The following is a 72,089-nucleotide window of genomic DNA, read 5'->3' on the forward strand; positions in this document are numbered from 1 at the left end:
ACTCATTGTTTTGGAGCCCCTTGTGGGATAGTGCTCTTCATAGGGTGCTTGGGTAATAATTCACTCTTTCTCAATTTCACTATGCAACGTTTAAGAGCCTTATGACTCCCTGGCTGTACGCGCTCATACTGTAGCCCCTCCCATGCCTTCTGCTTCCCTCTCTCCCCCACTATTGCATAACACCCTCTATCTTGCCTGCAATACCCTGCTATGATACTATCCACCTCTCTCTATCTCTCCTACCTTGGCTTCTACAGTGTAAACCATGATAGCTACTTCCGGGACTTCCTGATTATGTAGATCGTGGGAGCATTCTCCATGCTATGCCATAGAGGATGCCTCCACCTAATGTGTTCTGCTATAAAATGAGGTGAGGGTTTCTTTGGCCCCTCACTTAGCCTTGATTGCATAAAATGTGTGTTTCTGAAAGTGAGGAGTGATGGATTTACCTCTTACTGTGGAGTAATGGAGTTAATGGAGCATAAAAGCACATCTCACGTCCGTGTCTTGCACTGTTGTCAACTTACACTATTATTCTCTTGCACTCTGTACTTTCCCCAAAATTGTTTTCTATTTTTTGCATCTTACTGTGTATCTTGTCATGAGCTATATCGAGCTAGGCAGAGTCTATCAACAAATTTATGTTTCTTTACTTGTACTTTTGGCCGGCGGTCTATAGGTTTTGTTTGGCATATTGTTTAAAGTGTCACCTGTACACATCTTACTGGCTACTTTTGTCGGTACTAAACATAGCCGAGTATATATTTTTGGCATTTGGTGCATTGCCTTACTAAATGAACCAGCCACGCATACTGTGAAAAATATTTATTTATTTTTAAATATAGGGGTAATGTTGTATCCTAATGACTATGGTGGCATTCCCGGTTGTCTGATGATAGATACCATTTGTTCATTGGCTTATGTATCCTACTTGCATGAGAAGCATGGCGGTGCATGTCCTAGCTTTCGGTTTAGCACATCCTACTTTCATGATAATGTGTCACAGGTAAAACCTACCACATACTCTGAATGAGTTTTTGCATCCCATGTGCCATATTGTGGATGTTGCACCTAGCTGGGTTAATTTTCACAACACTTTCTTGATGTGTTATGTCGCGTTCAGCATGTACTCTAAAATTGTCTTTTTAGATAAAAACTCACACATCTTACTTAGTACAATGTCAGGACTGTACATAATTGTGTATTTTTATGCGATGGCTTACTCAATGCATATGCCGAACGTGCTCTAAAATGATTTTTGTTAAAAATCACACAAACATTGCATACAATGAGTTGACCTTTTGGGTTTTTTATCTGACAATGAAGGATGGTCTGCTGCATGGTTTTGTTAAAAAAGAAGGGGGCGGATGGCACCTCATTCACTTGTTTGGTCTTAATGTTTTTGAGACTTATTGAGAAAAATTTGGCTCCATCTCTGGGCTAGATTTTTCTCATTAAGGTTATGTCTAGACCCATGAACAATTTAATATGGTTATAGCATGGATGATATCTCAAGATGAAGCATTGAATTCTTGGGCATAAAGACTTTAGAGCTGGCATTGTTTTTTATAAAAAAATTAAAATGTAGGTATCTCTCTACTCTGGCTATCTCAGAACAGTTATACTAAGCCCAATTTTTATCTAAATTACTTTAGCAAGTTTTATTGGAGTAGCTTATGTGGCATAAATAGTACCTTCTCTAAGTAGATCACAAGGATGGATTGTACAAAAACATTATGAGTTCATGGGGCCATTAAACTCCTTCAAAAATCAAGACATTCAAAAGTGCAAGATACCTAGTGGAAGGATTGGTATATTAAAAGATACATTAGAAAATGATGATTGGGACAAAGTTGTGTGTAAAAAACTTGGATCAGAAGGGGTGGTGGCCTTTTGATCAAAATTCTATGTATATAAATAGCTATTTAAAGTATTAAAAATTGGGGTATATAATAACCTTATTTATAACCTACGAAAACTCACTTGTATCTTAAAGGAGTGATGACCTTTTTTATTACAAGTTAAAAAAGAACCTAAAAATGAACAAAAAATAACACCTTATACTTGGAATAAGGAAAGTAGGAATTCAAGATTACTTTGGACAATGGTTTTAAGTTAAAAAGGTTGTAAGATGGACATGGACAACAACTAATAAAGTCCATCGACACCTGTAAAATGTATTCAAGGCTAACATATATGTTATCTTGTTTGCATGATGTAGGTGGGGACTCTATCCTTTCTTGGGATTTTTTTGGCTTAGTTGTTGTTCGTCACTACCTGACTTTTGTCACATTATAAAAAAATCAGTGCAGATTGCCCATGTATAAAAACACTAGAATGAGATCTCGTTCTCATATCTATGTATAAAAGGAATTCAAAGACTAATTTGTTTTTGCGTTTCTCCTCGTCCCTTGTCTAAAGCCAGTTGTCCTTGGAACTTTTATGTTCTTTTGTGTATATGTATTGATGCTTGAGAAAGAATGTGCCTGCAAAAAGAAAAAGGTGGATGAGGTAGCAAGCTCAAATATATGGTGATAAGACATAAGGAAAAGGCAAAGCACATGTAGTAATGAGTAAATGCAAAGAATTATGAAATGTTACACTGCCATTAAGGAAAAATAAATTGTTACACTGCCATTATGAAATGTTACACTGCCATTAAGGAAAAATAAATTGCATTTGCTGAAATTAATTAATCAAGATTTTTGGGCTTATGAATGAGTCTATCAATTAGTTAGCTACGACTAAGGGTTAAAACATTTACTCTAGTACTAGCTAAGTTAGTAAATTTATCCCAATGCAAGATTCCCTAATTATGTATGTCATAGATAAGCTAACTAACTCTCACAACTCGAAACAAAAGCTTGAATTTTTTTTACTTGAAGCTCAATGGAAGTCTTTCTCATTTCATTTTTCTTGCTTTTCATTTGTTATTTTTCACATTTTGCAAAATCATTTGACGTGTGTGCTTATTTGTATACCCAGGGCTTTTTGCTTCTCAGAGAAAAGCACCCACAGTGGGAACCTCTAGGGCTCTAGTACCATAGGCAATACATGTGCGTGAAGTACCAAATCAAGCCAGGATTTCTCTTCCAACTTAAGCTTTTACACTTGTGGCACTTTTGTTTTTCTTCCATTTCCTTTATATTTTTGCTAGTTTTCTTTGTTGTTTGGGTAAGAAAGCCTCTCTATGCTTAAAACACTCCTAAGGTTTCAAACACTCAAATAATTTTACCAACTAGGACTAGTAGTCAAGTAAATGAGTTAACCTAAAGTCACGGCCTCCTAACCTCAAGGCTCATCAATAAAACTAAACTCTAAGTCAATTAACTAAAGAAAGGACAAGTTTATACATCTTTAATGCAAATAACAAAACATAATTGAATGCACTTAATCAAACCAAGAAGAAGCCACGATCAACAAATATAAATGTACAAAACCATATAGCATAGGAAGGATTACACCTGTGCATGGGCTCGATGAAGATGTCATGGAAGCTCCTCGTGTCTGGAGATACATCATGTCTACATGGTCATCCAATCTCCATGGGCAAGCTAATGTCTGTCTACATGCTGCATCAAAAGATCAACAAAAGCATTGTACCTCCAAGAGGTATGTCAGCAGCAAGATAAAATAACAAAAGTAACAGAATAATAAAATAAATCTAAGCTAGGGTCTAAAACCTGGATATCTAAAGGGAAAAAACCCAAAAGGGAAAAAAGTGCTTTTGGTATATGCACATAAATCTAGTGCACATATCAATGTGTACAAATCTCAAATCTCGTGCAACTAGAAGTCAAGAGAGAGCTCTCACCATGAAGCATGATCTGCAATCTCTTAGCTTGACCTCTAATAGTCAAGGGTTGGCTAACACCTAGCTCCATATGTAAAGTCTGCTCAACAGCACAAGGAATGGGCATAGGTGGGGCATCAGCCTATACTCGAATAGTCTGTGGAAGGCTCTTTGGTAGCCAAATCTGCAATGCTCGTGCTCTCGTAGGGATGTCAGTCTGAGCTCTCCTAGCGTGTCCACATGTGCATCTAGCTCTAGGACAGACTATCTGCTGTGAAGGTACCGACCTCTCTAGGGGTAGTCTCATCTCTCGACATCTGGCTCGTGGAGGTCTCGCTCTAGGGTATGATCTTGTATGCGCTGGGTGTGCTACCGCTCGTGGCCTAGGTACCCAAACATGTCTTTGTCCCTCAAAGTAATCATGTGCCTCAAGTGACCGTCTAGATGTGAGCCAACCATGTGAAAGTCCGTCATCGGTCATATGGCTCTTTAGAAATATGATCATGTCATCACAAGGTAAAAATCTAGCATGTATCTCGTCACGGGGAACAAATACCTGTTGGGTTGTCCTGGAAGCTCTACGTGGAGAGCTACATGCCTGATCTATCGTGTGTCGCTCCTCAGTGGCACTAGTCATCGTCGCAGAGCCTTTGCCTAGAGAAGGCTCTACACATGGCTGAGATGCCTGTGTACGTGGTCTCCAAACAAGTCTAGCAGGCTCTATCGTATCCCTACATAGGGTGTCAGTAGAGGTCACTCTAGTCCGTGTACGTCCATGTATCTGTGGTGTAACCTCTATCTCTGTGGTGTCAGTAATGTGGTCTCTAGGAACCTGATCTAGAAAATTACGTCTCGTGGTTGGTCTCCGCTCAATCGGGTGATCTGATCGTGAATCGGCACTCGTAGATGGCACTAGGGCAACATCTATATGTGGTGGCTTCTCTCTCTGTGACTCACTAGCTATGACACCGCTATGCAAGCTAAAAGAGTGGGATAGCAATGTTGTCGGCTCTGCATCTTCTCTCATAGGGGGATCTACTCTCGTAGATGGCTCTATCTCGACAGCTATCTCTAAGGGCCTCTGTGAGGTCGGCAGATCTAAACAAGGATGCTCAAGGGCAGCTAGAATCTGTGGAGTGGTCTCATCTATAACAAAGCCATCGGAGTCACTCATTCTATGACTCTGTGAGATCTCTCGCTGTGTGTTGGAAGTCTCGTGGATAAGTGGGGTAGGTGATGTAGGCTCCCTAACAATACTCTGACTGGGCTCTAGTCTCAGGGGCTCTATCTGTGGGAGGCTAGGTGCTGGAGCTATTTGTGGCAGGCTAGGTGCTGGAGCTCTATCTGTGGCAGGCTAGGTGTTGGAGCTATCTCTCGTGGCACACTATCATCCTCATCTGGCATCAACCAAGGTGGTAGAATACAACGTGACAAAAGAAGCCTAGGAGGTGATCTCTCTAGTGGTGTCTCTCGAGGACTCAGAGCTCTCGATACCTGTGGACCTAGCGTGGTCGTCGTGGGTAAACATAAATCATCATGTCTAAGTCGAGGGTAGTAGGGTAGACCTATAGTCAAAACATATACTGCATGATCAACATCCCTATAAACTCGCTCACATGGATCTCCTATCAAATATGCAAGAAGGCGGGCTGAAGGATCTTTGGATCCACCACTCGTCAGGCGTCTGTACCTACGACCAAGCTCATCTAGATAGGTCAAGGTTTGCTCAACTCTCTGAAGCTCCACTAGCTTAGGATGTGTCTGTGTGTCTAGGCTGTCATCTGGGTGTGCTCGCTCAATGCCATCAAAATCAAGGGTCTCAATCAAGAGATACTGCTCTCCGAGCTCATCAATAAAAACTGCTCTATCGGCCTGTGGGTAGGCTCTCACAATCTGCCTAGGTGTATACATCATGCGTTGCGGGGTGGGTAGCCTCACAAAGGGGTGATCATGAGTGTCAACATAATATGCAACCCCTCGTGGAGATCGGCCGACTATATGCAAGATCTAACCGTCTATATCTCTCATGCTATCCCTAGTCTCTCTGGTCTCGGATAGTGTCTGAAGGGTGGGGGTCAGTGGTCTAGGGCACTCATATCTACAATGGGTGATCTACTGGGCCCTACCTCTGGTGCTCTCAACTGGGGTGATGTGGTCGTCATAGAATCTCTCGTATGCTCTCTAATCTGTGTCATCAAAGGCTGGCATGGGTCTCTAGATGGTGCAAGGTGTCAAGGTTGAGACTCTCTAAAGTATGTGTCTCGAAGGCTCTGGGTCTCTATCTGTGGCTCACTCTGAGTGGTACGCAAAGTGCTAGCAATCGCCGTGTACATCTCTCTAGACTTGTGATAGCTCGAAACGCTTGCCGGCAAATCAAGTCTAGGTGAGGAGAATCCTGGCGGTGGTTTCCTGAGTGATGTGGGTGGTGGCACTGTGTCTAAAGGAGGTGAGGCACTCCTACTCGAAGTAGGGCGCTGGTCGGTCGAGGATCGTACGGCAATCCACAAGTCAAAAAGTAAATCTCAGTGCATGTGGTGCTCATGTAGCATCTGTCTTTAGGCTCGCCAACTAGTGTCACAACATCTGTGGATAGGCGTCTACTAGAAGTGCGACACTCTAATCGATATATGTGCTGAGCACTATCTATATAGATCACTCGAGGACCTACCTGCTGTAATGTAGCCTGCACGGGATGGTTGAAGGCCTCAAGGTAATCATCTGCATGTACTAGCTCTATCTCCTCTAGCCTAATCAAATGGTCGACCACATACGTGGCGCGATAGTCATCTCTAAATGTGCCATCCCGCGTGTCGTCGAAAAGGACTCGCACCATCTGGAGGGTCTGTGTGGGGCCAAAGGAGACGCGGCACTGGACAAAGAAATGTCCATATGTGTCCGTGTAAAAGGGCCGGCCTCTGTGCTCGCATACAAGTGTGAGCAATGTGTACTCAGAGCACAAAGTGGTCATGGCCATCATATGTGCGCTCTCGGCGTGTGATAAGCCTCTAAACCTTGTCAACTCGTCGAATGTAGACTAAAATCAAAATCTGCACTACATCAAGGTTTATGTGTACAATCGGACTCAAATCTGGCAAAATCTGGCAAAACCTAACTCTCGGACGTATCTGCTCTAAATGTGTCTAATCGTATGTACATGCGTGCACACGATTATGTGGGGCGTGTGATGCGTGTGGAATATGTGTGAGAAGCAAAGAAAGAAAGAAAGAAAATCTTTTTTGTATTTATTTTTTTATTTTTATTTTTTTGGGTGTGTGTGTGTGTGTGTAAATTCGAGTGAGAGAAAGAGACAAAAAGAGAAAATCAAGGGAGTGTTTAATGGAGATCTTTTGTGTGGGCGAGTGAAAGAGGACAAAGAGACAAAAGCAGAAAATCAAGGAGTGATTAAGGGAAAGAGACAAAGAGAGAAAGTCAAGGAATATTTAAATGGGGGATCTTTTGTGTATATGTGTGTGGTGTGTGTGAGTGAAAGAAACAAAGGGAAAATCAAAGAATATTTAAAGGGGGACGGTTTTTGTGTGTACGTTTTTTTTATTTTTTTTGGACGTGTGTGTGTGTATGTGTGTGAATCCAAGAGAGAGAAAGTCAGAAAAATGAAAAGGGGTGTATGATTGTGTGTGTGTGTGTGTGTGTGTGTGTGTTTAACACATCAATTGCCAATCAAACCAAGACCCGTTTTAACCTCTTTTTTGTCCATTTTTGGCCCAAAAATTAGCGCAATTGGTGGTTCAATTAGAAAATTTCTACGCATACACTTGTTTACCACTAATCCAACATCACCATACAATCATAAACACTCCAATTTTCCACTTGAAATTAGTTTTATTATGTGTGTATACACAAGTACAATTAAGCCTAAAATGCACCAATTAATCACACACAATTCTACCGAAATTTGGACAGCAGTTCGGTGCAAAATTGGCAATCGAAAACCATAAACCATATCAACATAATGACCATAATCAATCAATGGTTTTGCATCAAACACATTAGCATCAAAATTGCCAAAAAAACAAGCACCAATTTGTACACATTTGCCCTCACGTTGGCATACACTAGTGCACATAGATTTGCACCGATTAAGTGCACCTAATCAATTCTCAAACCTGCACTTTAATTTCAGATTTTAAAGTGGGTTAATGCACTCACATTACAACAAGAATCGCGTCGATTTCTCCACTCCAATTGACAATTACACATGTGTGTGTGTGTGTGTGTGTGTGTGTGTGTGTGTGTGTGTGTGTGTGTGTGTGTGTGTGTGTGTGTGTAGGCAACCGCTTCACCGCATCTCCACCTACAAGCACCAATCACAAAGCATCATGTGTAGCATCATTTTTCTTCAAGTCAAACACAAAATCATGAAGTCAAAACATCCAATTAGAGATTCATTCATGTGTAGCACCAAAAACACATAAGATTAGTGAGTAATTAAACATCAAAATTAGCATAAATCACACATAATTACACACTTTCTAATCACTCAAATCATGCAAAATTGATGAAATTTCAACCCGTAAGAGTGATGCACAAGCCTTTAATTAAACACATAAACATGTAAAACACTCCAATTGTTAGCGGATCAGTAGTAAATTAGTGATCCATTAGTGAAAATGAAGAGAAAACATGAAAATTACACACAACTTTTTACAAAATCTCATCACAAATCAACCATTCACCATCACCAATACCTAATCCTAATGCAAATTAGAAACTCAAACCATCACACGGGTGATCCCCTAGCTTATGCGCTCGATCCCCGACAACGGCGCCAATGTTAGTGGTCATAGCATAGCGCACAACCCACCGACATAATGTCGTCAATCCGGTGGATCGGAACCCGGCTAATGCATGGAGGCATGGATGCACCTAATGTGACGGAATGAGGACTCTAGGAAGAGGGGTAAAGCAAGAGAGGAGAAGAGGGAAAGCCGATAAAGCAAGATCTATGCACACACACACACTCAATCTACACTCTAACTCTCTAATCATGCAGACAATGGTGTATCCCTTTGCTCTAATCTCAAGCACACACACTCTAATCACACATTAAGCATACACAAAGAAGCCTAATGAGAGAAATGTATGCAGCCCACGTACACACACACTCTAATCTAGCACACATGTGAAGCAAGAATGCTCAAACAAGAGGGAAAACTTGAGAGAGAAGAGAAGATTAACACTAATCATACACCATTAACACACATAATCTTGAAAGACAAGAGAAAGTAGAGAGAACTTAGCTTCCATTAATCCCAATGACTACTACATATGATGTGGAAGATCCAAGCTCCATAGCCACTCCTCTTCTTCTTCTCCACACTCCCTCACACTCTCCTCTCTAAGAATGCCCTTTCACATCTTGTGAATTGACTTATATACAAGGGCTTTTAAAAATGGGCGGCCGGCCAAAAAATGTATAACATGCTGCAGGTATCTAGGCTCATCTAATCATCAATGTACAACTTGGAACCCACTGTGGAGCCCATAAATACAAAAAATATATCCATACACATATGTGTACACACCAATGGAAGCATAATGCATGTCGTTGACGCTCGCCCGTCAACACAAAATGTCTCAAGGGAGCACTTAGCCATGATGTTCGTTGTATCTTGTAACACGTATATGTGTTCATTTGTGTTGCATTGTGATGTGCCAACCACTGAATATTCCTAATTGGGTGAGATTGCTCGAGTATGTAATTCTAGTGCTTCGAGACATTCGTTCAAGATTAGTGTGGTTTGGGTGTGATGGCTACTTTTTCTACGTCAAAAAATCAAGAGCTTTGATCTCAAATAAGAAATCCGATTGTCCCTCAAAATGTTTTTCCAAATGAACCTCAAATTTTTTTGAGCTAACTTGAGTTTTTTTATAGATATAACTTGAGTTAACTTGAGTTTTTTTATAGATATACTATAATCACAGACGATTATTCTTTGTCATAATAACTAATATCTAATTCTCCTATATGATTTTCTCATGTTAAACTGACCATTTGATATGGGGAAGTACTAGGGGAGAAAAAGCTAGAATATTGGTTAGGCTGGTAGACCAGTCACATTAGGGATCCAAAGGAGGGAAAATAGGGATCCAAAGGGGGGCCATCTGCAAAAGATCAATGTGCATGAATGGTGCTTCAAAGACCTTAGGGTTTAGCCCATTAAGACTTCCAAAATGCTAAGGTTCCAAAATTCAAAGGTAAAGTCCAAATGGTCAAGCTATCAGAATTGGATGCTTTTGTGAAGACCATAAAGTCTTCACATATCCCTAGATGAGCGAGGGCGAGCCCTAAAGGTAGGGGAAGATACTTCTTGCTAAATTTCCATGCTACAATTGAGTTTTATTTAATGTTATTAAATTTGGCATGTTTCAAACTAGCGTTGCCACTTGTTTTTAATGGTCTTAACCTTTAAGTTTAAAAACAAGTGCGGAAAGGTGAGTTTTTGGCCACACACGAAAGCATGTTTAACTCTGCTACTTGTCCACCTTTCTCAACTTAGTCTATTGACCCTCGCCGAGATGTATAGTATTGTGTTCGGCTAGCCACTTTCTTGGGAAGCCACCGTAAAAATGTCAAATCATGACTTTTTTGAGAAAACTAGGGACACCATCTTATTAATGCTTAACTGGTGCAAAATTGAGAGGAAATGGACAAACCATACGAAGAAAGAGTGCTAGTATAGCATAGAATATGCTAGAGAGAGGTATGTACAACCTATTTCAGTAGCACCTACTCCACCTAGATACGTTACGGGGAATGCGCCAGGTTCAGTAGGAGTTTCAAGACCACAGCCTATCTTAGGACAACAACCTCCGCTACCAGTTGCTAGAATGCCTATAGACATGAGATACACACTGATGGAAGCATCTAATAAACAAGTTCTAGTATCAACTACAATGTATTATAACAACCAAAGTGGGTACTGCCCTTTGAAGCGACAGAAGATGAGAGAAACGCATGGAGTGGTGAGGCCGGTATAACCTGCACCTCTTTGCGTTTTGAAAGTAAAGGACTAAGGTTAGATTAGCCCTACCATATTTAGAAAGTTGAATGTAGTCCTTCTCTTTTAAGATTGGCTAGGCCACATGTCCAAAGTATCTTGCACTTGCTTTATGAAAGTTCGACAAGTGATGTGCCTGTGTCCAATTGCGACAAGTCAAAAGAGAAGGGGGGAGAGTTTTTTATTTTTAAGATAGAAAGGGGGGGCAAATGTGAAAGCATACACTTAGTTGCATTTTAAGTGTATACTTCTCATTGGTCCATGAAGTAAACATTCCATGAAACATGCAAGGATTATAGAACAAATTACAATTTACCTAAAGCGAAGGGGGTCACTTTATAGGCGCTCAAGCTGATTCTGGCATGTAATGTCGCATTGTATCGTCTCTAGGAGTCATCCCTAGTGCATAAAACATTGGGGTGCACTCTCTGCAATGTAAAGTGGACCGCATCTAAACATGATAGAAGTATCACACTACAAGAAAATAAAAGATATCAATCATTAAGTTAACTTTGATTATTGAAACGCGAACAAGCTCCAAAGTATTTTCTTACCTACTTGTCTTTGGATCTTCAATCACTGAAACATAACCCAATGTTTATACTCTCACTCTCATTGACATGATTATCAGAAAAATTAAAATATTTGGAGACTAACATTGAACTAACTTGATCACTGTGGAGAGATTATAAGCAAAATAATCCCTTCCTTGTCTTTGGGAGCCACGACCAATTGTAGGACTACATGATTAAATTCCATAATGGTTTTCATATTTAGTTTTCACATGTATAAGACATACAATTTAAATTGGTTAATATAAAACAGACTTTTCTTCATTTAAACTACCATGTACTCAGTCTCACAACTAGAAGTGGCCACGGTAGGTTGCTTCTTGCTCAACCAATATATGTATGAATTTCCGAGCATGAAACAAAAACCACTCGTGGACACTCATATATCAAAACAACCAGCCCAATCTGAGTCCAAAGAAGCATGTAAATCTGGCGACAATGATTCCCCCATGGGTCAAACAACCCAAGATGTAAAGTGCCACTCAAGTAGCAAAAGATCTGCTTGACAGCCTGCCAATGCTTATACCATGGGCTATGCATAAATTTGCTAACCTGTGAGACTATAAACTAAATATCTGGCCTTGTGTTGCATACATAAATAAGGCATCCAAAAAGAGTGACATCAGCAGGATCACCAGCATCATGAAGACTCAATTTCAAACATGTTTCCATGGGAGCGGCAATAGGTTTGCAATCCTCAAGTCCAAGCTTACATAACAATGTTTCTATGTAACTTGTCTGACACAAGGCAATACCACCATCATATTGCTTAAATTGCATGCCCAAGTAATGATGCAACATCCCCAAATCTTTCATCTTAAAAGTAGCATTCAAATCAGCCTTAAATTCAGCAATATGTGCCTCATTCAAACTAGTGATCATCCATCCACATGTAGAACAACAATGAGAAGTATATCGCCAACACGGTTTACATACAAAGTGCTTTCTATTGGACCGTTATGAAAGCCTCGTTTGACCAAATGAGTGTCATCTTTCTCATACCAAGCACGAGGAGATTGCTACAATCCATACAAAGCTTTCTTGCATTTGCACACTTTATCTTCTTGTCCTTTCTTGACAAAATCTTGGGGCACTGTTACATAAACTTCCTCAAATATGTCACCATTCAGAAAGCGATAACAATGGCTGATTGATGTACATCCCGACCAAAATGAGCTGCCAATGCACATAGAAAACGCACAGTAGTCATACGACAAGTGGGAGCAAAAGTCTCTTCATAATCTATGCCTTTCTCTTATGCATAGCCTTTTGCAACAAATTGAGCCTTATAGCAATCAATTTCACCATTCGGCTTACGCTTCAACTTGTAAACCCACTTTGTACCAATGGCCTTTTTGCCAGGAGCCAAATCACATAAAGTCCATGTGTCATTTTCTATAAGAGCATCATATTCTGATTGCATGGCAGCCATCCAATTTTCAAAATTTTGTGCTTCATCAAAAGATAAAGGTTCCTCAACATCACATAAACTGAAAACATCCAAAGCATAGCAATCTAATGCATAATATTCATGGAGAGAACCTGAACGAGTACGACTAGACAAAGGTGCATCCAATTTACAGTCATGCAAGGTATGCACCATCCATTTTGGCATACCTCTAGCCTGCTCATTCCTAGCTCTTTCCTCATCAAGTACATCATGTACATTTGCATCAGTAATAGGTTGATCTGTAACATTTTTAGAAACCCCCATAGGCTGTACATTTTCCTCATTGGAATTTACATTCAAACTTCCACCACTGAAAAGAGGCAATAAACTATCATAAATGTCATGTGAGCTTACATTATTGTCTCTAGTACGTGACAACAAAATCAACAGAAATGCACTTGGCAGCCTTATCATCCAATTTTCTGCACTACATTTGTGGCACCAAAGCATAAGCCAAACATCCAAAAACGTGCATGTGATCAATAGATAGCTTTCTATCATGCCATGCGTCATATGGAGTCAAAGATTGTATAGCTTTTGTAGGACACGTGTTGAGTACATAAGTGGTACACATGATGGCCTCAAGCCAAAATGAATGTGGCAAAGCTTGACTCTTGACCATACATCTTGCCATCTTTATAAGCGATATGTTCTTCCTTTCAGCAACACCATTTTGATGAGGTGTATACGGCACTGTATATTGGTGTTTTATCCCACGGCTAGCTAGAAATGCATACGATTCATGAGATATATACTCCCCCCCTCGATCGGAACGAAGGGTGCCCATAGTACAACTAAAACATTTTCAGTCATAGCCAAAAATTTCTTTAAGCACATAAACACTTCGGACTTTGCCTTAAGTGGATACACCCATGCATGCCTGGAGTAATCATCAATGAAAGTCACGAAGTAAAGGTAATTGCCCAAGGACCGAGTTTGCATGGGCCCACAAACATCAATATGCACAAGTTGCAACCTGCATGTCGCCCTAACGGGACCACCCTTTAAAAACATCAAACGTTGCATCTTACCCAAAATAAAGGCTTCACAAACATGCTTAACAGGTGCTTCAAGAGGCGGTAAAGAAGCAACCATATCATATTTCTGCAAGCACAGCAAACTGGTAAAATTAGATGCCCAAAACATGCATGCCAAAGTTTTGCATCTGAAATAGCCTTAGAATCCACAACTATATTTGCAAAAAAAATCTCACACTTGTCATACAAAGTGAGCTTATACAACCCACGACATAAAATGCGTGATACAACAATCTCATCACCAAAACTGAGATCATGAACTGCACATCTGTCATCCATAAATTTCACAACAAGACCAAGTCTAGCAAGTGCAGATACAGACAAAAGGTTCTTCTTGATCCAGGTACATAAAGTGCATCAACAAGTGTGAAAGAACTGGCATTCCTAGCAGTCAGCACAATCTGTTCCAACTCCCTTGATCGGATAAGAGGCATTGTTGGCACAAGTGACTGAATTCCTATGAGGGACATCCTCGAGAGAGGTAAACAAGTCATGATGAGAGGTAATGTGCTTTGTAGCACCACTGTCAAAGTACCACCCATAAGCATATGTAGGAACTGACATACATGCATCATGGACAAAAGGATCATGAGTGCACTCTGCACTAAAAGCCCATTCTGCATCAACATCAGCATCACAGTCTCCTTTCACAGAAGACTCAACATTAGTTGCATTTGTAGTGGAATCATCCTCTTTTGCCTCAGCTTAGGACACTGCTTGATCAAGTGATCATTAGCTTTACAATAATGGCAACGCATCTTCTTTTTGCCCTTTTTACTAGAATTCCCAGACGAATTGCTGCTAGCAAAAGCATTAGGAAAAGGTGATTTACCACTCACAGAAGAAGCATGAGAAGTGGCTACATTGTTGTTACCACCTTTTCTTTGAGCACCAATAAAGGTTTGTTCAACTGCATGCTATTTAGTCCTATGTTTTTAGAAAGTGACTGTTACAACAGCAATGTGTATAATGCATCAAACTTGAAAACTTCTAAATTTCCTTGGGTCATAAGTCTCCAAGTACTAACAAAAGTCTGGTAAGAATCTGGCAAAACATCAAGAACAGTCTGCACAAGGAAACTGTCAGATTTGACTTCGCTTGCAAAAATAAGTTGCTCATTATTATCCTTAAACCCAGCAAGGAAAGTGTCCATCTCATCTTCCTCATTCATAATCTTCGACTCCAGCTCTTTACGTAGCTCTGCATTTTTAGCGTCATTGTGACTTGCATAAAGACCAACCAAAATATCCCAAGCATGTTTTGCAAATTTTGTTGAACAAATATGAGTAATAGTGCACTTCACAGAAAACGTAATCAATGCATGAGCTTGCGCATCTCTTACATCCCAACAAGCTTACTCAACCATAGGAAAAATAACTCTGTTAGCAACAACCCTGGCACCACCAAAACCTGCAACATCCTCAACATCGCCTACATTCTCAGAACTAGGGCGTACATCAATGCCCTGCACAATATTCCAAACGCCCTTTGACGCAAGGACTTGTTGTATCATGTAAGTCCACATAGGGTAAGTGTCCCCATCTAATCTATTCTCAGCAGCAAACATCTTGAACACACCTGTGTTGCTCTCAGCCATGGAAAATGACTACACCTGATGTGAAAACTGTCCGAAAAGAGGAGAAATTAAGCAGGACCAACACGTCTATATAGCACAACCCATAGAAGACTGTAAGGGACATGTTATGCAAAAAAAAACATTGACAAAAATTATGCATAAAATGACGAAATTGCCTATGCAACACTATTTGTAGTGGAAACGGAGGCCGAAATGAGCCCGAATCGAAAACCTGAGTAAACTAAGCTCTATGGGTTGACTCGAAGGAGGGAAAAAATGCCCCAACGGTCCTAAGGGTGTTCGCACACATCACTACCACATGTATATGGTAATAAATATCAGAATATTCATTGCCCTAGTATCGTTTCAATTCCACAATTCTTTGATGCATGGAGGACTCAGTATTATGAATTCAATCCATATAGCCTCCAAGATCACACTTCGGGGGGAGCAATAGTTTTCCCTATGGATGTAAGGGGAGCAAGAGTAAATGGCTTTCCATTTGTGAATCATGCACCTACAACCAAAGCCAATGACTTACATTACCAAGCAAGTACCTCTCAATACCCTGCATGCCCATGGAATTTGTAAGGGGGATTAGAATGGGGCCCAAAAGATAAGAAGAAGAGCAATGTCCATATTTCTTTTGGCCCCAGGGAATCATGTTGGTCATCCAATGGACCCCAAGGTACTCCATGTGACTACAAGGGAGACTGTAGAAACTATATCCAAGCCAAACACCACCAAGGATACCCTAGAAGCTTCTCTTTCTCAACTTCTTGTCAAAGGAGGCAGTACAAAGGAAGTAAAGCCCTCACACCACCAAGGATCCCCTAGAAGCTTCTCTTTCTCAACTTCTTGTCAAAGTAGGTAGTTCAAAGGAAGTAAAGCCCTCACACCTACAAAAGCTATGCAAACACTACAGCCAAACTACCCCGCATGACCACATCACACAATTTTTTTATGCAAAAAAGATCACAAATGTACACACCATGCTTCAAGGATTTGGACTCACATTGGAAAGGAAATCTTTGGCCTAGTTTCAAATTTTGCACGTGCACATTCTCCATGACTCTGAAGTAATGGTTAAGGCATTCACATTGACACAAATGTTGAGTCTTAAACGGGATCCCAAGGAGATAGTGTGTGATGTCATTGACCAACTAAAACAATATATCTCATAATGCCATCTTCGGAGGAGAGGCTAATTTTGTGCTTTCAGGAAGACCTCCGCAATAAAACTCTTTATGTTCATCTCTTTAGTAAGCATCATTCTATATTGAACGAGTGCTACACATAGATGTGTTGTATGCAACTATGATCTAGATAGAGCTATAGAAGCAACAAATAATACCTCTAAAGCCTCTAGTGCACCCAAACACCATGTCAATTTGGAGGCCATCATAGACCGTCTTGCAGAGAAAGTACCAAGAGACAAGGGGCCCACGTTATTACATGCAAAATCAACCCCCTACCCTCTAGCTTGTGTATATGAAATTTGTGCAGCTAACTATTCCACGAGGAGTCAACGAACATGTGAGACTATCACTCAAGGTGCAATTAGCATGCTTTGGTGTGACATAGGAAAATAAAAAATCATGAAACTCAAAATTGCCTTTTCAAAGCAACGGCACTAAATGACGTAAGCCCACAATCTATCCAAGGATGAGGTGACCCATTAACAGGGGGAGCTCTTCACAAACGTACCAAATCTTAAGGGCCCAACCCCCACTTCCTAGGGTTATGACCTTGATTTTTGAAATATGTTGTTGTAGTTACCAACTATAAGGCTAGCAAACCTAGAGGCCTAGTGCTAGTGAGCAATTATTGCAAAGGTGAGAACACCTAACCCCCCAATGCTGAAACAACCTCAACCCCAACATCTTACAGATTTGGATGCCTGTTTCAAATACATTGGTGGGGTTCACTATTAAGAACCCCCCTATATAACGTTTGTTTGCTTAAATTTGGTCCTCAAGGGTTCACTATTCATAAACCCCCCTATATAACATGTGTTCGCACGGTACTTTAAAAAAACCCTATGTTACAATGTTGACATGAATAGATTGACTCCTCTTTCTCATGAATAAACCAGTTTTTCCCCAAAAAGAATTTCAAAATTCCTCTTGTTAATGGTTATCTATTAAATTGCTTAAACTTTCAAACATTAAAAACCTGGCTTATTGAACTTACGTGGTATATTATCATGATCAAAAAGTGGAACCCCCGAGATTTGATACACGTATTAGTGTCTCCATCTTTTGCGAAGGAAGAATAGATAGCATCCTTAAAGGTAGCCACTAGAGCCCAAGCTAGAACATCCTACCCATTCTACTAAAAAGAGAAGAGCTAGGAGAGGATGGGGAACACAGCAAGAGCCTTGTATTGCTCGAGTGAAAATAGACCCTAAAAGGTCAAAAAAGAGGAGAGAGAGAGAGAGAGAGAGAAAAAGAGACCAGCCTAATGTTATCGAGGGAGTTTTAATGTAACATCAACACGCTCTCTTGTGATAGATAAGCTAAGTGATGGCCTAAATGCAGTCAAGTTGGCTATGTCTCACAAAAGACCTACGTGATAAATCGAAGGTATATCCATGTGCGCTTGAAAAAGCTACACAGATTTCTTACAATTAGAAATTTGTTGAGGTTGCTCATGCTCCCCTTTCCCAAACCTTCTCTCAAAGGAGTCCCCACTACGAAGCCCAGAGATTTTTTGCATTGGAGTGATCTAGTGATTCTGGATACCAAGGAAGAATGCTGGGACACATCAAGACCGTAATGGAAGCCTTACCTTCATAAGAAACAAGGGAGCTCAATGAAAAAATTACTTGCCATGCAGGAGAAGAGTGTGTCCCTCCACCTCTTTCCACTGTAGCACCCCATGAAGAATGAAACAAAGAAAATTTTGAGAGAGAAATGACAAAGAGCCAAGCAATTGATAAAACAAATGCCTCATTACAAAGGTGAGTTCGAGGTAAAATTTGATGAGGTACAAGTTCAATCAATGGCATGAGCCACAACTCCCAAGAAAGAACCACACAACAAGCAGAGTTAGAACTAGTGACTTGTGCTGCACTTTCGGAGTATCTACTTGAAGCACAGCCTAACTTGTTCAAGGACCTGGCATCAACTCAAATGGCTACTCACTATTCACTGAACATAGCCTTGATCCAGTGTTTCTCAAAGAAAGAGAGGGAAACTAATACCTATCCACAAAAACTCCTACTAGGATGATGAAGCAATCAAGAGAACCACCTTGCCTTCTAAATGCGAAGGCCAAAAAATTTTAGCTATTCCAAATGCAGGGCAAGGACGGGTATAGCCATAAAGACAACCTAGGAAAAATGGAATAGACAAGCCCTCAATAACAAGAATGGTTGTGCAAGTGGTAGATGGATGGATAGCTAGAAAAACCCATGGAAAAGCTAGAAAACGTCCTAGTCATTAGTTGCACGCTGCAATACTTACACACCTTTGCTTTACTACACTTCAATAGGGACCCTAACAGCCACCTTACATTGGGATGGGATGACAAAGCAACCACAAGCATGATATCTGTGAACAAAAGTATATGCACACAGTGCTTACAACTCACGCTGCAATCCTTGTATCAAGGACGCTTGTTTCAGAATGAGAACATACAAGCAGACAGTTGAGATAGTCTTCTTAAGGGATATAAAGTACAGAGGAGATGATGAGCTTTACTGTTAACAGGTCGGATACATCCAAAATGATAACATAAATACTTTCCCCAGCTAGCTGTCGAAGTGTGAGTCCAAAAATAACTTTCGTGAGACCTGCAGATACACAATAGCAATGGATAGAGAAGGCCTTGTGTTACTCATGATGCACTTGCAGCTCCAAAACTTAACAGATGCCAAACAGACCTCTCGACAACATCTTCATGCATAAGCACAAATGTCTCTTAAAAGACCATTAACATAAGCAATGCGCCTGGTACCATCAGAGACACCCAATGTGAACAGCACCCTCCAGCTTGTAGGATTTTTCAGCTCATCACATTGACAAAAATCCAGCCATCCTGGGGAAAGGGTTTATGATGTCTGCAAGAGAAGGGCACCTCCTTGGCTCCATACAAAAAGGTAGTTCTGTTTGCTGTAAGTCAGTCGAATCGCCACAAATAACCTGTTCCAGCAATCACCCAAGTCAGTGCTGAATTGACATTTGAGCCAATTGTTCCTCCTGCCTCAAGGTCAGGTGAAGACACCACCTCCCAGCTAATTTGTTTCCATGCACAAAAATAAATTGTGGGGCCAGTGCCACATTGGTATGCACCACAATAAACAAGCAAAGCTACGTTGATAGAAGCAGCCATAAGGGCAATTGGTCTTGACATAGTCTTAAATACTTACCATCAACTTTGCTCGTATCTTGCCACAACTCCAATATGTACCATGCAAAAGGGTTTCCTAATACCACTCAATTAGGTACAGTTCTTTTCACATTTGACAGCATGACATTGGTATCCAAAATCACGACGTATTAGTCTTGTCCGAACTCTAAAAAGCTGTGGTTCAGGAAGGTGCACACTGGTGACTGCAACCAGTCATGGAGCTTCCAAATGGAATCTTTTAGAGTATGAAGTAATGCTCCAATGGGTAAGAACAAGGGATTCCAACAGCTGCAGAAACCTACACTCTAGACTTTACTTCAGTTTAAGATGTTGAGTATTTCCTACTATGCACTCATTGAGAGCCTCGATGCCGCATGCAAGAAAAATATGATTAAATATGCATAGTACTCATTTATGACAGAAGTAAAGCTACACCTGGCATTATCGGTAATCACTGTCATCTGCGCTTTCACCACCAGATGCTTCATATCCATCGCTTGTGGATCTTCCAAACTGGGCAATAAGGCGAGGCTTAGAGCCCATGGTCAAACAGTCATCTTCCTCATCCTCATTGTAATGGTAACAAGGTACTTGTATGCCACCATCTTTAACATGTAAAGGACAGTTTCGCTGGATAAATGGGTGTTTCGCAAGAGGGACCGACAGAGCCGAGGCCCCACCATTGCACGACAGATTTATCCTCGATGGCCCCTCTGGTGACCCCTTACTACTTTCTGTGGAGGTAGAGACAGACGATGGACCACTTCGAAACATTTCACCATTGTCCCTTCCGCAAAAGGCATTGAGGGCCTCGAACTGCAGAGGTAAAAGAACAGCTCCCAGTTCTGCAGAAGTCTCTTCTTTTTCAATAAAACCTCGTGCATTACCGCCGAGCATTACTGGCATTTTTGAGGTCTCCCCACGCCATGACCTAGCCCTGGCCTCCTGCCTCTTTGATTGAGTAGAGATACTTCCTGGTCCGTTTTGTCCATTCAGGCTCGAAGGGGAAGTAGCTGCAAAAGTGCTTCGTGTGACTTCATCACTGCTGGGCTCAGAGCTGCTGTCTGTCTCTGCAATAACAACTGCAATGGGCTCTTTGCAAGGAACTGGTCGCAAAACAGAAGAATGTTTTCTTGCTTCCGAAGCAGCTCGAAGGGCATCTTCAGGATTCAGACGTGCTAATGCCCATGGACTTATTTTTGCAGGAAGCTTCTTTCTAATTTTACTATCCATATTGGACCCCTTCAGTGCTTCAAAGCTCGTGTGCTTGACGTCGTCAAATTTAATGGCAGATAGCTGCACAAAAAGTATCCCTATTAATATTAATCCGAAACTTTCATCCTTGTGAGAATAGAATCAACCATTTCCTTGCTCCTCAGTCCTTCCATGAATGGCTATTTAGAGTTTCCAAAACTATGTTCAAATGGTGACCACGAGCAGACTGCCATTGATGTTGGACTTTAACCGTGTGAAATGCAAAGCTTTTCTTGCATGGTCAACATGCATTCCCATGAAACAAGGGTTTGCAGGATCAGAGTATGGAGGCAACCAGCAAGGGGTTTACACTAGCAAAATTGCCAACTGTTCAGAGCAAAGAAAAATGCTACCTCATGATCCACAAAAAGGCGTGGTGGTGTGCACCACGCAGCATGATGTAAAGCCCCAGTAGAGCTTGCACCACTCATGGCTGTTGCTACAGAACTTTCTGGAGACGCGTATGGACTCGGAAGGTCCAGCTCAAAATGCTGTTCTTGCTCCCTCATAGCAATAATATAGTCATATGTGCTGATACCCTGAGAAGGTGTACAAAACAAAGTTTTGGTTCAGTTAACACTCAGCAGGTATACTTACCACATGACAATACCTTCTGAATGAGGAGCGCATGAAACAGACAGAGTTGCCCCAGTGGAAGCGTTGCAAAGGCGGCAAGAAGTGTACCCACAACCTGCATTGAAGATGCTTCTATTTAATTTTGCAACAATGAATCAATGCTGAGTACTCTGGATGAGAAGCTAACATAATCAAAAAAACCCTGCAGGATGCGCTACAGGTTTCAAGAATGTAATCCCCATTGAAAAACTATGAAGTGTGAAGCCAACAAAACAAAATGACTCGTGTCCAGGCAAGAGTCGTAAGCTTACATGCACACCATTGACTATTCTTAAGACTTGCACTTACCACTACACTGAGGAATGCCACCAGTGAAAAGCTACTCCCCAGTCTAGAAGAGATTTCTTCTTGAAATTGACTCCGGTTCAAGAAGCAGCGAGCAATCACCCACACGCCAATGGCCCATTCCAAGACAAGCTGTTTAACAAAGTTCAAGGTAGGATACATGGATTTGAGTCTGTAGAATCTCCTTTAGAAGAAAGATTCAATAAGGAAATGTTCATCAAACAAGCTGCTTCAATCAGCTTGTTCGTCACTCAAGAAAAGAGCACATTTCAGAAAAACACTTACTCCCCCTATCACTTTTTCCAACACTTGCACATCACTAATCATGCCCTTCCTCATAGACAGTAGCATGCAGAACAAAAGATATCTAGAACTCACCAAACAAACTCCTGATATCATCAGGGCGATGAATATTCTGTAGTTCTTCCTACCAATGCAATTGTTGAGCCACTGCATAATTGAACGATAGAAGGTGCATCACTAACTATGACACAATTTAAGTGCCAAATTTTAGCAATTAAATAATTTAATGCAGAATCCTCTCTGGATTTTATATCACAAAGCATGAATAACATTAACTAAAAGCATAGACGAAAAACCATAATAAAGGGCTCAAGTACAAGCCTACCCTGCAATGATGATCAAAGCCGTCAATACATTTATCGCACACCCTACAATGCTTGCTGCACTTGAAAATCTGCAGTATGAGACAGCAGCTGTTCAAGTAGAAATTTAGCAGCCAATTGAAAGTTTAGAAGAACTTCCAATACAAAATGTTACCTCGACTTCACATAAACTGCAATAAAGCTTGTCTTCCTCGCAACGGGCCTCATTTTTCTGTGGGTTGCACAAGGGGTCGCCACAAAAGAAGCAAAGAACTTCTGGACTTCTACAGTCAGAATTTTTGTTCAGCTCTTCATCACCAGCTGCCCACCCCTTGCTTGATCTTGTTTGTGCAGATGATGGCTGTGCTAAGGAAGATGGCTCTGTACTAGTTTCATTCTTGTCCCTTGGGACTCTTGTGGATGTTCCAATAGACAATGAAGTTCTTGATGTACAAGAGCCAAGATTTTTTTTAGGTAGTAAAATGGCAGGATCTGCAGGATTTGAAGCTGCACACCAGATGTACAATCCAAACACCGAAGCCATCTGCAGTCATAGATCTTGTCAAATTCACGGCCAATTTTTTAGTTGCAGCATTTGGAAAGAGGAAGGCCACAACAGAACTGTAATTTTCATATCTGAGGTTACTTAATATAACATAACAGCCCATGGAAACCTGACTTCTATTCACCATGCCATGAACTTCAGACTGCAAAGTACAAGTTGCATCATCTACCTCAATGCCACTTCTTTTCTAATTTTCTTGAGCAGCACGCTCTAAGCAGATGGACTTCATGTATCATGTTCAAGTGAATGCATTTCTTATTTGTGCATCTGTGACGCACAGCTCTGGGACTCCAGAGTTCTGAAAGGAGGAGATAACTAGGCAAATTGTCATTCTGGAGTATCCAGAGTTCTAGAACAAGTGAGATGACTAGATAGATTAGAATCTAAATGTTCACTGTGAATTATGTAGGGCAGTATTTTGTGTCAATGATGCTTGGAGAAGTACTGTTACGAGGCGGCATGTCTGCATGAAGTCAGGGTCTACTCAAGAATTGAATTTCTTATTGCAGTTGTACTCAAGGGCATATGAGGCTGTACCAGACCTGAGGAGGAGGAGAAGACAAGCCCAAGCTCCCTCGTCCGAAAACCCAAATGCTGACCTCACAACCACCAAAACACAACGGGATTTACTCCACAAATCGTGGCAGAAATCACAAACTGAAATGTTGTGATGTTTTTTTGCAAGACTTTTAGAAATGTCTTCTTATGGTCTTCGACACTACACATGTAAATAAAGCATGCTTATAGAAAGAATACAAAGGCGGTGTGTACTACTTTTCTCTATGGTGTTTTTGCATATACAAGTTTGGGATCCCAAAAATGACTCAGTGGCTTAAAAAAACTTGGAGAGCACTGAAGTATTATTCGTTTTTGTCTGTGAGTGAGGTGAGGATTTGATGGAAGGAGATCCAGCAGTAGGAAGCCCTAATTTTCGCTAAGGGTAGAGAGTAGAGTATTATCCGTTTTTGTCTGTAAGTGAGGTGAGGATTTGAAGGAAGGAGATCCAACAGTAGGAAGCCCTAATTTTCGCTAAGGGTAGAGGTGTTTGGGAGTAGAGCAGCATGTCTTCTACTCCACGGCCAGGTAGAGTTTGAAAGAGCCTGTGTCCCTCCCCTACAAACTTCAAAGAGGTGCTTGGGCTTTGCACATGGGCCTCTCCATGAGAATCATGGGGTTTTGCAGTTATGCCTTTCTCACCACATATATTGCAATGCAGGTCAGCTTTCAAAAATCTTCCCGCTCAGCAATCAGCTTCTAAATGATGTTGCCGCATTTCTACTTTGCCTTTTGCTTCCCTTTCGATCGAGCGAAGCAAGGCTCCTAGACCAATACCGTTGGGACTATCTCCTCCCAAGTGATTGTCTTCAACTATCTACTAGTAGTCAATGAAGAATAGAAATTGATAAATCAAGAAGGCAAATGACCCAATAGTTGAATAATCATGTCCTCTCAACTTATTTGCTTTCCCATGTGAAGTATCTCTTGTTGGACCTCCTACACCTTGTTGAGATATTCTTGTACCATTGTTTGCTTTGCATCCAATGATCGCAACTTCATGGGAGACACTCGATCATATACCATAGCAAGTCCATACCAAACACCTTTGCATCCTTCATCAACCCAATGAGATTGATTCCCATGGAATACTCCCCTAAATTTGGGCATTGTGTCACAAACTGCTCACATGTCAAGCCACTAAAGAACGGAGCCAGCTTGCAGGTCCCGGCCCAGAGGCCTAAACCCTAAGGAGAAGTCGCAGAAGAAGTTTTACCAACTTACAAAGCCTCGTGGAGTGGGGCAATTTTGAAAGAAGTTCCCACCAACTTATGAGACCACGTACGATGGGGCCCAGGGGACCAAAAGACAATAAATAAAGTAGGACCAATTCTCACACTCACAAAAGCCTTGCGTAAAATCGTGATGACATGGCAACTGTAAAATGCCCGCGATTTGCGTTGATGATGTGGCAGCCTATACGGACTTCCGCGAATTGCACATGCTAACGAGGCAGTTGTACAAATTTCCGGATTAGGCACTGGCTGCTTTTGGAAGGCCAGATGCTTTCAGAACTCGATGCTTTTCATGTACTGCTTATGAATAGACCCAGGGCCTTTAAATATGTGCCATGGGTTCAGTATCTGGCACGTTTCCGCGTGGAAGAGCAGACAGCTGAGTACCGGCGTTGTACTAAGTTGAAGCAATATAAAGAAATACCGAAAGGGGTGACAGGGTTTGGGACCAGTGCTCTCTTGGGGTGGAACTCCGCCACTCCCGTCTCATGTGTCGTGTATCTCTTTTAATTCAGTTGTTTTTGACGTGCTTAAAAGTCTGTTCAGTCTATTCTTTCTTGTTGACACATGATACATGTCCTGTTATAGTGGTATCAAAGCTCTAGTCGAGTGCTTTTCATAAAAGAATCGTCATGTCCCTGTCCCAGACTTATTAGGCACTCCCACCCTTAGTCCATCGCGCATCGGTCGTGCTCCCACCTTCATCGCTTTGTCTTAAGGGGCATAAGCCATAAAGAACCCAAGACCACATGGGGTTCATGGATTCGACAAAGTACTTCCAATTTCTCCTTAACGAGCTTCGCGACATTCTTTCGCCGCATCCTCAGTAGAATCTCCCAATGCTGCAAAGTTTTCAATATTTTCTAAATTACATGTTACCCCCCACGATGCCCCAGGTGGTACCTCCTCCTCTGGCACAAGAAAGAACGAGACCTTCCAACCGGTAACCTTCCCAACCATCTGTTCCACTCAAGAAGTCCTCAGGAATATGGTGCAACCATCTGAACCTAATCCAGTGCAACTGCCTTTGCCACCCCTAAAATAGTTTGCCTATGACAAGTGTAATGGCCATATCTCTGTTGGAGTTTTGGCATCTCAAGTGAACTGCCCAATGTGATCCCATTATTTAGTTTGGCTTTTAGGTATTTATTTTACTTATTTATCAAAGTTTGGGTAGGGCAATTCACTGAGGTTGCTATATAAGCAACCCTCAGCCCCCATTGTATATCATCAGTTCATTGCCAAGGTTGGTTGGTTCGCAGTATCTCTCTCTCTCTTTCTCTCTCTCGTGCTTTCTCTGTGGGTCTATACACTTCCGCATCGTCGACTTTGACATGATATCAAAGCTTCGTGCTCGATGACTTTGGTAGAGCAAGGCATCACCCGAAGAAGAGGTGATCCCGACATTGTTGCGAAGAGAAGGCGTCATCCCCCCCCCCCCCACCACCCCCCACCCCGGCGTAGCCCTTGTCGCTCCTACCTCATCCTGTTGGCATTTTAAAACGATACTGCAAGAGGAGCTTCTTGGAGTGCATTCTCGTCGCATACCGAAACGTTGGCCTTTTTGCACTCAACGGCACATTGCTCCCCTTCTCTAACGCTTGCATTTTGAGACGCAGGAGCAACAGCAAAGTGCACTCGACAACGTGGCAAGATTGAGCCCTCACGGAAGACACCTGAGATGCCGGTTGCACAGAAGATGAAGTCCGTCAGTGTTTTGAAACGCCCATGGCATGGAGGTAGTTGGGAAGCTTACAATAGGCACCTTGTAAGGTTGCTTTGAAACGCCCTTGGGTGCTGCAGCAAAAACCTTCTTGAAGCAAGAAAAGCGTACAATGGGAGCTCTCCCAGTAGAGCGTTTTGAAATGTTGTCTGAAGAAGACATGGCCCATGTGGCAGTCAATGCAGTGCATAGGGAAACTCGACAAAGGTCTTGCCTTGGCATGTCGCGCAACGAAGGAGCACCAAGACCAACACCAATAAATGGCTATGGACAACGCATCATCCGCCAATACCCAGTTAGCGGCCTATGCTTTGGCACAATTCTCAAGGAAACCACCAAATTGTTTGGCTTGAGATTGTGAAGCCAAAAGCAAATGGACGAGTTCGATAGAGGATAGAGGCATCGCCAAGCTTGACAAGGATGGCAGTACCAATACTCAATTAGCTGCCTCGGTACCCACAAGGTACGACCACAATTGTTATGAATGTGACTCAACGCTTTGTTTGGCTCAGGAGTTTCAAGCCAAAGGCAAAAGCAGAAACTCACAGGAAGACAAAGACAAAGGCAAGCTGGCCAGAGATTACGTAATCAAGACTTGACAGAGGAGATCGGCATGGGACATGTGGCAGCGGCCACAGTGGCCTCGATGTCAGATTTCTAGTCAAATGTCAATATCACCACTAGCTTCAGCCAGAGAGAGGCTTGTGAGCCTCGACGTCAGATTTCTAGTCAAAGTGTCAATGTCACCACTAGCTTCAGCCAGAGAGAGGCTTGTGAGTGGCAGAGAGGGGCAAACAGTGCTCCGTGTAAATTAATTTGGACCCTTGTGTTGGAGTTCAAAGTTATCGATGTTTGAACAGGTCAGAGCTCAATGCACATGCATCTGGCAGGAAACCAATCAGACGTATCTAAACTAGTCAAACGTATCTAAACACTATGGATGAGTGCACCAATCCATTGTTGTTGGTTGGATTATGGACAGATGTGTTTCAAAGTTCATTATCTGGAAAGTATTTTTGGACGTGATGTATTCACAGTTCATGAATGGGGATTCTTTGACGTAGTATGGTCTACATTTCAATTTTCTAAAAGGAAACCAATGCTCAAGATGGTATTCTTCTAAAGAGCAAAGTTGAGGGAAGCAAATCCAAGGTGTATTCAATGGAGTGTACAGATGCTAGGGTGTCCATGGTAGCTTCTTCATCAACTTGGTCGCACTATTGATGTCCACTATGAGCTCTAGAAAGGGTGTTGGAGTTTTGGCCTCTCAAGTGAACTGTCCAATGTGATCCCATTATTTAGTTTGCCTTTTAGGTATTTATTTTACTTATTTTTCAAAGTCTGGGTAGGGCAACGGCAATTCACTGAGGTTGCTATATAAGCAACCATCAGCCCCCATTGTATATCATCAGTTCATTGCCAAGGTTGGTTGGTTCGCAATATCTCTCTCTCTCGTGCTTTCTCCCTTTGGACTATACGCTTCCGCATCATTGACTTTGACAATCTCCCCTTGGTGCTGCTAGAACTGCCTCCATCGATAGTCGCATGCATTTCTTCTGGAGTGATTTCAAGTCCAACTGCCAGTTCAATCGAAGATAAAGTTGGCCTTGGCTCCTCCAAAGAAGAACATAAGGACTTCCTCAACTCATACTTTCCCCCACGCTTTGCAGAGCTCCGTACTCTTGTCTGCCTGTTCTAAATTTGTCCCCACAAAATCCGAAACCAATTCTGCCTTTGTCTTCCCTTTCTTTGCACGCTCCTCGCCCCTTTGAAACTTTCAGGTTTGTCCTATGCTTTATCATTTCACTCTTTGTTAGGACACATCGCAAGAATGTGTCCCTGCTCTCCACAACCGTAACGCTTGCCCTCTTTGTAGTAGTCAACAGGTTCCTCGATTGACAATCTTGGGCCGATTGGTTTGTTCTTCTTAAGTTTGCCCTTCTCCTTGTTACCATCCGACAAAGTTTACCCCTTTTGAGCAGACAATGGCCTGTAGAAGTTAGAACTCTACGTTAATGTGCCGACATGCATACCAAATCCCTGCTGACCATGCCCATAAGTCTCCAAATGGAGTCAGACTTCTTTTGGAGGCCATATCGTCGTATCTCCTTGGGCAAACCCCTCAACTTGTTGCTTAAAGGTAATTTTCTAAACCGGAAGAGGCTGGTAGGAAAGTATCCCAAAACCTATAGCAATAGTTATCCAAGGTGTCTTCTTTGGTCATCTTCAAATGATTCAAGGCTGTAATGACATCTTCTTCATATTCTTCTGTGAGCCGCAGAAGTGAAGACGTGTTTGAATTTTAACCACTTTGTAGGCGCTTCCTTGCGCAACAGTAGGGTTGACCATCAAGTCTTGGCATTCTCTTTCAGATAAGATCACGCTCTTGTACTTTAAAATGAACAGAAAAATGTCCGCCCACAAAAGTCAATGTCAAACTGTTGTACGAATGCAAGAGCTTTGTGGGTGTCTTTATAGCCTAAAAAATGTCAAACTTGAGTGCTTGCCCACCCTCTTTAAAATCCTTGGTCTTCCACTCTTTTTCTCAAGATGGTTATATTGGTTCATATAGTACTGGTGTCTTCACTACTATCAAAGGACGAGCTGTTCTCGTCAAAACTGTCAATGTGTTTCCAAAGCTTCCGAGATTTTCTTTTCTTGGTTCGCTTGTTCTTCTTACTCTTCTTGCTCTTTTGAGTCTTTCCCCGCTTCTGATACTTTCCATCCTCCTCGCTGGAGTCGGAGGAAGAACTCCCCGAGCTATCAGAAGGGGAAGATGAACTCGGGTCATCCACAAAGCAGACACGCTTCTTGGATTTGCTAGCTGCCTCGAAAGTAGATTTCTGCCCCAAATAGCCAAGATAGTGTGTTGCGCGACTCTTCTTCTGAGTACAGTTTTTGCTTATTAGCACTCAGCTTTGCTTTCTGTTTCATGGCCAATGTGAGAGGTAGGTGAATGGTAACCTACCATCACAAATGAATCTTGAAATGTGGGTGATTCTTAAAAAACTTTGCATAATGTGGATCCTTGGAGTACTTGAGCATCTGATTAGCACCACTGTCAACTTGCAGTCGACTGGAACTCCATCCTATCGAAGTCGGTTGGCGGAAATGGGCCTTTCTCTGCTCTCCATTCCTCATAAAGAGGGTAGCTCTTGCTAGAACCTCCATGGGTCTCTTCACTCATGTGAGTAGATGGTGAAGTGCGCGAGCAAGAACGTGTGTGAGTGTGTGCAGCAATGGAGAAGAGAGGAGAAGAGGAGACCTTGTGTTTGCAGGCGCTAAAACTCACTCTCTACATGTGAGCCCCTTATTCTATTATGTACATAATGAATAAGTATAGTGGGCGGGCACCTCGCCTAACTGGCCACATGGGGCTTTACCCCAACAACCTCCCACGTAAAGGCCATGTGGCCGTGAGAGAGAAAAGAAAACCGTACAAAACCTGTACAAGGTCATCACAAGTATGACCTCAGCGCCAACGCCCACTGGCTCACTGAATTTGTGTGCATCCAGCTCTAATCATAGAGAAAGTATAGAGCGATTGACACGATACTCCTCACAAAAGCCGCACACATCCTGTACCATACATTGCAAAGCGTCCCTATGCTCAAGGCCGTCAGTCACTACACGACTAACTGCTCCCACTGCAAATGCACATACCGCAAATGCAATCTCGAGTCTTGAGATGAGTATCTCGTACATGAGACTCCCAAATGCTGATGCAATCCTGCAATATCTACCAATCTGACCATCTCAATCAAATCTGGCTCAGAACTCCACTCATAGAAATCACTCTTGACACCCGAACTCCGATCCTTGGAATCCATCCTTGTGTCCATCGCATGTCACATGTGCACCAAGAGCATCTGTCTGTCCTGAACCCTGTGTGGTAAGAGCAATGCCTAGCTAGCTCTAACTCACGCACATCAACCTCTGGCCTAAGCATATCCATGAAGGACTGAATCACGACTGAATCCTCAACACTCAAGCCATCCATATCCGTCATCGTATCCACAAATGACATGCCCTGCTACACAATTGTCTGTACAATTGGCTCGACATGCTCACAAACAAGAGCATCATGCAACCTATCGACAAAGGAGACAAGCCTCGTCTCTCTGCATGGCTGCGTACTCACGAAGACTGTCCCGTCTCGTATGTGGCGTACTCGCATCGCATGAATCGTGCCAACACTAGCACCTCTCGCTATGACTAGTTGTCCATGATGCAATCTGAAATTGTGCTCATCCAACACTACCTAGCATCCGCTCTCTCGTAACTGACTCACAGAGATCAAGCTCTGCGTCAAACCTGGCACATGGGGTACATCTCCCAACACGTATGATGCACCACTCGGCAACAATAGTCTGACATCTCTTGCACCAATTATTTCATGCACTGAACCATCAGCTAGACACGCATGTCCAAGCATACCACTAGCATATGTGCTAAACCACTCCACTCACGACTCGACGTGACATGAAATCTAGCATTTCACATCTAGTATGCAATGCGAAGGTAATGTGTCGTCAAAAACCGACATAAGAAAGTCAAGAGTAAACATGGAAGCAAAGGTGACATCTCCATCATGTGTAGCCACATATGCTACATCTGCTACCCAAAGTGATAGCATCCCTCTTGTGATATCTCTTGCATTGTCTCATCCGCCGAAAACAACGCCTACGTACATGCCCTGTATGACCACAGTGCCAGCACACAACATCTCTATGTTTGCAAGATCGTCCTTTGACTGTAGGCATCTCTCTAGACTCATTTGTGCCAAAAGCATTACACAATCTTTGCCATAACTCTCTAGTTGTACATGCATCCAAACCAATGCGATAGACAGACTCACCAAGGTCTAACATGATCGTCGAACGTGCAAGCCCATCCAAGTCCTCCCACTCATCGTCAGTCATAGACTCTGGCCTAGCATCCATGCCCTGTAGTGGTAACACTTGGCCCAACTGAGTCAATGCATCATGCAAACCTACTTTTCAATGTTCAAAGTTTGAACCATCGAACTTTGTACGGAAAATCACAAATGCTGACAATGATGTACATGCCAAATCCATGGCAATAACCTGTGACAAGACCAAGCACAAGTCGATCAATTGACAATAGCCAAAGCCTGGCTAACTCATCCACCAAGTACTGTCAAAATACAACATAAGCTAGCATAAGCTGTCAAAGAGAAGTATCAGCAAATATGGCGATCAATCTAATGAACAAGTGAGCAAAACCACTCAAATGATGCCAAAACACCCACTCTAATCCAAGAGCACTATGTGGTAATCGATGAAACTATCATCGACAATCTCCCGCCTGAAGAGATTACCACATGTATGTCAAATGACGTAATCGGATGAGCAAACACTCTCACAATGCGATGCCAAAACACTATGGCAAAGCAACCATTGAGTGCCAAATGCAATCAAAACACGATTGCAAACCATACGCATAAATAAATAAACTCGCAAGAAAAATCCGACAAAGTTTCGACAGTATTTGGCTATCTAACCATAATAACCATACATGCCATAAACATGCTCAAAACCATGAGCAAATCATGCACAAAATCCGCACTCAAGCATACATGAGCTACCCGAAAGTCTCAACTCTTTACACTTGGAAAACAATCCTGTAATCCAGAACACAAAGTACATCAACCGCACTCTACAAGCGAGGCATATACTAGCATAAACTTGGATACAAACCAACCAAAAAATATGACACAAATTGATGCTCAAAATAGCTCAAAATAGCTAAAAATCAGCCCACATATACCATTGCAAGGTGAAGAATACCATCCGTCGAAAAGCGCACATCATGTGCATCCACATGGCAATACAAACGAGCATCAAGTATGTACCAAATGTGTAGCAAATGGGTATCCAAATCAGCTGAAAGTTCCAACTCACAATCATGCTATAAATGCTTGCAAATCTCTCTGCAAATCCGTACACCACACTTTTGAAATCTGCTCAATCGCACAAGTCAATGCACATAACCTATGATGAATCTACTCTCGAACCTGAGAGTCCACAAGAATGCATACATCCACAAAATGTTCTCAACGTATGCGAATAAATTTGTTGAAAATTTCAACCCACACTCTTCATTGAGAGAAAACCATCAATGTGCAAAACAAGAGAATGAAAAAGCTCAATCCGAGCTCTCCGAATGTAGCAAATCACCACAATAGGCATACATAGTCTTCAACTTTCCGAATACCCTGCAGCCTATCAGCCTATACCTTTCAAACCGTTCAGAATTTGCAGAAACTTCCTTCTACAAAGTTGTAGACCACGCAAAATGGTTGGGAATCGCGAGAATGGACCTGAAATGTGTTGTTTTTACAGGTCGAAACAGATCTGTAAAAATCTGCAGCTGTGTACCCTAAACGTATAGGCAGTCTGAGTGACGTATCTCACAATTGGTGAAGATTTTGAGAAAACTTTCTTCTGCAAAGTTGAAGAGGACAAAAAACCGGTCACGAATGGTGGAAATCGGCTTGAACAAAAACGTTTTGGTAGGCCAAAACAGATCTGCAAAAACATGCTGCAGTTTTTGCTGCTTCTCTGCCTACCTCCCCGCTGAGCTCCAATCGTGCTCCCAATCCCTGAGCTCTGATACCACTTGAAGTGCCCGAGTGAGAGCGTGTGGGAGTGTGTGCAGCAAGGAGAAGAGAGGAGAAGAGGAGACGTTGTGTTTGCATGGGCTAAAACTCACTCTCTACATGTGAGCCCCCTTATTCTATTATGTACATAATGAATAAATATAGTGGGCGGGCACCTGGCCTAACCGGGCACCTGGCCTAAACCGGCCACATGGGGCTTTAATCCAACAAGTGGAACAGTTTCCTCCCTGCCAAGTTTCCTCCCTATCAAATTCACTACCAAAATCTATGTGTGCCGTGGAAAAAGGAATCCAATCCTTCGTAGAAGAAGAATCGTCTGGGCTCTGATACCACTGAAACAAACTTGGGTACTCCAAGCCAAAGATCTTCAGCAACACAAGTGAGACTCTGTAAACAACTGAGTAAAACTTGAAAAGAGGGAGAGGGAAAAAAGAGAATCGACACGAAACGGCGGAGTTCCAACCCCAAAGACTAGCGTATCTTCTCACTGCTCCTTTATTATTATTCTTCACAAGAGTAGAATGTCCGAGAGTCTCTCTTGCAGCACCCCCAAGCTGATCTACAAAGAGAGAGACCCTGGCACGCTTATAAAGACCCTAGGCCTACTTAAAACCAGTTACATGAAAAGCGTCGACTCCCAAAAGTAAAAGTTGGTAGTAAGTGGGCTCAACGCAAAAACACGAAAATCCGTACAGTGCCACGAACAATAAACGTAAAATCCTAGTAACCTTGTGTTTGTGCAAAGTACTAGATCTGAGCTAAAATCCTTAAACCCTTTTGCTGCACCTAACAGCTGATGGCAAAAATGCCAGGGAATGGTGTTGAGGGTACTAGAGCGTTGTGGCCCCATGCGGTCCAAAATGGTTAAGCCTGGGATCACTTTAATATCATAGAAATACTGGGTCGAGCGGTCTACATATGAATCCCACGACTTGCTATTTAAAATGCCCGTCACTTATTAAGTTAAGAACTCATTTATAAGAGGTGCTTTGTATGCGATAACTACCTAGTTCAGGTACTAATGCATTGGGAATACTTCTTGTGCCTACACTTAGCACCAGTGTTACTGGGAAATGCCACCCCATGGGCAGGCACGCCGGAACGGGGGGGGGGGGGGGTAGGGGTAACATGGCCTGGAACGGACAGACGTTCTGGACAGGCATCTGATGTCGGAACGGCCCGGAACGTCTCGAGACGGTTCGAAATGGGCAGAATTTCAGATTTGGGTGTTTTATCTTGTGAGCCTCCCCTTATTAAATGCCCCTTTCTCCACCCCTTACCTTCACAATGCACACACACTTTCAAGGGCCAAAGCTCAAGCTCTACCCTCTCGAGTCTCGACTATCAAGCTCTACCCTCTTTCAAGCTTTCAAGTATAGACTCTGCGAGGCTAAAAGCTCTCCCCCTCTCTCCCAAGCTCTCTCCCTCTCTCTCTCTCTCTCTCTCAACTTTCAAGCTCTCTCTCTCTCTCTCTCTCTCTCTCTCTCTCTCTCTCTCTCTCTCTCTCTCTCTCTCTCTCTCTCTCTCTCTCTCTCTCCTCCTCTCAAGCTCTCAAGTCTACACGACACACATTTGGCATATTAAGGTTGAATGGTCTTCAAATCAAGTGTTTAATGAGTATTAGAGTCAAAGGACTCTGATACTACCTCATTCAGTCACACAGAGCTTAAAATTGCATTATTTGGGTGTTTTTATGCCTCCCTTACCGTGCCGTTCCCGTTCCGAACCCCTCACCGTTCCCCCGTTTCGGGTAACTTTGCCTAGCACACACTCGTTATGCTCATGTGCAATCAGAGGGTATGCAACGTACCTAAAGTGCCTAGGCCTACAGGTACAAGCTCATAAGGGTGCTTCCTAGGGTGATCCTAAACCCTAGAAGTAGGAGTTACCTAGTCCACATCCACATAGGGTTAGATGTACACGTGCATATACGTACAAGACAAGCTCCACACACCCACATTCATGCACATCCAAAAGCAAGCCGTAAGAGTATAGACCCAAAAACACTTTACCCAAAATCCACGCTCCACTCACCCACAACACCCCCCCCCCCCCCTCTCTACCACTCACATTCTCGTAGGGAGAAAGACAGCAATAAAAACCAAGAGAAAGACAAAAAAACCACGTCCAAAAACAAAAAACATGAAAGAATAAAAGAACAAAAGTCAAAAACAAAACAAAAGTATCGACCAAGCAATAGCACCAAATACCGAATGAGAGGGAGGGGTGCACATGCCACAACGGCATCAATGCTGACACCTACCATTGATGAGGCTCTATTGCTGACGTGTGCAAACACACAATCGCTTGGCAAAGTGTACGACACACAAGCTCAACCACCTCCACAAGGGGTCGAACAAAGACAACAATCAAGCTGCGCAAAATGCGGAGCACAAATGAATCCTCTATGTAAGCACCACCGAGGGTCAAAGTTGGCTAGTCAATGACATGGATAACAAAAGAAAACTAAAGATGACCAGAAGCCACATTGGATGCAAGCAAAACACGAGATGTGTGGACCGAGGCATGCCGCAACGATAGCTCCATCAACGATGATGATCGGGGCAAGGACAGCAAGCAAGCACCAGCAAAGCCATGGGGCAATCAATGGGAAACCACAATGTGACAACCAACCGAAAGCTCCTACAAAGAATAATTGCACCGACGGCTGCTACATAACCTACCATACTATTGACGTGCGAACTAAATGAAGGCGATATTGAGCTGTGAAGAAGGTTGCGCAAGCAATTGACTCATCCAGCATATTTAGGCAATAAAAAGATAAGGAATCAAACCATAGTTACCACGAAACTCCATTTTGAGGCCTATCGGATCAGAAAATCCCTTTCCAAAGTCCTCGTTTCTCGTTTATCTTTTGCATTTCTTCATGGGAGTTCCACACGTTTTATACACAATATACATGTAAAAAGTATTACTAAATTGTTACAATGAAACGAGCAAGCCGTTTCCGTCTTTGAAGGCCTTGCCTTTCCGTCTTGGAAGGCCTTGCTCGTCTCGTTTCTGCCTCTCGTTCCAGGTGACTATGCTAGTATCAGAACAAGGCGTATGGAGACAGACATAACATACCTTCCAAAAATTGGAAGGTGCTCCGTTGTACACGGGCTAAAATTCCCTCGTATTTACACTCCCTTTCTGCCAAAAGGTAGTGCCAACAAAGACAACTTTTTGCGCTTGACAAAAGAACTTTAAGAATTTGATTGTAGATTCTCCTCTCAAAGTCGACGATGCGGAAGCGTGTAGACCAAGGTGAGAAGACACGGGAGTGAGAGAGAGAAAGAGAGAGAGAGATGTACTAAACCAATCAACTACGGCAATGAGATAACAAATGATTATACAATGGGGGCTGAGGGTTTCTTGTATAGAAATCCCAATAAATTGCCTTACCTAGACTTTGACAAATAAGTGAAATAAATCCCTAAAAGCCAAAATAAATACTGGGTTTACATTGGGCAGTTCACTTGAGATGCCTAAACTTTAACACCCTCTCTGCAGCTCATAGTGGACATCAATAGTGAAACCAAGTCGATGAAGAAGCTACCATGGACACCCTAGTAGTTGTACACTCCACTGGATACACCTCGATGTTTCTCTCCTCAACTTTGTACCTGAAAGTAATGCCATCTTGAGCATCGGTTGCCTCTGTAGAAAATTTGACCTGTAAACAAGACTACGTCCAATAATCCCCATTCGTGAACTGTGAACTATCACGTCCAAAATATAACACTCCAATATAATGAACTCTGGAACACATCATGTCAATGATCCGACCAACAACAATAAATTGGCACGCCCATCCATAGTGTCTTTGCCTGATCGATTCCCTGCCAAATGCATGTGCCTTGAACTTCGACCTACGGGTCCAAACACCAATAACTTGAACTCCTACACATGGGTCCAAATCATAACATAGGGAGCACTCTCTGCCCCTCTCTGCCACTCACAAGCCTCTCTCTGGCTGAAGCTAGTGGTGACACCGATCTGCATGTGACTAGAAGGCGGGAGTCCGTGCCAGTGTGGTTGTCACCACACCGGCAGCCTCCCTATTGTCCTTCCCTGAGTCACTGTCACTACTGTCCTCCTGGTGCTTGCTTTTACCCTTGTCCTTTGCAGAATCTTTGTCTTTGCCTTTGGATCTGCAATCCTTGGCCAAATGACCTCGCTTTTTGCACTTGTAACAATGGTACTTTGTCCTTTTTTTGGAGTTCGAAGTAGCATGTGCCTCGCCACGTGTATCCACTGTCTCAGCGATCAGAATTTTGCATTGAGTAACCAACACGGCTTCCTCCTCAATGAGAAAAGAGTTGAGATCGTCAAATTCCAACTTTTCCTTCGTGACTTGTAGCCATAGGGTTCTACCCATCGTTTCATACTCTGTAGGCAACTTCGTAAGGACCAAAGCAACTAATTAGGTACCGGTAAGTGCACTCTTCATAGTTGCCAGTTGATCATGCACAACTTTAATCTTCATCAGAAATGATTGCATGGAGCTTCCTCAAGGGTAATGGATTTCAAACAACTGTCCAAGAAGGGTGACTGCTCGCATCGCGGAATCTCGATCAAACATTCTGACAAGCTTGAGCCACAGTTTGTTGGCAGTCTTCAAGGTCTAAATGGCTGGAGATAAGTCCTTTGTAAGAGATTCCGCAATGGCCAACATCGCCTTCGCATTGGATGCATCCCAATCGACACACAATATGGCGTGCTCGTCGTCTTGAAGACGGGTGTACCTGTTGTGGGGGTCCCTCGTGGGACGAGGCTCCGAGCCGTCGACGATATCCCATAACCCTTTTCGAGTAAACCAAAGCCGCATAATCAAGTTCCAATGAGCGTAGTTGTTGCCGTTCAGTCAGTCACATCACTGGCTCGAGCAAGGGGGAGCCATTTTGAATCACCCAAACCGAACTCGCCGCACCCGAACCGAACTTGCCGCACCGAACTCGCACTTGCCGCACTCGATGATTCCCTTGCCGATGAGCGGCTTAGAAGTGCTCCAAGCCGCCGCAAGTAATGGGACAGACAGCGTTATAAAACGCCATCTCAAAGTCGGGATAGCGGGCTGCCGAATGAGGAAGACAAATAAAAAAAAACGAATTGTCGACGCTAGGCTATTGGAGCGCTTCCTAGGGGTCAGGGCTTGGCAAAGGCGGCATTTCAGAACGTTGGGTACGCACGCTGTCGCGCTGGCTACCAGATACGCGTTTCAAAGCGCGTCGCTGGGGACAAACAACGTTGTCGCTGCTTGGGGGACACTGATTGGCTGGAAGCCACTGTTTTGAAACGCCGGAGATGGGTGAGCAAGGCAGTGGGCAGCAAGCGGTGCAGCAAGGATCAGCGGGTGGATTCTACTAGCATCTCCTCTCCTCCTTTGACCGCTCCTTCACCAAGGCTATCAATGGCTAAGCTTGCAGCTCTAATACCATGTCAAAGTCGACCATGCGGACGCGTGTAGACCAAGGTGAGAAGACACGAGAGTGAGAGAGAGAAAGAGAGAGAGGATGCAATAAACCAATCAACCAAGGCAATTAGATAACAGATGATTATACAATGGGGGCTGAGCGTTTCTTATATAGAAATCCCCAATAAACTACCCTACACAGACTTTGACAAATAAGTGAAATAAATCCCTAAAAGCCAAAATAAATATTGGGTTCACATTGCGCAGTTCACTTGAGATGACAGAACTTTTAACATCTCCACCCTTGGAGGTCTTAACCTGGATACACACCAAATTGATGCCTACTCATCACTTTTGGGGATAGCAAAGACGCCTTATCGTTTAAGAGTAACTATTTCTTCAACAAGAGCTCATAGCCTATTGGTTCAATGATGAGCTGAGGAAGCTAGGTAGGAGCTCAGCCCCTGTCGAGCTTGGGCAGGGGATCGCGGTGGCCCGAGACTTTCCCCACTGACTATTTAGCAGGCCGATTCCTAGGTGGGTGGTGTGTAAGCAAGCCTTAGGATGAACAGGAAGGGGTAATCGTTGATATAATCAAGGATATCCATGATATGCTTGCCAATATTGATTTTTAGTCGGGTCCATATATAAAGATATATAAAGATTATACAAACATGGCTCATGCCACTAACTACTTGAAACACCTCCAAGTTGGAATAGAAACGACTCTCCTCAATTTTGAGTGCAAGCTTTGTAGCTGCTAGATGGGTTTTGTGATGGCGCACCTTGCATCGAAGAAACTCAATCATATAAAGATAAAAGCCAATCCCAAATCTGCTTCACCTCCTTCATCGATCGGATCAACTAATGACCAATAGTGTACTCTTGAGGATGCTAAATAATCGAATTCAAGCATTGACACGCTCCCATACCTTCGCTCCCACAAGATCCCTTGGCTTTAGAAAGTTGCTTGTGGCAAAACCTCCAAGCTTGTAAGAGTCGAAGACTGCCGTCATGGTTGCTTTCCCAATGGCATAGTTCTTGCCATTGCTAATCTGTGGGAAAGGTAGGAAAGGTAGGTAACTTGATTGGTTGATCACCTACACCGACGCAGAACTTGGACCAATCCCGACCATGATGATGTCGACGGCGAGGTACTGCTGGGTTTTGTGTCGACGACGATGCTGTCGATGGCGAGGTATTGATGGGTTTTGTGTCAGCGACGATGATGTCGACAACGAGGTACTGATGGGTTCTATGTCGACCATAATGACGACGACGAGGAGGTTCTGTGGATCTATGTCGACAACGATGACGAGGTTCTGTGGATCCTTATGCCGAGCCAAGGCACAAGGGGTGCTGGGAGCTGGGGTACTGTGTCGACGACGGTGACAACGACGGCGCTGACGATGTCGACGTTATGGTTGAATGCCAATAAACCGCTGACGAGGCTAGGGCTGAAGTCTGTTGGCGATCAAAGGCTGAAAACACCGGCTGTCTTGGGCTGAACACGCTGGTTTTCCTGGCTGAAAACGCTGATCATGCTAGGCTGAAAACGCTGGTCATGATTGGCTGAGAACGCTGATGGATCCGTTGCAAGGAATGGGGTGATCTGCGTGGCTAAGGGCTGAAAGCTGATCGTCCAAAGACGCTGATGACGGCGAGGTACTAAGGCTGTTAGCACTGATGCAATGGGTGGCAAAAACGCTAGACAGCCACTATGCTTGAGAGGCTCTACTGCTCTGCTCCTCTACTCTTCTCACCTAGTGCTAGGGTTTCTTTTATAAGAATTATAGGCTGGGTCAGGCAAGTTTTCCAACAAACTAACGATTTTTAAAAGGAATTCCAAAAGTCATTTATAAATGAATGACCTATAAGAGGTGGTTCACGCGGTAAAATGCATGTATGTTGAAACGACTGTGCTATGCAAGAGAGGGTATGCAACTATGACCGGCTTGGGCATGCACGTCCGACTAGAGGCTCACAGAGGTGCCAGGCCCAGTCCTAAGCTAATGACTCATGCTAGAATGTAGCAAAAGCATGTCCACGTAGTGCAAGTCAAGTGCGCACGTGACACAACAGCACAGCCCTAAATTTTCGCAGCAGACCAGTGTTTCCAGATTTCAGCTCTCAACATCAGTAGTGTTTTCAAATTTCACCCCACCATCATCGTCTTGGCTCCTCATAAGCACCTTTGACATCAAAATTAGCAGATCAGCCCATAACCTTGTCGCAATTGCAGATTCAAGCCAGTACTTCTAGCATTTTCCATATTCAGCCCTTAGCCTCTGAGATCGAAGCATCTAGCCATGATCTAGAGGCATCTAGATCCATTGTATTAGCATTTGTGCAACCTTAAATAGATACCATTCTAGCAATAGATTGGGGGGCCCTTGGCGGGGATGTTTGGGAACCCATATGGTGTTAGTCTTCTCTCTCTATCACTCACAGAACCTTCACTCACACTATCATCTCTCTCTCTCTCTCTCTCTCTCTCTCTCTCTCTCTCTCTCTCTCTCTCTCTCTCTCTCTCTCTCTCTCTCTCTCTCTCTCTCTCTCGTTGCTGGCCCATCCTGGCTGCTCGTGCGCAAGAAGGGAAAGGTCACAGGTGCAGGTCGCATCTCTCATAAGCATGCGTGATGAACGTTCAAACATTGGTTTCGCTTACGCCGTCAATTTCATTTACAAAATGGGACTGACGGACTCAACCTAAGGTTCATATTTTGTTGGCAAAAGCAAGGGGGGTGCTCGAATTTTTGATTGAAAAAATTCATAAGCAGAGGGGCAGCTTCTGCTTTGTAAGCAAGGGGGCCCAAGAGAAGGGGATGTTCTCACTATTGAAACTCTGAAACAGTACAAAGCACAAGCAGCCCTCTCATTGCTGCCAAGCAGTACTGCTGTTTTTTGATGTTACGGCAACAATGTAAGGTTCGATCAACAGTGCAGAGAGTTGGGCAAGGCAGCCTTACAGCAATGCAGTGAGGGGGTTTGCGCGCTGTCGAAGGCAGCACACAGCAGCAAAATTTCAGACCTGCAGGAACCAGAAAATTCAGACCTACAGAAATCAGAATCAGACCTGCAAGAATCAGGGGGGGAAATTTTCAAAAATTTCAAAATTTACAGAAAATTCAAGAGACCAGCAAGCAAATTACAGATTGCAAAAAGAATTTGGAATTGCCAAAATTGGCAGAATTCTGAAATTGCAGAAGTCTCGATATTTTTCTTTGGTTTTCTATGGTATGTGTGCACATATGAGGGTGTCCATGTATGCATAACTGAGGATGTCCATGTATGCATAACTGACGACAACTACGTATGCGTAATCAGAGGACAACTTTATATACATAACTCGAATACAAATGGAGGTCATAAGCGCTTCACCAGCTTGCAAGCCCCAAACAAAGGCAACCTTCATGCGTACAAACAAGCAGATAACACAAATGGAAAGGGAGATGAAAGAATGGAAAGCAGATACAATGAAAGAATGGAAAGCACATACAGAAGGATGGTGGAAAGAGAAGGCCAACCTTCTTCAAATGTTCCTCAACAAGGGCACGCAATGGAAGGAGAAAGAAAACCTACAGGCAAAGCTACAAGCACTTAAGGCGGATTCACAAGCACTCAAAGAAGAGGTCTCAGCCCACAAGCGAGAGCTGGTTGATAGAGCAAGGAATGGACTAGAGGAAGGGGAATTCCAGCCCTCGATGATAGAGGAAATCAAGGTCATTAAGGAGCAGGTACGGATGATCAAAGAGGAGGAGAAACAGAATGTGGTAAAGACGTCTTTGTGGATGGATGTGATCACAAAGACATAGAAGAAGGCGGATGAGGCTGAGAAATGGATAGAAGTCGCTAAGAAAGGGAAAGGGAAAGAAATCACATATGTCCCCACTCCTACAATCATCAACATGACTCTAGAAGAAGAGTAGCGAAGGAAAACTAGAGCTTTGCACATACGAGTAACCGGTCTAAAAGACCAAGATGATGTGGAAGGGGAAGTCAAAGAACTTCTCCACATGATGGGTAGTGAGGCTACTCATACAAAGGCATGGAGGGTAGGGAAGAAGACACAAGGAAATGGGGAGACTTCAAAGGAGAGAGCTTTAATCATGCGTTTTTTATCCATGGAGGCAAAGGACTCTTGAAGAGGCGTCCTACACTAAAGAAAACATGCATATTCTCGTTGTAATCCAAATGAGCGCTTCAACAATAACCAGTTGCTTGATAGATTCATTAGGGGGTTACGACATGAGGATATCTACAATGGCCTAGTGATTAGAGGTATCATCACTTGGAAAGCAGTCACCATCAATGCGATCCAATTGGAGGATAATTTAATGATTCAAGGAGAAAGAGTGTCTGTTGAGCCTAAATCACTCTCACACAGCTTGCGCATATGAGAGAGGTAATGCCAGAGATTCAAGCGGCAAGGGAGAAGGGAAAGACGGCCTTCTACAGAGATGGTCGGGTGGTGATTGTAGAGCAGCGCTCCACATGACGGTGTGAGACCTATGGGACCACACTCAAAGTTGCCACCTGGAATTGTAATGGATCTATGCGCCTTGATGCGGGTGCTTTCGAGGATAGTTTTACAGGAAGAGACATCGTCTTCTACTATGAGACACATCAGGCCCCTGGGCAGTCTATACCTCACATTAGTGGATATAGATGGGAGACAGCTTGTAGAAAGGACATGTTCAGAGCGCTGAGGGCGGGGCTCAAGAGGAGTGGCAGTGTTATTCAGGGAGGAGTTGTAGCCATTGATACATATAGCCCGCAAGAGGAGCAAGCTAGGTACATGTGGGTGAGATTGAGAGCAAAGACAGGCAGATATCTTTACACCGCTATGTGCTACTTCCCCCAGAGTACGTCAATATATGCACCACCCAAAGGACAATCCCCCTTTTGTCACAAAGTGATGACGTGTCTGCCCGGGAGTCGAAACCACGACCGCTGCTGAAAACCCTGAATCTCCAAACCCTAACCCTAAAACTTGCAAACCCTAAAATCTGCCAAAAACCCTAACCGTAAAAATTGTCATAAACCCTAACCCTAACCCTAGGGCAACAGGTGAAAAGCGTTGAATTGCTGACGTGGCCTGTTCCCATGAATTGCGGCGCAAAAGCAGGGCTACAGCAGTTTTGCTTTATTTCCTACACATTGGAGATATAAAGAGAGAGAGAGAGTACTATTGCTTTATTTTATTAAAAGCTCAAGAGAGCTTGTGTGAGAGAGAGAGAAAGCCTTTCCTTTTATTTAGGCTTTTGATCTGAAGCTTTTGGGCTCTGCTTTTGGCATCCCTTGTAAACTTTAAATAAGTGGTTTGGGCACACACTCTGCAGAGCATCTGGACGCAGAGTCTAAGAGTGAAACCCTAACCACTTTCTTGTACTTTGAACTGATTAATATATAAAGAAATATCGAAAGGGGCGCCAATCTTTGGGGCCAATATCTCTAGGCACGGAACTCCGCCGGGCCAGTGCAAATCTATTGTGAACTGTGAACTGGTTATTTGGTGCTGTCGTATTGATTCTTGACTTAGAGTGTCCAAGTCTGTTACACCTTTTCTATTTTGGATGATGACATATGGGAGTTCTCTAGAGATGGTGACATCATCATTCTAGGGGACTTCAATGCTAGGACTGCCCATCATCAGACAGTATTTTATGACACTTCAGAGGAGATGCTGAGAGAGCTAGATGTTGCAGAGACGGGCCTATCCAGACTATCACACGATGGGAAATATACTGAGTATGGACAACAATTGATAGACATGGGGACTGCACATGGATTGGCCATCTTGAACAACCTACAGAGATTTCCTGCTACGGGGGGGTTTACATGCTTTCTACACAGACATGGAGCCAGCACAGTGGATTATGTCATGACACAGCCGAGCCTCATCTCTAGTATCCACGACCTCACGGCTGAACCAAGACCTATTGGTGTGGCAGTGGATCATGCTCTTGTGTCGTTGACCATCTCTTTCCAGTTTAGTGTAGCACACAGGCTACAGGCAGCAACCCCTACTCGCTACATCTTCACGCGGGAAACGGACTCTGTATACATAGATAGGATCTACAAACACCTGTGCACAGAGGAGCCAGGGCTAGCACGCATCATCTCTGTACATAATTCCTGGATAGCCGCCCCTTCCCGACCCCCCTTCCCCCCCGATCCATGCCCACATACATGTGCTTTTTTCACCATTGAGATGATGAAGAAGGCCATTGACAGGATGAGGATTGGGAGAGCATATGATCATGATGGCTTAGTGGCTGAGAATTTCATGCATGCCAGAGATCTACTAGCAAAGCTTCTAGCAGTTATGTTTAACCGTGCCATGTGTGAGGGCTTGCCTGATACTTGGAGCCTACCTACTATTGTACCTATCTTCAAGTCAGGAGACCCTATGGAGCCTGGGAATTATTGCACTATCATGATTGGACACACATTGGCACGGTCGTACGCATCCATTCTTGAGCAGCAACTGAATAGATGGGCAGAGAGGGAGGGGACGCGCAACCGGACAGGCAGGGTTCAGGGGAGGTTTTTCTACAGGTTAGTAATGGGGTATGTACGCACCTCGGAGGGTCTATCTACGACAGTTTACTCCACTATTGGGGTGAAGCAGGGCTGCCCGCTCTCTCCTACTTTATTTGGTATGTATGTGGATGAGGTTTCTGACTACATTGAGAGAGATGGTAATAGAGGTGCACAGCTAGCAGGGACATGGATTCCACTATTCTTATATACTAATGATATTGTGTTGATCTCTGACTCTCCAGAGGGAATGCAACGTCACTTGGATGCTTTGCATAGGTTTGCCCATGAAAGTGGTTTGTCTGTCAACCTTGGTAAAACCAAGGTCATGGTATTTAATACCACCCCATAGTGGATCAGGAGGTCAGCACCCGCATTCACATACGGGCAGGAGACAGTGGAATATACAGATGCTTACACTTACCTTGGAGTGGTTTTTAGTGGACCAGAATTTTCACTGAGGAGTGCAGCATGAAGAGACAGATCACAGACTTCTTTAGAGAAGACACTGGACACTCGGAGGAGCTACCACCACAGCATAGTTTGTCGCCTTAAACCAGAGGCAGACTGATCGATTGAGCGACCGAGATGGGGAGATCCAGACACCCACGACTGCGGAGGACTACGCAGCATCGACGGAGGCTGCATCAAAGGATCCGGATCACTTTGGCCCGACATGGCCGACCCGCTCCTCCAGCTCACGACCTAATGAAATAGGGCTTGAAACATGGAAAGACGGACAAAAGGCAACAAAGACTATAGAGCTCAGGGGAAAATAAGAGCCAAGGCTGAGGGAAAAAAATCCCAGCCTGCCACAGCGTATATGGCCATGGTTGAGCCAAGACCATGAGTTACACATGACTAGAAAATCCCGGTATGTGAAAACTGACTCGCTTTGGCCAGGCAAAGCCACAGAACAATCCTCAAGGCTCACTCTCTACCACCTCTCCCTAGGAGATACCAAGACCGCTTGGACAGCTCCAAAGAAATGCCATTAGCTTGATGAGGTCAGCAGTGACAACCATTCTACAAAGGACTCAACGGAGTTTGCCGATGGGACACAATTAAAACCTTCTAGTTTGATAGCGAGTGGCATAACATGCTTTAGCCAAAGAGAGGTATGTGAGTGGCTGAGAGAGGTAAGTGGTGCTCCCAATACTTGATTTTGATTCATGAGTCGTATTTCAAGCAATTATTGGTATTTGGACCCGTGTGTCCAATTATAAAGCGCATTGCATCTAGCGAGGAACCGCTATGGATGTGTTGTGGACAATTCATTGTTGTTGTCAGGATTATGGACAAGGTGTGTTCCAAAGTTCATGTCTCAAAGAACCTCGGACATGACGAATTCATAGTTCACGAATGGCGATTCTTGGACATAATGCTGTCAACAATTCAACTTTTCGTAAGGCAACCGATGCTCAAGATGGCATTCTTTTCGGTGGCAAGTTGATGGTTGCAAATCCGAGGTGTATCATGTAGTTGACCACTCCTAGGGTGTTTTATGGTAGCTTCTTTATGGACTTAGTCTTCCTATATATATCCACTATGAGTTGTAGAAAGGGTGTTAAACATTATGCATCTCAAGTGAATGCCCAATGCAGCCCTAATTATTTATTTTGTCAGCTTTGGTGTTTATTTTATTTATTTGACATATGTATGGGTTGGGCAAATATTGTGAGGGTAGTTAAGTTCCTCGAAGAGAGTATATGAGCAACACTCTACCCTCATTGTAAAATCAGCTAATTCATTGCCAAGTTGGTTGGCTCAAGCAATCTCTCTTTCTCTCTCATGTATTCTCTCTTTATCTCCGCGCTTCCATGTCATCGCCTTTGACAAAAAGTTTGTGAAAGAATAAGGAGAATTTCGCTCTCGTTGATAAAGTAAATTGATGAGCCTTGTGCCACATGCCAGCAGGAAAATCACCAACAAAAACTCAAAAAGGACATTACAACTTCAACCTTGAATTTTGGAGACGACGTGAGAGAGGCAGAGCTTTCTACGAAAGAATGTTGACTGTTAAAGAGGCGCTCCTAGCAATGCTTCTTAGAGCTGGGTTGCACCATGGGTTAGTAGTGCTAGTGTTTACTAAATAAATGCATATCCATGTTTTCCTCCACAAACGTAAATCGTTCACAAACCCCACTAGCATTTTGAAAAAGGAGGGGAATAAGCTATCTTTTAGGTAGTGAAAAGCTCTCCTTAAACGTAGGCTTGCCATCTCCAATCAAATCTCTCTCATGATCTCCTTAAAATGGAAACTCCAACCTTTTTCATCTACTACTATGGGTGCAACCCTAATGCTTCACGTCTCTTGCCCCCACTAACCCATGGTGCAACCCGGCTCTTAATTTTGTTTGCGAACAGTTAAACAATCATCAAGCGAGACCACTCACCGCAATTTGAGTAACAACTTGAACCCTGACCATTCATCTATAGGCCCCTTGGGCTCATAAAACAAGCAAGAGCTTCTGCTATTCACAACTTGGTTCAATAAGCAACTTCAACCAATGGAAATTGCTGAAGAAACGCCTGTATACCCATGCCAAACCTTTAACTTATATTATGTATGAAACCTCTCATAACAATTACATTGATTAAACAAATTTATCACCCTTCTCAACTGCAACATCATGGTGAAAATTTAAGTTTTTAATATAAAGCCAGACGTAGTCCTCCATGCGTGACAGTTTACGTCCATGAGTTGACTTTCCAGCTGGCCTAGTTAAGCAGATGCTTCCCCCACAAATGGAGCTCGAGGCTAGTTCTCTCATGCGTTTGCCGCAGCAAAAGGCTGAGCTTCTGCTTAAGTTTGTGACAAATTCTGACGCTTGCAGGCCATAAAACATAGGCTTATCCCGTTCAACAGACACGAACAAGGCCACAAAATAAAGAAAATGGTGATGTCGGTATGAATGAGCTCTACTATCTCAGTATGCAGCAGAACAGAAACAATGAGATACCAGAATGTGGCCATACCAGAGGAGAGTAGATAGAGAGGCTGATGAGCTCCATAAGTCGGCTGCCAACAAAAGGAGCAAGAAAAACATAGAAGGCAAATGCCAGCGCAAGAAACACTGCAATGGCAACCACCTGCACATAAGGGTTACCAAAAGTTCGCATGAATTGGCCTTCACATTGATACATGAACGAACATTGTGCAATTTCAGTGCCTGCATCGTGTGTGTGTGTGTGTGTGTGTGTGTGTGTGTGTGTGTGTGTGTGTGTGTGTGAGAGAGAGAGAGAGAGAGAGAGAGAGAGACCTGGAGCGGATGATATGGAAGCTCCCATCCATGCCGACGCATTTTGAATCAATATTCAAAGAAGCGAGCTGACAGGAGAGTGCAGTGGGTCGGGAATCGTTCGCCTGCATACCATCTTCCACACTACTTGCTGCGTGCGTGTGCGCCGCCCGACCACCGTGTTTTTCTGTTTGTGGAGTGTGGGGCGGGACCAGGGCTCTCTCCGCCTGGACGAGAAGCTCGTGAAGTGGTGAGGAGAGCGGTAGAGAGAAGTGGGGGCCGAGAAAGAGGCCGAGAGAGAGAGAGCTGATTCGATTGCTGAGGAGTGTGCATGGTAGCTGGGCAAGAAAAGCCTGCGAAAACTCCCCATAATTTTAAATGGAAGAGGGAGTACGCAAAACGTGGACCTTCTTGTTTGGCCTGTCCAACTGTGTTGAGAAAAGCTGTGGTACGCTCATAGCGTCACGGTGTCACGCAGAAGAGAGAGAGAGAGAGAGAGAACGTCGCCTCGAGTGAGGATCAAGGGGTCAAGGACTCATCAAGGCGTTGCTCTTCTGAAGAAACTCCTCTCATCCGAGAGAAAGAAAGAGAGAGAGAGAAGAGAGAGGAGGGCGACCTGTTCCAAAAGCCTGAGCAGATACGCAGTGTCACACACACTCGACACCGAGCTGTCGCTTTAACAGATGCATTGGCAATTTGGCATATGCTTTCGTTGATGACATGACATGACATGACTGACTATCACGAGACGAGAGATGGCCAATGGCCATATAACGGGACCAGCACTGCGTGTGTGAGAGAGTGTGTGCACTGTGTACCATGAGGTGGGCCCCGCTTGGCTTCTAAAGTCCTGCTCCTGCGGGCCTTTGTGCCGCCAAAACATCCTGCTGGCGCCTGTATAGCTTGTCCTGTGTAGGGCCTAGGCTGTGACTGCTCTCTGGCTCTCTCACGCTCTCGTACAGAAGACTCTACAGGCTGCATTGAAGGCTCGCTCTTTCTCCTGTACTGTCCGGAGGGGCGGCCCCTCAGAGTGTGCACACCCTGCTTTGAGGATGGACGAGGCCCTGCCGAGAGTTGGAACTCCAGATTTTTGGGACGCCTCGATGAAAAGCTCATTCCCAGTCACATCGCATTTTTTAGCATCCGGAACTCTACTCCGAAGTCTGAACGTCTTTGACGTCCATCCCAAAGACTTTGCACACACTAAGTGAATTACGGGGTAAGGAATGGTCCCTTCCTGACCATTCCCTGGAATCCAAGCAACTGCATAGCGATCGGCGGAGGGCCAGAGCCGTGCGGGAGCATGGATTCTGAACGAATGGTCTGCAAGGGACCATTCTCGGCCGTCAAATGTCGGGGGGAAGGGGGCTAAGTACTCAGAGATAAGAGGACAGTCGGAGGTTGCAGGAGTTCAGTGAACGAATGATCGTGCATTCCTTGTGACGTGTCAACAGCATGCACGTTGCAGCAAACAGCGTAGAACAGTCGTGCATTCCAACCGTTGATGTATCGACAGCTGACTGCATTCCTGATGATATGTCGATAACTGACTGCATTCCAACTGCTGAGATGTCAGCACTGCAGACGAGTTACAGTGCCCTCGACAATATGACCCTACAGGTGGAGATTCCCAGTGCTGATATGGAAAGAGTTGATTGATCAGTCGACTGTTCTCATTCTGCGTGCTGATTTGTCCTGCATCTAATGGTGCAAGGAATGGATTACACCGTAGAGGCTGCAGCAGATGGACGGTTGGGAGGGTCTGCCCCTGACCCCCGACCTTGACGGTACGTTTAGACTACATGTAGTCTCTTCCGTCTAAGTGAATAGCATGGCAGCAAAAAGGCTATCAAAGCTCATTTTGTCATCTACAAATGTGGTATGATATTAGGGAAAGTTTGCATTTGGGCCACCTCTCTCTCTCTCTCTCTCTCTCTCTCTCTCTCTCTCTCTCTCAGGTGCCTCTTCACCTCCCATCTACATAGAAAGGCATTGGTTGTAGGGTTGGTGAAAAAGCTACCAATTGCTCTCCTCTTCTCAACGGCTGCAAACTAGTGCACGACTCCTCTCTCTCTCTCTAAATCTCTGTAGCTTGTCAGGCTGAGACCATCCTACACATACAACACTCTGGAAGGCCAACTAAACCACAATCAAGAACCTCACTGCTCTCAACTATACCACCTAGCCACATACACACATACGGAAGGTAACTCACCTAATCATGCCAGATTCATACGAAACTTAAGGAACACCATCCCCTCACTAGGATACACCTGTCCCTAAGCTTCTACACTCAAAACCCTCATGCTAAACCCATCTGCGAAAAATGCGTAGGATGACAGAGCTGAATTTTGAAAGTGCCCGAAACTGAAAATTATGAGTACCTATGCGTAGCTTATGTTGCCACGATTCTATAGACTACTAGCATGCGGAAAACAGACATCGTTTGATACACTTACGGCCACAAATAGCTCGTAGATGCGTCGGCGTGTGCGCTTCGTCTCGCGTGGAATGCTTGGCGTTGTCACGTAGCTCTCCTCGAGCATACAGCAATGGTGCAGTCGGATCTCCAATGTATTGAGCGAGCGGCCGTAGCGAGAGGATAAAGCTCACGATCACTCTCTTTCTCTCTCACACACAGTAGACGGCAGCGCTAAGTTTTGATTATGATAAAAAGTCTTCCCTTTACAAAATGACCTAGGTACCTTATATACTAAGGCTACCTTATGTTTAACCAAAAATGGGGTTGAAAGGGTCAAATGGCTTTGTATTTACAATTTGGAAGTGCCATTGCACCACGGCTTCTGAAACTAGAATAACTACTCATTACAAATGACGTTTATAGCTATAATCCGCAGCATTTCATAACTCGCAAAAGATAAGACTTTGGTACAAAACTTGAGTTATGTCATGTTGATGACCCAGCGGTCAACATTCCCCCCTTTCGCGTTCATGTCATCCCCGACATGACCTGATTGTCGATGGCGATGTGGTCTTTGCTGTCGTTTTGGCTTTGTCTGTTGCACTGCTTGTAACTTTGTCGAACCACAACAAGAACTATGATCCATTAGAGCGGACATCTATCATCATAACCATTCATCTTTTGAGATCCTCTGATTACTTTTATGTTTGCTCTTCTTCATTGGGGACTTCTTTGTTCTTGTGCAATCATGTTGTTAGTGTTGTCAGCAGCTTTGTCATTGTAGGCCATTCTTCGACTCACCATTGAGGAGAAGTATGCTATGATCTGAAATTGGTGCTCCAATTCATTTGTCAATTGATTTGAGTAGCATTCCTTATTGTTGATGTAGAAGGAATATGTACAAGAGGATGGTGATAGGTGTCTGTAGATTAGGGTCTAAAACCTGGATGACCAAAGGGAAAAAACCCGGTGGGAAAAAAATTCCTTTGGTATACGCTCTTATTGGAGTTGAGCAGTTGAGCGTGAAGTACATGTTCATGAAAGGTGAGTGCTTGGGTGAAACACGGAAAGAGTGCCTGATGCAAGTGCCAATTATGGGACACTCTATATGCATATGAGAAATTTGTCATCAAAAGCATGCAATGTGAAAGAAGGAGATGATGGGTGTTTCGAGGAATAAATGTAGCACATGTGACATCAAAAGATGTCTCAATAGCTTCCACCTTTCCAAGAAGGGTTTTCGATGTAGAAGTTTCTCCACTCGTATCTCACTGCGCTCAGTACGTGAGTGTCTTTTGGACCTTCTCCTTCACTTCACCAGACTTAAGTACTTAGACTTCGACTCTTTTGCTCACCTATACCAGCATGAGCGACACAACGTAAATATGCTCAACTCTTCCAGCTTGAGCAGTACCTAGAATAGCTGAGACGCTTAGACCACAGAGAATATTACTTGAAGCTTTGGGACTAACACCTCAGTCATTTTGTGGCTTAGCTACTCGACTTTGACTTGTATGACTTGTCGGTTGTATGTTGACACTGCTTTGTGACAAGTTCTTTGGCTGTTGTAGTGGCTGCTGAGACATACTTCGTGAAGTTTCATCGTTTTTCTGCACCTTCTTCTCTTTGTAGTGCTCAGGCCTCTCATCAATCTTTTCTTCATGTGGATTATGGATTTTTTAAATTTTTTTCTTAATAATAAACAAAGAAAATCTTAAAACAACTCAACAAAAGAAAAATCATTCAAATAGAAATCTAAATACTATGTACACTATACACATGTCCCTAGGGGCTCTCTCTCTCTCTCTCTCTCTCTCTCTCTCTCTCTCTCTCTCTCTCTCTCTCTCTCTCTCTCTCTCTCTCTCTCTCTCTCTCTCTCTCTCTCTCTCTCTCTCTGCCCCTGCCCTTGCCCTGCTCTCCCGATGCTGCCGCTGCCCCTGCCCCTGCACCTGCCCCCCGCCCACGCGCTGACCCTGCACCACCGCCCTCTGCTCCTAGCACCCCCCCCCCCCCCCCCGCTCGCGAGCTGTCCCTGCACCCCCGCCCCCTGCTCCCGTCCTCTACTCACCTGCACTGCCCCCTGCACCACCGCCCCCCCCCCCCCCCCCTTTTTTTTTACACATAGGATGTCCCCCTCTCTTCTTCTACGCGTAGGAGGTCTTTAATTTTTATTTTTATTTATTTTTTTATTTTTTTTTAACCCTGCCCCCACCACTTTGTAACTTTCGGGTCTCATAGGTCATTATGGCCTTTTGAAGACTTTAATATAACATTTCATTTCATTTCCACCCCCCTCCCCCTGCCACCCCCCCCCCCCCCCCCCCCCCCCCTCCCCTTCACTTTTGTTTTCGAGATACACACACACACACACACACACACACACACACACACACACACACATAGCTGAGCATATTGAGGGCACCTGGCCACACCGCCTCGCGCTCCACCACTCGTCGCAATCACCGCCAGTGTGGGTGCACACGTACATCCAGTGACCCCCAGCCGCCGCGCCCGCTGCTAGGGTGGGTGCACACGTACACCTAACTCCCTTGCGGACGGCGATCAAGCATGAGGAAGGATGCCATTCAAAAATGCAAAGAGGAGATGACGGAGATCATGACCAAGATGAACCGCAACCTCTGGGGCACAATAAACATGCTCGAAGGACGCGTGCTGATCCAAGAGAGCAAGATAAGCACGCTGGAAGACCGAGTGACGACCCAAGAGGAAGAGATCGCGTCACTCAAGAAAGAGCTCGCCGAAGCACGATCAAGAAACACACTGGAAGAGGGCGAACTGCAACCCTCAGTAATCAAAGAAATCAACACGATCAAGGAGCAAGTACGGGCCATCCAAGAAGGAGAAGAGCAGCATAAAGAAATGACGACCTCTTGGGTGGATGTTCTTACCAAAACTCAACAGAAGGCGGACGAAGCCGAGAAATGGATCAAGGTGGCCAAGAAAGGAAAAGACAAGGAGATAACGCCCACACCCACACCCAACAACATCATTAATCAGACACTAGAGGAGGAGCAAAGGAGAAGGGTGCGCGCTTTACATGTGAGAATTTGCGGTCTTAAAGACAAAGGCAATGTGGACGAAGAAGTAAAAGAACTCACAGCCTTGATGGGGATTCATGAGCCGACGCACACAAGGCATGGAGAGTGGGCAACATAAAGAAAAATGGAAGCAGTGGAGAAACCTCAAAAGAAAGAGCACTCATCCTCCGTTTTCCCTCCATGGAAGCAAAGAAGTCATTCTCGAAGAAAAGATCAACTCTTAAAGAGACTGGCATCTTCCTCGGGGATGATCTCACCCTCTCGCAGATCACTCATATGCAGGAAGTAATGCCGGAGATTAGAGCGGCAAGGGAAAAAGGCAAGATCGCTTTTTACCGAGACGGAAAAGTGGTAATACTAGAACGACACTCCACATGATGGTGCGAGACTTATGGGACCACACTCAAAGTAGCTGCCTGGAACTGCAATGGATCTATGCGTCTTGATGTGGGTGCCTTTGAGGATAGCTTTACTGGAAGAGACATCATCTTTTACTCTGAGACACACCAGGCCCCAGGGCAATCCATGCCTCACATCAGTGGATACAGGTGGGAGACAGCCGACAGACAGGAGACACGCTCAGGGCACAGAGGGCGGGGCTCGGGGGGAGTGGCAGTGTTATTTAGAGAGGATCTGCAGCCACTGATACATATAGTCCGCAGGGACGAGCAGGCTAGGTACATGTGGGTGAGACTGAAAGCAGAGATAGGCAGATACCTCTATCTAGCTATTTGCTACTTTCCCTTGAGTACATCAGTTTATGCATCACCCAGAGGACAATCCCCTTTCTCTATTTTGGATGATGACATATGGGAGGAGTTCTCTAGGGACGGTGACATTATCATCCTAGGGGACTTCAATGCCAGGACTGCCCATCACCGGGCAGTGTTTTATGATACTTCAAAGGAGATGCTAAGAGAGCTAGATGTTGTAGAGACGGGCCTTTCCAGACTATCACACGATGTGGAATGTACTGAGTATGAGCGACACCTGATAGACATGGGCACTGCACATGGATTGGCCATCTTGAACGGCCTATAGAGATTTCCTGCTTTGGGAGGTTTTACATGCTTCCCACACAGACATGGAGCCAGCACAGTAGATTATGTCATGGCACAGCCGAATCTCATCTCTAGTATCCAGGATCTCACAGTTGAGCCCAGACCAATCGGGGTGGTAGTGGATCATGCTCTGGTGTCGATGACCATCTCCTTCCAGTTCAGTGTAGCACACAGGCCACGAGTAGCAGCCCCTACTCGCTACACATTCACACGGGAGACGGATTCTGTATGCATGGACGGAATCTACAGACGCCTATGCACTGAGGACCCGGGGCGACCTCTGGAAGATCTAACTACTATACTGACACAGACATTACATGAGGCAGCAGCAGCAGAAGCATACCCACACACCCAGCCTGAGCATAGCCGTCGATCAGGGAGCATGCCTCAAAACAACTGGTACGATGAGGAGTGCCGTTAGACTAGAGCCAAATTTCAGAGGGAGGTGCCGTTGGGGGACGTCACTCGCAGACAGTCACAAATTGACTTCCGACGCCTGGTGCGGCGGAAGAAGAGGGCTTTTTTGGCTCGACTCGAGCAGGATCTATATCAGCTATTCTTGAGTCGGGACTCGTGTGAGGTGTGGCGGCTCTTTCATGAGCCGTCCCCCCCCCCCCCCCCCCCCCCCCCCCCCCCACTATTTCCTCCACAGAGACCTGGGGGGGCAATACGCATCATCTTTGTACACAGTACTTGGACAGCCGGCCCTTCCCAACCCCCCCCGATCCATGCCCACACGCATATGTCTTTTTCACCGCTGAGATGGTGAAGAAAGCTATTGACAGGATGAAGACTGGGAGAGCATATGATCATGATGGCCTAGTCGCTGAGCATTTCATGCATGCCAAAGACCTCCTAGCAGAGCTTCTAGCAGTTATGTTTAACCGGGCCATGTGTGAGGTGCTACCAGACTCTTGGAGCCTATCTACGATCGTACCTATCTTCAAATCAGGAGACCCCATGGAGCTTGGGAATTATCGCACTATTATGATTGGGCACACACTAGCACGGTTGTATGCATCCATTCTGGAGCAACAACTGAGTAGATGGGCAGAGAGGGAAGGGATACGTGCAACTGGGCAGGCAGGATTCAGGAGAGGCTTCTCTACTCTTGACCATATCCTAACACTCAGGGCCATCATCGAAGAAGGCAGATCTCATGGGAGACGAATCTATTGTAGCTTTGTGGACTTCCGCAAAGCTTTCGACACGGTACCCAGAGCTAGACTGATGCGCAGACTACAGGAAATGGGACTACCCACCACAGAACTCATTTGGGGGATCATGGCATTGTACAGATCAGTAGTAGGGCATGTACACACCCCGGAGGGACTTTCTACACCGGTTCACTCCACTATTGGGGTGAAGCAGGGCTGCCCGCTCTCTCCTACTCTTTTCGGTATGTATGTGGATGAGGTTTCTAACTACATTGACAGCGATGGGGATAAAGGTGCTCAGTTGGCAGGGACATGGATTCCACTTTTGTTATATGCTGATGACATAGTGTTGATCTCCGAATCCCCATAAGGAATGCAACGTCAATTGGATGCTTTGCATACGTTTGCCCACGAAAGTGGTTTGTCTGTCAACCTGGGTAAAACCAAGGTTATGGTGTTTAATACCACCCCACAGTGGATCAGGAGGTCAGCACCTACATTCACATTCGGCCAGGACACTGTGGAGTACACAAACGCTTACACTTACCTTGGAGTGGTTTTTAGCGGACCTGCATTCTCACTCAGAAGAGCAACAGAGACTAGACTCACTAGAGCCCATGCAGCATTGGGTAGATTGGAGAGGATGTGTTCGCAGGTTCAGTTTCAGGAGCCCCGGACGAAGCTCTGGCTCTTTGACACCTTGGTGGATTTAGCATTGCTCTATGGGGCTAAGATATGGGGACCTTCACTGGATCACCACGGGAGGCCGGGTCGCTCAGACGGATGGGGGAACATGGAGAAACCTCTCGTCTCTATGATCTCGCGGCTCATTAGAGCCAAGGCATCAGTACCACGGGCCATTATCCGAGCAGAGCTAGCAGCCCCCCCACTAGTGGTAGAGGCGCTCACCAGATCAGTCTCCTTCATAAACCGCACATGGGAACTTCCCAGAGACAGATATGCTCGCATAGCACTTGAGTCCTCTCGACAGTTAGCCATACAAGGAGATACAACATGCTGGTATGGGGAGATGACATCATGGTTTCAGGCGCATGGGTTCAGCATAGACAGGCTGCCACCATTCCAGTACTCATTGGATACACCATCTCTCATTCTTACACAATCGGAGATCACCAAGCTCATCCGCCAAGACCTGACCCAGCTAGGCACCAGGAGGACATGGATACAACCAGCACAAGAACTGGGCACGAAGATGGCTTTCTACAGAGACCACCTTCTCCAGCTTACGGAAGATGGTTTTGTGATGAGACCCAGATACATGGATACCCACCTGTCTCATGGGATACGGTGTGCTATTGGCCAGTTACGCACATCGTCTCACCAGCTGCAGATTGAAACTGGGAGATACAGCGGAGTACCAGCAGAGGCCAGGACATGCCCCTTGTATGACATGGAACCTGAGACAGAGCTGCATTATACATGCAGCTGCCCTGTCTACTACGAGATTCGAGGCCGCTTCCATTGCTTGTTCAGAGAGGGTTTTGGACCACTCTCAAGAGTAATGGGATACGAAGATCAAAGATGCCTGGGTTTTTTCTTGCTCGAGCTGCGCAGACACAGAGAGAGCCTGATGAATGGCGAGGCTAACCAGTCTCAAAGACGGATTACAGACTTCTTCAGAGTAGACACGGGACATCCGCAAGAGCCACTCCCATAGCAGAGCTCCCCCCCCGTCTCATACCAGAGGCACACTGATTGACCGAGCGATTGAACTGGGGAAATCCAGGCGCCCACGACTGCGCAGGACTACACAACATCGACGGAGGCTACGTCAAAAGATTCAGAGCACGCTGGCCAGGCATGCACGACACCCGGTCAGACTACTAACCATGGAGGAAATTGATGAGATTCGCCAACGACCGATGCTAGATCTTTTGTGATTCAGCTATCCAAACTAGCCGCCCTTTTTTGCTTAGTTTTTTGCTTAGCTCACATCGACCAATCTAGAATCCCATAATATATATCTTTGTTTTGTACTGTTGTTAGGTTATTTTGTTACTCTGACTTTGTATCAGATCCACCACCTTGTAACTTTCTGGTCTCATAGGTCACTATGGCCTTTTGAAGACGTTAATATAACATTTCATTTCATTTCTCTCTCTCTCTCTCTCTCTCTCTCTCTCTCTCTCTCTCTCTCTCTCTCTCTCTCTCTCTGTGTGGTGCCTCTTCGCCTCCCATCAAGCTAGTGCTCAAGATGCATGTTCACCTCCTCCGGCTTGTATACCCCCAATTGATTTTCTCTTCTTCAACCACGTGGCTTTGCCTGAATTATCAACACAATGAATTTTCTATAGATGGGCCATAGCTTCCAATACATGGGCATTTCATTTCTTAGCAGCATAACAAGTTACAACACCTTTGTAAACCACATGTGCTAGCTACGTAGCACTTTAGAGAACACTGAACTGCATTTTAGGGTAATCTACTACGGATTTCATGAAAATTGGCCAAAAATAGCACACCTTTTTTTGGCTCGAGTTAGATTTAAAAAATGTTATTCACACCCCAACTCTAAAGATATAATCAATAGCCCCAAAAAATTTCCAAGTTTTTTTCACGTCATAAACTAGCTTTGTGGATATACTGCACTATAGAACCTCCTTGGAATCTAAAGCAATAATTCTAGGAATTTGCTGAGTTAAGAGGACACAAGTGTTCAAGGGCATAAAAGTGTCTTGTTACCAATCAATTTTGGAAGCAATTGTTTGAGTGGAATCAACATTTGCATAGTAAATGAGTGGGAAGAGAGGAGGGGGGGGGGGGGGGGGGGGGGGCAAGCCAACACGAAGATGACGGCACCTAGGTGGTCAACGTGGCAACTAGTTGGTGCACAAAGAAGACAGGCCGTGAGACTAGACCAACGGATAGGGAGCAAGGGATGATGTGCAGTCGCTTTCACATCAGTTTGGAGGTCAGGGGTTATGGGTGGTGGGACAGGTTTCAACACACCTATGCAAGTCGCTTTGATGACGGGGCAAGGGTTTCATAGCATGTGCGTGCTCTTTTATTTTTCGGCTGAAGGCACGACATTGCAGACACCACGGCCTCGCAGCTGGATGGTTAGCTCAGATGGCTCGATCCTGCTCGTGAGCACCAGGGTTCAACTTTGGATTAGTGTCAAGCTTTGTAGGTATTTTTGCTTTGGAGCTTTTTGAGATACTTTTACATTATTTTCCTCAAAATCTAAGCAGGTTACTTCCTTTTCCTCTTGCTCTTAGTCAGCATTTCTAATTTCAAAGTGGCTGAGATTTTCTTTTTCTCCTAGGTTTTTTCACCTTCTTATTTGAAATTTACTCAAATTTAAAAATTTCTCTTATCACCCCTATGCACAATGATGGAGAAAAAATCCTTGAATTGTCACGGGTATTATGACCTTCTCATGCTTGTCGTGATGAATTTAAAAGTTTGTTAGTATGGGCAACTTAACTAGAGCTAGTCCACACATAGAATATGGATTGGGCACTAAGGTCATCCTCAACTAAAGTCCCAATTTAGGTGGCCATGTGACAAAAATGGGCATGTGACTAGCAACACCATAAATAAATATTTTTTCAAAACTTGAAAATCTTCAAATGTAAAATTGTGACTATATTTAAAGGTTGTTACAATAGATTGCCTTAGGTTTTTGCACCTTTAAGTTTAAATTTCAAAGGCTTTTTAAAAAAATGCTCAAATGAGCATTTAAAAAAAAACCCTAAGAGGGTTTATTTATTTTTTGAAATGCTAAAATCTAGCTCAAATGAGGATTTCAAAAAAAAAAAATCAAAGGATTTCAAATCTTTTGTAGGTGGGATTATAGTAAACCTAGGTTTTCTTCGAGGACACCGTGTGTGTGGGATGATAAAGGTTTTGACACTAAACTACTTTAATTTTGTAGATGGGATTATAATAAACCTAGTTTTTTTTTGTGTCAACATGTGTGGGATAATAAAGTTTTTACACTAAATTCCTCTAAATTTTGTAGGTGGGATCGATTGCATTAACCTATAAAAATATCAAAGCAAAAATAATAGTTGTAGCAGCCTTAATGAACGCCTACAGTGGATGACCTCCCTTCCTCAGTCTCGCTCGGCAATTCTACAACACACACAAAGCATTGCTTACCCAGGGAAGGTCATCCACTTGATGAGGGGGGGCACCACCAAGTGGTGACCCCCCCCCTTCATCCAAATGTTTTCAAAAGTTAAGAATCTGTATGATAGTATCCACATTCGCCATCAGTCCATGCCATTCTTTTTTATCGAGAAAATTCTTTATGGTAGTCAATAGTTCAATGTTTGAGAATCCATTTGACCTGTATTTTTTCATAAGGTGACAGATTGCCTGAAAGGCAGTGAAAGCATCAGCAGATGAGTATAAAATTAGATATACCATTCCTAAGCAGGATTTAAGGGCACTTTTTTGAGGTCTGTTGCTTTTCTTTTTTAGGAATTCTGTATGAATGAGGTTAAGTTTGTCTCTCTTCCAAGGAAACTCGGTCCTAAAGAGTCCCATGAAAGGAGAGAAGATAGAAATTTCAATATTCAAGAAGGTAGTCTTTGTTACCTTAAAACCTCCAAAGTAGGTCATACCTTCCATCCAAGTGGGTTTAATTTTGAGGTTAGTTGGATAAATATGTTGGAGATAGCAAGCAAAGTGAGGGTTATTCAAATTCAGTATATCATCCATATACCTGTAAGTATTCTGAAATGATGACAAGTTAAGTGAAGAATCTTTGGATTCTAGCTGTTTCAATATCCAATTGTATTAAAAAAAGGCTAAGTATAAGTTACACATCACCGGGGAACAAGAGAACCCCATTGGAATACCATGGATCTATTTATAGCAATTTTTTCCAAGCTGGACAAAACGTGAAGCCATTCAATAAGTTCCATGATTTCTATGAGTCCATGGTGGGTAGGTGGTCCTTTCAAGGAGTTTTTAACCCATTTTGGTTTTCTGTTTAGTGAAATTGTTTGGTAACCCAATCCATGTCTTTAAATACCAATTTTCCTATATTTTCTAAGGTATAGTAAAGCCCAGATGGATCAAAGAGTGATATGTTTTCATAACATTGTGTAATGTCAGTTGAGAACATGGAAAAAAATGAAGTGAGGTAAGTTAAGGAATACGTCTGTGGTGTTTTTTACCAGCCAAAAGGTATTTACCATCTATTTAGTGAAGTTTTTGACAGTCATTGATTTCTCTTCACATATAGTAAAGAAATCTTCCAGAAAGAGATTCAAGCAAGATGTGATAACACAGGTGGCATCTAACATAATGCAATCGGATGCATCTGATATCCACCTAAATTTATGCTTGTGACTTTTGTAGGTCGGAAAAAGAATAGGAATCTTCTTACCTATTCCTTCAAGCCTAAAATATTTTAATGCTTCTTGAATATATTCAATTATTTCAACAACACCCATTCGTGAAATTTCAAATTCATGCCCGTTCTATCTTTGTTCTCCCAGCAGCTTTCACAAGCTGTTTGCAGATCAAGGTAGGGACATGTGGTGCTTTGTCTAACCCCACAATAAACCAATCTAACTTCAAGTCCGTGAGCAGATGAGATATGGAAGGTACAAGCCAAGAGGTCTCGTGACTTAACCAAGCTTCTAGGAAGGTCTTAACGCAAGTCTGAAAGCAAGAGACAAGATGATCCGTTAGTTTGTTCAGGGTAACATTGTCCAACGTTAGGACATTGGCTATGTCAGCCAAGCAGTGAAGTAGATGGCAAAAGCCAAGTGTTCATTCAGCGGTTGTGAAGGGATATGATTTAATCCGCACCTGAGCAGATTTGTGATCCTTTTGTCTAAAATGATATTCGGATTATTAGTGCAGACATGACAACCTAAATCCCCGAAGTCTTTGCAAAATTGTTTAAATTTAGAGCACTTACAGTTGGGGATATTCTTAGAAGTGAGAAACACAGTAGAGTAGGCAAAATTCTTCAATGGTGGATCATATTTCCATCCAATAGTTATATCCTGCAACAATCTATCATCACCTAGGGTTGCTTCAAAGATGTGTTTGAAAATATCTTTAGGAGAGAAAAAATCCAAGATTTTACTGACAAAAAGACAGTGAACCATCCTTTCTATATTCTTGTCCTTCTTCCTCAAAAAGCGCTTCCCAACTGGTGTAATACTGATCTAAAATTACAAAACAATTAGGAGTTGAACATTTGTCTTACTGGGTAGTTTCTTCCTCTTCCTCTCACAAAGATTCTAGATTTTCCTCTTCCTCCAGAAGCATCAGGTAGAGGAGAAGGTGGCAGAAAAGAAGTGATGGATTGGGATCCTGTACTAGAAAGCAGAGGTCGCTTCAGAGAAGGGGAATCCCCAAGATCCAAGGAGGACTTGAGAAGTGATTCAATGTGTTTCAATCCTTTAGCATTGCTTAGATTAGATAGCAGAAGGCCCGGCTCATCATTCTTAAGTTCTATCAGAGAGTCATACATGAAAGATATGAAGTGTAGGTAGGCTATCTGTGCAAGGACTACTGCATGGGCTTGCCCCCTAGCCAAGAGCAGATTAAGGGGAGAAAATGATCTTCAGCTTGAGTCGGAAAAAGTTCAGCAAGGTGATTTGAAATTAACCAAATCGAATGGTCAAACCATAAGATATTGCTTTCACAGTTGGCCTTAGGGTCCTATGACTTGCAACCACATTTGATGTAGGGCCTGTAGATGTTCCAGATTGCCCCTGAATAGAAGTCACTGTTTAGTTTGTTGAATGTCATGGTGCCTTTGGTTCTGGCATAGATACCAGCCATTACTGGGCATCTACTAGAAGATAAGAAATTCATACTGAAAGGGGCCTTGATAAGATCCCCTTTGTCCAAAAACTGTGTTCCCTTGAGAATTTCCAATTTGCAGCCTTCACTAGTGGAGGCAGGAAGTCCAACAAGGTAGACCCAAGTTTCAATCGAAATTGGGGCCATAAATGCTTTGTTGTGAAGTTCCCAGAGTTGGTGATCCTTGGCCAGGCCTTCAATTTCTATTTGTCTAGATGGTAAGAACGGAAAGATTTTAGAAATCTTGGGGACTAGATCCATTAGAGAAACCTCAGTGGTTGAGCAGAGTCCAGCTTGAAAACCTTTTACTGCTTCCACAACAGCCGGGCTATGGAAAAATAAACCTTTAGGGGCTTTCTCAAAGTTGGACGTTTGTGAGGTAGCAAAAGTAGTTGTTAATCCACAAAGATTTCTTAAGTGGTTTGAGAGTTCAGCACCTAGAGAAGAGAATTTTAATAAATCCTCCTTGTGACCGTGTTCAATAGCTGCCAAGTTAGCCACTATGTTTTGTAAGTACTTCAATCCATCTTTGGTATTAGCATCCAGATTGGCTAGGACAAGAACCCAGTCATTGAAGGTAAGTAAGTGCATGATGGAGTCGTGTGACGAAGAATAGGGCACTTTAGAATTAGTGTTAAAGAGAAGCATTGCTTTAGGGTTGGAGATCATCTTGATCACTAGGAAGGATTTCGGTGAAACCGACTAAGTAGAGAGGTCAAGTCCCGTTGAGAAAAGAGTAATCTGTAGACAAGAAGAAGAGAGGGTCAAAAGCCATTGGTAGGGATGTCAACCTTAAACCAACCTAGACAATCAAGAGTCATGATGGTTGTGTGACTTCCCCCCATCCATATCTATCCAAAAAATCTAGATATTCATGGATAAATAATTGCAGCCTAGGTTCTGTTGTTCAATTGCACAAAGTGCCTTTGTCCACCCATGTATATAGGAGAGAGAGTTTTTCTACATAGGCTAATTTAGCACATGAGACTTCAACATAAGTGCAAGAACCACATGACCACAATTTCTATAAAAAGTAGACATATCAATTTAGTCCTTCACACTAAAACGATACATCTTTTTTTCTTTAAAACATGCCAGAAGAGAGTGTTTCTGGGGTCCTACTAGTGGTAGAGATAAGGTAACAACAACTTCTTCCATTAAGCAAAGCCAGAGAGAGAGCACCCTTACCTGCATCCACAGTAAGAAAAACAATCTATCGACTAGTTTCCGAACAGCATTGCAGGTAACTAGGGAGACTCTAGTTGTCATCCATGTCAACCTCACTAATACTTAAAGGATGAATCTGCTGTAAAAGAGAGAGTATACGCTCTAAAAACAACCGTAATTTTTTTCTAAGTTTTTTATTCCAGATTTAGACACCAAGTTTTTCTTTTAGTGCTCCATTCAACCCACTAGCACAAACACCTATGCTAGCAACACCACCTCTATTTCCAATTCATGTGTATTAATTGCCACTATTTTTAATTCAATCTTAAAACCTGTTCTCAGTCAGAAATAGAGAGTCAAATGTTAAGCATCCTAGTTTCTGCTTATCAGCAAGGCTATAAAAAACATAATTTTAATTTGTTGAAGACTCTAGAGACAATAGTCTCCTTCCCCATACCAAGACCATAATCTCCCACAGATGATACTCCGTTTAGTTCTACTGCTGTCACAGAAGGTTAGTACTAGGGAGTGCTTCCCTTCAAATCACAAGTAGCAAAACATAAAAGAGAGTTTTTAGAAAAATATACATTCCTCTTATTCTAATCCAACTACTCTCCACTTAGAGATTCCTTTTTGCAGGTTTATCCCATTTTTTATTTTTTTAGAAAAGACTCTTAAACACATAGCAGCCCTGATCCGCTACGTTAAAAAGACGTAACTCAAAGCGGGCTCTATCTGACTAGAGAGTTGAAGGAGCACAAAGGTCATAGCAGTAATGGCTAGGTGGAACTTCCTTGCCATAGCCACCATAAAATAAAATAAAAAAACTAAAAAACCCCCCCACTGTCCATCCATCTATAGCTGAACAGTTTATTAATCATATACCCTTCTCCGAGACGCCCTTTTTTTTCCCATCAGCAGTGTTTTTTTCAATTCAGTTGGGATAATTCATATCACCTATCTCTGCCTTGAAAAAGGGAATAATTCATTTCTGCCTTTAGTCAGAGTAGGGTTTACCTGTAAACGTATTCTTTCTTAAAACCAACGAATGGTCTTGTTGTGGTTTTGCCCTCATCTGTTACGCATCAGGACAAGGTATTCTTCCTAATATCAGTCATTAGACATGCCTTGGAGAATTCTCCCCTAGTTTAATGTGATACATAAAAAAAAATTAGAGTTTATAATGCGAAGAAGTTATTTTTATGCCTGACTTCTAGCAGGTCAAGTATTTTCCGAGAAGCCTTACCATGCAAACGTCTCCATTTATGGTGAAATGACTCAGCTTCAATGAAATGAATCCATGCATTGATGAAAGCTTTGCGTACAATATTCAACGAGAATTTTCCTACTCAATGATAAAGTTGGAAATAACATGCGTCCGTGGTTTATGCCTTAAAAACTTCAATACGATGTATAAGATATCTTGGTAGAACTCGACAGCATTTGAATCTTCCCTTTCCAATGGCAGCCTAATGAGTGAAAGGGACAGGCATAGCATTTTTTGTTGCAAGTTCCCTGATAAAGTACCACAAGCCCTACCACCAGTTCTGGTCATTTCCTTATCAATTCCAGAGAGAATCCTACCTCATTAAATACTCATAGCTAAGCAAAAAAACCATGTTCAATTAAAATAATTCATAACTCAGAGGACCCAGCAGAACAACCAGTTGCCATCTTTGTATTAAATCTTGATAACTCAGACCACAGTATGGCTTTTAGATAGGTGATATGATCAATACATAACAGAGGGTTATCACATGCTATGTTGTAAGGAAACTAAGTGAGCATATGTATGCTCACTTTTTTTATAGTGCTAGGTCGACTATCCTTTGTTCCTCAGAGCCGGCAGCACTGTTCATCCCTCCTACGTGGAGACCACACTGGCCCTCCACCTTCTACTCAGGCTCAACGTGGTCGTACCTAGTCACTACGGGTAGTATTCCCCTCCACCTTCTACTCAGGCTCAACGTGGTCGTACCTAGTCACTACGGGTAGTATTCCCATCCACGCAGCCGCATCACTAGCCCTTCCTCTTTTCCGAGGTCTCACTCACCCACTTGGCGCTCGGATCTGTTTGATGCCATAGTTGCAGGGTGTTACGACCTAGCGTTTTTGACGTAGATTTTTGTGGAATGTTTTTTCTCAATTTTACCTACGCCGCGGGGCATTCAATTCCATTTTCAAGCCCGCATACTCTATGTGTCCTTTATTAGGTACCTAAGTAATCATAGCTATGATACCCACCAGGTCCAAGCCAATTTTTTTATCAGAAAGTAATCCATGTCCTCTTATGCGTAGGTTTAGCTTTCATCCAGTGTATAGTCATATAACTGTTAGAGGTAGTGTAGTGTTTTCAAACAACTATAGAGAGAGAGAGAGAGAGAGAGAGAGAGAGAGAGAGAGAGAGAGAGAGAGAGAGAGAGAGAGAGAGAGAGAGAGAGAGAGAGAGAGAGAGAGAGAGAAGTAGGAGCTCCATTGGAAGGGCATCACCATTGATAGAAGAGGAGAGGAAGCTCGCGTGCAAGCTACACAGAAACTCCATGACTATGGCGGGGGGCTAGAGAAGGAGAAGCAGCAGGCAACGAAAGATTGCTTACTAGAGCATTGCATAGAGGGCAAGGCTTTCCCCTTGGTGCTTGTGCCTTCTTCAACCCTGGAGTAAGCTATTCCACACATGTAGAGATTTCCTGTAGTAGAAGCTCAAAAAGCATGGAGCCCTCTTTCTTCTTGGCTTTTCGATGTGCAATGGGGTAGATTTTCACGCCTTGTCTGGCACACCCTCCCTAATTACATTGGATCTACCATTCGAACCCAAGTTGTAGGGACTATTTACATCGCCATTGGATCCTTGTGGTGTGTGTGTGTGTGTGTGTGTGTTTTAGTTATCTACATATACTACCCACATACAAACATACATATGTTCAAAGACCAAGGTACCCAGATAAATACAAGGTTTATTATACAAAACAAACGTTAGATATCATGATTTTGTATAAACGAGTATCATCACGTTAGTACAAGTCACCATCCAAAGGGTAGAAATTCCTTTACAAACTGCGAACCAGTAGCTAATCCTCCAAATAGTAAAGCAACCAAAAAGATGCAAAGAGAGTAGCCCTCACCTGCACCCATAGAACAACATAACATTCTGTTAGCATTGGCTTTGTATGCAGGTGATGTATGGGCATCCTAGTTATTATCCATGTCACAAAGGTTCAACTTTTCTTTGAAAATAAACTTATCATTAAAAAATGAACTTTAAAAAGACTTTGGTAGTTAGTTACAACTTCATAAAGAGCTTCAACAACCTACAAACTACCAATGATTTCTATTTAAGCATCTTTATTATTTATCTCCTTATTCTTGCAAGTTTGATCAAGATACGCTCTCTGCCTTGACATGCCTTGTTCTTTGCCGCAAATGAGGCTATATATTCAGCCCTAGCTGCCTTAAGCTTTTTTGAGATCTGTGCTCTCTTGATTGGATCAACTATAGTACTCATCCGAGCAGTCATCCTATACCTTGGTATAACCTGATAATAGTAGACAAATCATTTTTTGTCATTATTAGAATTAACCTCTCTTTAAAAAAAATTTATATGAAACCTTGATAGGTTTTGCCATAATCTTGAGAGACCTCCGCCCTCAAGTGGCTGGATTCCATCACTTTTTTTCAAAAAACCGAGAGTCCAACTACAATGATTATATCTGCACATGCTATAGTAACATGTTGAGTCAGAAAGTTAAAAGAAAACCTAGTTTATGAAATTCTATATGCCATTAGCTAGTCTAGCTCCTGTTTATGTTCCCAGACATAATGTGATGTAGAGAATATCCAAAAAACTGAAAGCACCAGGAGTTTTAGTACTCAAAAAAAGGAAAAATTGCAGCCAAGAGACCATAACCATCCTGCAAAGAGTTAGTAATCCAATCTTTGTAGCATGTATACATCAACAACCACGAAGCCCTATGCTAGGCTATTACTGCTAAACCCAAAACATCTCTACCAAGTTATCAAATCAATACCGAACAGTAGCCCCATATCCGCATCATTACTAGTTTGGGTCCAATAAACCAAGTCAAATTAGCTTTAGATCTAGCCTAATGAGTTTAGTAAGACTTTCCTGTCTAGTACAAAGCAATAGGGGATACATACAGAGTCTATGTCATATATATGAAAAGACCAGGAGTTTTATACCTGAAGTCGAGCTTATGTAAATCCATACAAATCCAACAAAAAGCCAGTACCAAAAATGTCCAGCATGTATACCGCATTAGCCAAGAATGCATTATGTTGAGCTAGATGTTTAAGAAGGAATTTTTTCCTCAAACTAAATTCATCCTTATATCAACATGTACATTGTTACTGTGCTTTAAGCAAGGTAAGGTTAGCATTAGGTCGAGACGTTGGTAGCAAATGAGTTTAGTGTAAAGCAATGTCAATGATGGTAGGAAATGGTCGATTTCATTAGCATACCAGCAAAGGAGATTCACCAAAAGGAAATTTCCCAGCTAATCAACCCAAGGTCGAGACCCTATTCTGGCTCAGGGAAGGTCTACAAAGGAAATTGGTAGTAAGCATCCAGCTCTAAGAGACAATCACCTTCCAGGAAAGAGCCAATAATACAATCTGGTTATTAATTCAACCCAAAACGTAGCCCCATGTCTGCACCATAACCAGTTTTGATCTAGAAAACAAGGTAAAGTAAGCTTTTAGATCTAGACTAAGGAGTCTAATGAAACCAACCTGATTAAAAAGAAGCAAACAAAGATACATACATATCTATGTCATATATAAGAAAAGCCCAAGAGTTTTATACCTGAAGTCGAGCTTATGTAAAAAACCTTAAAACTCCAGCAAAAAGCCAGTACAAACCATATCCAGCAAGTATACCGCATCAACCATGAATGCTACAAAAAATATCCAGCATGTATACCGCATCAGCCAAGACTGCATAATGCTGATCTCTATCCGTTAGCCTCAGAAGAAAGTTTACCTCATTCCCAATCCAAACGAAAACTCATCTATGTATCAAACATACATGGTTACTTTGCTTTAAGCCAGGTACGGTTAGTATTAGGTCGAGACATTAGAAGCCAATGAGTTTAGAGAAAACCAATATTAGTAATAGGAATAGAATAGCTTCCTTAGCATACCAGTAATTGAAGAAAATTACCCATCCAATCAACCCAAGGTTGAGACCTTATTCTTAGGTCGAGACCCTATACTGCCTCAGGCAGGGTCCACAAAGGTCTTTAAGGCTTTGAAAGCATAACCATGCCAGGCTAAAAAGCATCCGACACTTATAAACCTAGTCAGCTTATCATGGCATCCTAAGAAACCCAATTCAGTACACAAATGGTATGACCTGCATAGTGACCAGATTTTCCTTAAATTCATTCCTTTACTAAGAATCTAGCAAAAGGTCGGTAAAACATATCCAACAAGTATACCGCATCATCCAGGAATGTTACCAAAAAAATTCCAGCATGCATACCGCATCAGCCACTAATGTATAATGCTGAGCTCTATCCATTAGCTTTAGAAGGAAATTTACCTCATTCCCAATCCATACTAAAACTCATCCCAATATCAGCACACACATGGTTACTCTGCTTTCAGCAAGGTACGGTTAGTATTAGGTTGAGACATTAGTAGCCAATGAGCTTAGTGCAAACTAATGTTAGTAGAAGAAAAAGCATAGCTTCATTAGCATACCAACAATAGAAGGAAATTACCTAGCCAATCAACCCAAGTTTGAGACCCTATACTTAGGTCGAGACCCTTTACCGCCTCACGCAAGGTCCACAAAGGTGTTCAAAGTTTTGAAAGCATAACCATGCCAGCCTAAAAAGAATGGCCAGCTTTCGACACTTAAAAACCAAGTCAGTTTATCATGGCATCCCAAAAAACCAAATTCAGTACACAAAATGGTAGGACCTGCATAATGATCAGGTTTTACTGAATATTCATGCTTATCTAACATGCCTTTTAGAATTTTTAAATATTATGCTATTACCTTTCCAATCCTTATTGAATAATACCAAATAGATATAGCCTCCAGCCTTTAAAGCAGTCATTTCGATCATCATACCAGTTTTTACCAGAATCGTCCATCAAAACCGCAAGCAGACCCATGCCCTTATGCATATTACTACACATTGCAACATGAAATGATTTCACAATACAAAGTACCATTTTCAATCTTAACTCATCAAGCATTAAAAATCCTTAGGGGTTTTGTTTCACTCATCTTACCTGAGAAGAAGAAGAAGCCAAAGGGTGGACTTCCAGGACCTGTTGTTTTTCCTTCCCTTTTGCCATTGTATAACACACTCCAAGTTCAATCACTCAGGCAACTAACCCTCAGTTATACTAATAGAGAATACACAAGAATACATGAGCCTGCTAAGTGAGGGAGACCCTTACCTTTATAGAATTTCTACGGATCAGGCTGAGATTTCAAAGCCCCAATTACAATCCTGCGCTCACCCTCGGTTATGCATTCGGTGGAAGATGCTTGCCATAAATGGGCCATGTGCACCGCCAACAGACTCCCTCCATAAACGTGATGAATCCCGACTTCGCTGCCCAAAGTTAGCATGCTGCAAAGAAGTTACCATATCGACTAATACTCGTACTGAGTTATACCTTATTACCCAATTTTAATGATGCCTACCAAGTGAAACAAAACCCCTAAGGATTTTTAATGCTTGGCTACATAAAAAGTAAGCAATATTGATGGCCAAGGGAAATCCTATCTTGTCCCTAAGTCAATATTCCTCGGGATTTTAGTGTGTGTGTGTGTGTGTGTGTGAGAGAGAGAGAGAGAGAGAGAGAGAGAGAGAGAGAGAGAGAGAGAGAGAGAGAGAGAGAGAGAGAGAGAGAGAGAGAGAGAGAGAGAGAGAGAGAGAGAGAGAGAGAGAGAGATCCTTCATGTCTTCCCAATCTCTAGCATCATGCATCATGTGCAAGTAGTGGATGCAATATTGAGTCGGTCTTTTGAAGTTTTGTTCTTTTGTGAGACACCATCATCGGAGGGGGATTAGAAGCCGATAATCATGAGCCATAAACTGACTCAAGGCATATCAATGGATGCAATGCTCGCATCTCTCTCACACATGCAACACACTCCAGAATAGGCACACTGCCTACTCTTGCTCCTATCAGCTTGCAACAGTTGTTGTTGACTCTGTCGCCTCCCTCTCGGCACAACAAAAGGGTACTCTACACTCTTTGCTCCTCTCTCTCTCTCTCTCTCTCTCACACACACACACACACACACACACACACACACACACACACACACACACACACACACACACACACACACACACACACACACACAATCTAATGGGATTTAAAACCTATTACCTACCATTGCCGTGGCCCACTACTCTAACCCACTACACACTACCTCTAACTACACACTACTTATGGGACCCCTTGACAAAAGGCCTTTAATTCAGCACAATGTGAAATGGGACCTAAGGGTAGGTGAGTACATGGCCATTTTCCCTAAATCGAGCACTGTTTTGGCTTTTACTACTGGCGTTCTGGTTCGGCTGCATACTCTGCCTCTCTCGCTCGCTCTCTCCCTCGTGTGCATGCGCGCTCTCTCTGCCTCTCCTTCTGTATGGGACGGCGCCGGATACTCTTTACTCTGCAGGGCCCGCCATGACATCCACAAGCCATCCGGGTGCTGTTCCTCTCTTGTGTATATAAATAGGTGAGCTACTCTATAGCTCACTTAGTATTTGTAATGGTCCTTCTCTGTGGTGAGTGTTTGCAATTCAAGAGAGGGGGATATGGCTAAAGGCAAAGAGAAACTAGCCATAGTGGAGCTAGCTGCTCCGACGCAAGCTCAGGTAATCTTTTCTTTACATGCACAAGTCTTGGGCCGGCAGAGGCGCTTATGATTAC

At 43.4% G+C, this 72,089-nt stretch overlaps 1 protein-coding gene and 1 pseudogene across 7 annotated transcripts; both read right to left on the reverse strand.

Annotated features, from left to right (window-relative positions):
• Positions 1–6,172: 6,172 nt before the first annotated feature.
• On the reverse strand, positions 6,173–6,767 carry LOC147431920 (uncharacterized; annotated as a pseudogene).
• A 12,208-nt stretch (positions 6,768–18,975) lies between these two features.
• On the reverse strand, positions 18,976–49,098 carry LOC147431921 (putative protein S-acyltransferase 22). Of its 7 annotated transcripts, none has more exons than XR_015185729.1 (12): positions 48,524–49,078; positions 48,240–48,353; positions 23,688–23,744; positions 22,756–23,124; positions 22,604–22,672; positions 22,354–22,425; positions 21,979–22,107; positions 21,665–21,745; positions 21,408–21,593; positions 20,236–21,096; positions 19,334–19,592; positions 18,976–19,243 (listed from the first exon to the last, which is right to left on the reverse strand). XR_015185729.1 is itself a non-coding variant. In XM_086494374.1 (12 exons), the coding sequence occupies exons 1-12, from the start codon at positions 48,563–48,565 to the stop codon at positions 19,502–19,504; spliced, it is 1,920 nt and encodes a 639-aa protein (XP_086350500.1). In that variant the 5' UTR covers positions 48,566–49,098; the 3' UTR covers positions 18,976–19,501. The 7 variants fall into 7 exon arrangements, 6 of the variants coding, with proteins under 6 accessions (XP_086350500.1, XP_086350495.1, XP_086350496.1 ...); XM_086494374.1 differs by having other exon boundaries at positions 18,976–19,592; positions 20,236–20,313; positions 20,465–21,096; positions 48,524–49,098; XM_086494369.1 differs by having other exon boundaries at positions 18,976–19,592.
• Between the last annotated feature and the right edge of the window lie 22,991 nt (positions 49,099–72,089).

This window comes from Adiantum capillus-veneris, chromosome 21, assembly GCF_014529385.1.
Source record: "Adiantum capillus-veneris isolate H3 chromosome 21, ASM1452938v2, whole genome shotgun sequence".
In the NCBI taxonomy this organism is placed as follows: domain Eukaryota; kingdom Viridiplantae; phylum Streptophyta; class Polypodiopsida; order Polypodiales; family Pteridaceae; genus Adiantum; species Adiantum capillus-veneris.

Bases quoted from the DNA above. Each gene is read 5' to 3' on its own strand.
- LOC147431921 (XM_086494369.1), bottom strand. From the start codon at position 48,565: ATGCGTCGGCATGGATGGGAGCTTCCATATCATCCGCTCCAG. The intron at 22,108-22,353 runs GTGAGTTCTAGA...TTTGTTAAACAG, and splicing joins TGATATCAGGAGTTTGTTTG to CTTGTCTTGGAATGGGCCAT. The intron at 21,097-21,407 runs GTAGCATTTTTC...CTTTTTGTGCAG, and splicing joins GCCTTTTTGTGGATCATGAG to CTATCTGCCATTAAATTTGA.